Raw genomic sequence first — 67,122 nt, forward strand, 5'->3', positions numbered from 1 at the left:
ACAGAGGGTAGTGCGTATGGCCCAGGTACATCATTGGGGGCCAAAGCTTCCCTGCCATCCAGGACCTCTACCAGGCGGTGTCAGAGGAAGGCCCTAAAATTGTCAAAGACTCCAGCCACCCTAGCTCATAGACTGTTCTCTCTGCTAACGCATGGCAGCGGTACCGGAGCGCCAAGTCTAGGTCCAAAACGCTTCTTAACAGCTTCTACCCCCAAGCAATAAGACTCCTGAACAGCTAATCATGGCTACCCAGACTATGTGCACTGTCCCCCCACCCCACCCCACCCCACCCGACCCCCTCTTTTACGCTGCTGCTACTCTCTGTTTATTATCTATGCATAGTCACTTTAAACTCTACCCATATGTACATATTACCTCAATTATCTCGCTACACCTGTGCCCCTGCACATTGACTCTGTACCGGTACCCCCTGTATATGAGCCTGCCTGCATTTACTTTATTTTACTGCTGCTCTTTAATTATTTAATTTTTTTCTCATCCATTTTTTACTTAACACTTATTTTTTCTTAAAACGGCATTGTTGGTTATGGGCTTGTAAGTAAGCATTTCACTGTAAGGTCTCACCTATTGTATTCGGCGCATGTAGCAAATACAATTTGATTTGATTTGAACTGTGGAATATTGTGCCACGCATCTTCTTCCCTTGACGTTTCTATCTGTGACTGCTAGCTTGTACTTCAGTGTTACAGTCACCTCTGGGAGCTCAGCACCGAATATGGAGAGGACAGATACAGTGCAATTCGGAAATATTCAGACCCCTTGACTTTTTCCACATTTTGTTACGTTACAGCCTTATTCTAAAATTGATTTTTTTTTACAATCTCATCAATCTACATAACAATATCCCATAATACAGCAAAAACAGGTTTTTAGACATTTTAGCAAATGTATTAAAAATAAAAAACAGAAATACCTTATTTACATAAGTCTTCAGACCCTTTGCTATGAGACTCCGTAAATTGAGCTCAGGTGCATCCGGTTTCCATTGATCATCCTTGAGATGTTTCTACAACTTGATTGGAGTCCACCTGTGGTAAATTCAATTGATTGGACAGGATTTGGAAAGTCACGTGTCTATTTAAGGCGTCCCACAGTTGACAGTGCATGTCAGAGCAAAAAAACCAAGCCATGAGGTCGAGGAATTGTCCGTAGAGCTCTGAGACAGGACGTGCGTCGAGGCAAAGATCTGGGGAAGGGTACCAAAAATGTCTCTGCAGCATTGAAGGTCCCGAAGAACACAGTGGCCTCCATCATTCTTAAATGGAAGAAGTTTGGAACCACCAATACTCTTCCTAGAGCTGGCCGTCTGGCCAAACTGAGCAATCGGGGGAGAAGGGCCTTGGTCAGGGAGGTGAACAAGAACCCGATGGTCACTCTGACAGAGCTCCAGAGTTCCTCTGTGGAGATGGGAGAACCTTCCAGAAGGACAACCATCTCTGCAGCACTCCACCAATCAGGCCTTTATGGTAGAGTGGCCAGACAGAAGCCTCTCCTCAGTAAAAAGACCACGCTTGGAGTTTGCCAAAAGGCACATAAAGGACTCTCAGACCATGAGAAACAGATTCTCTGCTCTGATGAAAGTGCCATGTCTGAGGGGAAACCTGGCACCATCCTTATGGTGAAGCATGGTGGTAGCGCATCATGCTGTGGGGATAAGTCAGCGGCAGGGACTGGGAGACTAGTCAGGATCGAGGGAAAAGATTAACGGAGCAAAGTACAGAGCGATCCTTGATGAAAACCTGCTCCAGAGTGCTCAGGACCTCAGACTGGGCGAAGGTTCAGCTTCCAACAGGACAACGACCCTAAGCACACAGTCAAGACAATGCAGGATGGCTTTCGGACAAGTCCCTGAATGTCTCTTGAGTGGCCCAGCCAGAGCCTGGACTTGAACCTGATCGAACATCTCGAGAAACCTGAAAATAGCTGTGCAGCGTCGATCCTCTCAACAGAGCTTGAGAGGATCTGCAGAGAAGAATGGGAGAAACTCCCAAATACAGGTGTGCCAAGCTTTGTGAAGGCCATACCCAAAGAAGACTCCGAGGCTGTAATCAGCTTGCCAAAGGTGCTTCAACAAAGTCCTGAGTAAAAGGGTCTGAATAATTATGTAAAAAGCTGTTTTTGCTTGCCATTAGTGGTATTGTGTGTAGATTGATGAGGGGAAAAAACAATTTAATCCATTTTAGAATAAGGCTGTAACATAACAAAAATAGGAAAAAATCAAAAGGTCTGAATACTTTCCAAATGCACTGTAAACTTAATTGATTTTATGTAGATAATAGTGAATATCTATGGCATTTGTCAGTCTTAATTTGATTATTTTTTTCTCCATTGGACACACATACAGTTGAAGTCGAAAGTTTACATACACTTAGGTTGGAGTCATTAAAACTAGTTTTAAACACTCCACTAATTTCTTGTTAACAAACTATAGTTTTGGCATGTCGGTTAGGACATCTACTTGTTCCTGACACAAGTAATTTTTCCAAGAATTGTTTACGACAGATTATTTCACTTATAATTCACTGTATCACAATTCCACTGGGTCAGAAGTTTACATAGACTACGTTGACTGTGCCTTTAAACAGCTTGGAAGATTCCAGAAAATGATGTCATGCCTTTAGAAGCTTCTGATAGGCTAATTGACATCATTTGAGTCAATTGGAGGTATACCTGCCTACCTTCAAACTCAGTGCCTCTTTGCTTGACATCATGGGAAAATCAAAAGAAATCAGCCAAGACCCTCCGAAATAAATAAAATTGTAGACCTCCACAAGTCTGGTTCATCCTTGGGAGCAATTTCCAAACACCTGAAGGTGCACCATGTTCATCTGTACAAACAATAGTACTCAAGAATAAACACCATGGGACCACGCAGCCATCATACCCGCCTCAGGAAGGAGACGCCTTCTGTCTCCTAGAGATGAACGTGCATTTGTGCTTTTAAAAGTGCAAATCAATCCCAGAACAGCAGCAAAGGACCTTGTGAAGATGCTGGAGGAAAGAGCTACAAAAGTATCTATATCCACAGTTAAACCAGTCATACTCGACATACCCTGAAAGGCTGCTCAGCAAGGAAGAAGCCACTGCTCCAAAACCGCCATAAAAAAAAAGCCAGACTACGGGTTTGCAACTGCATATGGGGACAAAGATCGTACTTTTTGGAGAAATGTCCTCTGGTCTGATGAAACACAAATAGAACTGTTTGGCCATAATGACCATCGTTATGTTTGGAGGAAAAAAGGGGGTTGCTTGCAAGCCGAAGAACACCATCCCAACCTTGAAGCACGGGGGTGGCAGCATCATGCTGTGGGGGTGCTATGCTGCAGGAGGGACTGGTGCACTTCCAAAATAGATGGCATCATGAGGGAAGGAAAATTATGTGGATATATTGAAGCAACATCTCAAGACATCAGTCAGGAAGTTAAAGTTATCGCAAATGGGTCTTCCAAATGGACAATGACCCCAAGCATACTTCCCAAAGTTGTGGCAAAAATGGCTTGGACCACAACAAAGTCAAGTTATTGGAGTGGCCATCACAAAGCCCTGACCTCAATCCTATAAAACATTTGTGGGCAGAACTGAAAAAAGCGTTGGCCGAGCAAGGAGGCCTAGAAACCTGTCTCAGTTACACCAGCTCTGTCGGAGGGAATGGGCCAAAAATTCAGCCAACTTATTGTGGGAAGCTTGTGGAAGGCTACCCAAACGTTTGACCCAAGTTAAACAATTTAAAGGCAATGCTACCTATACTAATTGAGTGTATGTAAACTTCTGACCCACTTCGAATGTGATGAAATAAATAAAAGATGAAAGAAATAATTATCTCTACTATTATTCTGACATTTCACATTCTTAAAATAAAGTGGTGATCCTAACTGACCTAAGACAGGGAATTTTTACTAGGATTAAATGTCAGGAATTGTGAAAAACTGAGTTTAAATGTGTATGTAAACTTCTGACTTCAACTGTTATTAAAAGATGGTGGTATTTGATACAAGCTGGATTCTTAAATCTGTACTCCTATTAACATTGACAACAGTATGTGAGCTACCCATAATGTGCCACTTATATTTAATATCAAATTATTAGAAGTAGCTTAGTGGTTAGAGCGTTGTGCCAGTAACCGAAAGGTCGCTGGTCTAATCCCCAGTCGACTAGTTGAAAAATCTGTTGATGTGCCCTTCAGCAAGGCACTTAACCCTAAGCGTCCTGTAAGTCGCTCTGGATAAGAGCGTCTGCTAAAATGACTAAAATGTAAAATGTAAGAATTTAAGATGAAGTTAGAGTAATTCCCACCTGACACTGAATAAGGCTGAGTAGTTCCCTTGGGTGCATGGGATGGAGAGTTTGATAACATTCCTGCTAATGGTGACTTTGGCGTTCAGGGAACTCTCATGGTACATGTTGGTGTGCATCTCGATGCCAGCCACCACAAACTCAGAAATGTCGATACCCAGTTGTGTAATAAACTCTACACCAATAGATTGCATGAAAGACAACTGCTGCTACAGGTAAGAAAGGCATAATTCACAGGTAAAATTTCACCTAGGATCCTAAATAAATGAAAGAATTTGTCCAAATATGGTAGAAATCCACAAACATGTTCCATAAGGCCTATACATTAATTGAATAGGAAATAAAGAGCAGGCAGTTTACCATGACAGGGGAAAAGTTCAGACCTCCCTTAGCTCCAGGGGCAAAGACACCAGACAAGGGAGAATTTCAGGGGTAAACCAGACGCAGAGGGCAGGAAAAAGCTCTCATCCAGGAAGATATAGTGGGCATAAAGCTCATTGTTAGTGCTGGACATTAGAGACTGCATGGCCTGTGCAAAAATAAAGAAACAAAGGGACTTTGTGTGTGGGTCAGTTATACTGAAAATGTATAGAAATAATTGAAAACATGTTTAGCTTTTGTTTGTAATTGACTGTTTTGTTTAGTTATCTAGTTTCCACATACTGTATATTATTATATGCTTTCCCCCTCAGAATGACCTATTCAGTCAACAATGATTTACCTTAAGAGACATTATGTTGAAGAACACGTCAGAGTACATAGTAGGGGGGCCATGTGCTCCATCTCACTGGACTTGATGTATCCAACTTCATCTCCAAGAATCCTTAGGTAGGCCATGGCAGCGGAGTCTTGAGAGTGTAGTTCGCGACAAGCTTTTGGAAGTTCTGTCCAATGTCTCTTACAAGGTCCTGTGGGCCAGTAAGATATGGATTATTAAAAATGTATTTAAATACTTCAGCTCACACTGAAAAGCCAAACGAAAAGACTATTCCTTAAACATCAATATATCAAATTATACAGTTTTACCTGTATTTTCCTTCTCTCACTCCTCAAGGGAGCAATCCAGTTCTCCAGCACCTGTTGGACCGAGTCTGGCATCTTGAGACCAGCCCAGTACATGGCCTTGGAGACAGAGTCCGGGAAGAAACCTTGCTCTCCAAAAAGGGCCTCAAGGCTCGGTTCATATCCATTACCTTCAATACTGACCTTGAAAATGGAAGTGGAAAAAAGGGTGAGACAAGATATCAATGTAATCACACCAATATAGATGCAATATTATTTTAAATAATAAACATTTTAATTAAATGTTTCATTTATTAGATAAATACACGTTTCGAATGTCTTTTCAAATCTTACCTCTAACATATCACCGTTATACCCAAAGGCTTTGAGGGTGGTCTCCAGCAGGACTTCCTTTGGCAGGGATGGAGTGGAATCAAAGATCATGTTGCTCTTTATGGAGCCCATGGCAGTGTCCATTTTGTAGTTGCGGGACATTGTGGTGAAGGGGTTAACAGAGTGCTGATGGTCTTGCAATGCCTCCTCAATATACTTACTGTCTTATTCTTGAGGAAGAGAGAAAGAGAGCACTTTTCAGAACCCACAACTTGTTTGAGTTGCACAAGTGATAATGAAGAGGGAGTGACTGAACATATCATACAGAAAACAGTCACTTACTGTTGCATTTGGGATCATCAGAGTGGCGGATGTTGTCAGGGTGGCAGGCCGACAAAGCTCCTGACCTGTGGGTCCTGTCTCTCCTTCAGCGTGGTGATCACCTTGCTAAGCAGCACATCGTCAGGACTCTTCATAAGCATCAGATAAGCTGCCACACGTTTCTGGGACGGGGCTCTCAGCATCCTGGTACACCTCCAAGAGAGTTTTTCTGACCTGTCCTTCACAGCACAAACATTTCCACTTATTAATACAGATTGTTAATGATTAGATTATGAAAAGTGTGCTAATTAATAAAAGCATCTGCTATAATCTGAAGAGAACTCAAAATAAGAATGTTGAGAATTATTGAGCAGGTTTAGGTGATGGGTATGGTGGTGGGAATGGAATCACCTCCTGGTCGATGTCCATGAGTCTGAAGGCCTGAATTGCTGCCTTCTGGACAGATAGAGAAGCACCCTTCTGCACACAGTTGATGATAGATTCCTTCAAGCCCAGACCGACATCACCTGTAGATTTCATTGCTTTACCCATGCAACCTAGAAAATGAATGAGAAACAATCTGGTTATTCAAAACACTTTCCACTAAGTTGCAAGGTGCAATATTGACTAGCGTAACTGTATGTTAGGTATAAAACAACACAATACTTAAAACATTACTTGTAATATTGCTCATATCCACATCCCTGAGCAGTCTCCCAACATGGTATCCATGAACTCTTTCACCTATTTGACCTCAGGGGTGGGATGTCCTGCCTGAAACCTGCAGATGAGTGTTGGGAATATGTTACCCACTAGTTCTGAATTTTGTTGGGATGTATTGCCCTCTGGTGGTTAACTTCAACAAATAATTGAATCAAAAAATCTAAATGGTTAAAAAGCTGTTATGGTTGTTATGGTCAAATTAACATCAACCATGTTCCCAGATAAAAAATAAAAAAAATAAAGGCAATTGATGAGATATCTATGATTCCAGTTATTTTTAGATGAAAGACTGTAATTTCACTTACTTCCTGACTGTGTTTGCCAGAGCGTACATAATGGCTTTGCTCTGTTTGTATTAAGCCACAATGAGCATATCTCTGACCCAGTGGGGAGTCAGGGGCTGGACTGAGGCCCAGGGTATACACAAAGATGTCCCCCTCTACAGCTGTGGGTTCATCATCCTGATCCGTTTTAAGAAGGACTAGTAAGGCATATTCTATGTACAAATTATGAATACATGTTTTATCTTTATGGTAAATGTTTGCACTGACTTTTCCATTACAGCCTGGAAGGCCTCAGCTCCTGCAGCCTGGGGGTCGATGACCGACTCCTCACTGAGGGCACAGTCCGCCGTGTGAAGAACGAAGCTGCATTCTTGTGGGACTTCGGGTTCCACCTGAATGAGGAGGATGATAACAAGAGAGGAAGGGTCAGGCAAACAGAGTGAGGAAGGGTCAGAAAGATAACAGTTCCCCCAGTTACCAGCAGGAACAGGTATAAGTCGAGCCACAAAAACAAACAGACATAGGCCTACCTGACGTGACTTGGGGCCATTCCTGAGGTTGTGTAACGATCCCGGCAGTCTGAGTCGGGTCCTGTCTGGTGACTAGTTTTTCTGTTTGTGATCTCCAGTTTCCCGAGGGTTCGGGAACGCTCCGGGGAGCTCTCTTGATTTCCGCACCTGCATCCCATCAGCAATCTGCACACCTGGTCCTGATCATCACCCTTCTTAGGCTCTGGCCTAACATCCATTCCCTGCCGGATCGTTAGCCATGAACAGTAGGTTTACCAGAGTATCAGTCTTAGAGCCTAGCGTTAGTTTTGTTGTTTTGCACCTTGTTGGTTTGTTGCTTACTTACCCCGTTTTGTTCCATCTGCAGTCACCCGTCCGGAACCTTCATCCAACCTCTGCCTGGTGGTCGGGGCTGCCGACTCCAGGATGGATCAACTACTGCACCCCCAACAACTAATCAACGCCGCCCGCTCTGTTCCCTGGATTATTCAGCATCACTCTTGAATTTGTAATAAACACTCACCTTCGTTTCAACTTACCTTGTCCTGGTCTGCTTCTGGGTTCTGGCTTAGCAACTCGTGACAGAACGATCCGGCCAGTAATGAACCCAGCGGACCTGGACTCTGTTCGCCATGCCATTACCCAGCAGGAGAAGATGTTGGGCCATCATAGCACGGTACTACAGGAGATCGCGTTGTCAGTTCGGAACCTTTCTACCGGTCTGACGGAGGTCCAGAACCAACGCAAGTGTCCGGTGGAGGATCCACTCGGTTTCACCCATCTCGCCTGCCGCTTCTGAAGCTGTGTCCTTCCGTGAGCCCAAGGTTCCGGACGCCGGATAAATATGAGGGGGAGCTGGGAAGATGCCGTTCCTTCCTTATGCAGTGTGGATTAGTGTTCGATCTACAGCCCTACTCTTATGCCACAGACAAGGCTAGGATAGCCTTTGTGATTGAGTTGCTGCGTGGTCGAAGCGCTGGAGTGGGCTTCAGCCGTTTGAGAACGACAGGATCCCTCATGGCTTCATACCAGGGGTTCGCGGCCGAGATGAGGAAGCTCTTCGACCATTCCGTCCGAGGGGAGGGACCGCAGCTAGGCGCCTGTCGCTTCGCCAAGGAACTCGTAGCGTGGCCGACTTCGTGATCGAGTTCAAGACGTTGGCTGTGGAGAGTGGGTGGAATGAGGAGGCTCTGCAAGCGGCCTTTTACCAGGGTCTGTCGGAGCAGCTCAAGGATGAGTTGATCTCCTATCCGGAGCCTAGTGACCTGGACAGCTTGGTAGCCTTGTCTATTCGGGTGGATAATCGAGTCCGAGAGCGAAGGAGGGAGAAGCAATGGGTTCCGTCCAACCGATCAGCTTCTCAGGTTCCAGTCGGGTCGTCAAACTGCGCGGCTCGCTAAAGTTGGGAGGACTTTTAGCGAGCCAGTTTCGACTCTCTCAATACCTCTGTCAGACCCCGTTTCCCGGCTACCCTTATGAACAGGAATCAGAGCTTAGCGATTAACGCTTTTCTCGATTCAGGTGCCGGTGGAAGCTTTCTAGATGCGAGTTGGTGGAACAGCTGGGGCTTTCCAAGGAGCAATTGCCGGAAGCCATTGAAGCTACCACTCTGAACGGCAGTAGTCTGGCACGTATCACGATGAGGACTGAACCGGTTAAGATGCGGTTGTCAGAGAATCATTCTGAGATGATTTCATTCTTCATTCTGCCGTCTTCCCATGTTCCTCTGGTCCTTGGATACCCCTGGCTGAAGGAACACAATCCCACGTTCGATTGGGTGACGGGCAAGGTAACGAGTTGGAGCCTTGATTGTCATGCTAACTGTCTCAAGACTGCCTGCCCCCATTCGGTTCCCAGTCAGGTGATTGAGGCTAAACCCCCAGATTTGTCCCTGGTTCCCGAGACATATCACGATTTGGGGGAAGTGTTCAGTAAGCAGAAGGCTCTGTCACTCCCTCCCCACCGACCATGATTGTGCCATCAACCTGTTCCCTGGAGCTGTCTACCCCAAGGGAAGGTTATACAGTATCTCCCGACCTGAACGTGAGGCTTTGGAGACCTACATCAAGGAGTCCCTAGCTGCTGGTCTCGTTCGTCCTTCGTCATCACCCCTGGGGCAGGATTCTTCTTTGTGGGTAAGAAGGATGGCTCTCTTCGACTCGTGTATTGATTATCGGGGTTGAATGACATCACGGTCAAGAACAAGTATCCCCTGCCCTTGATGAGTTCTGCCTTCGACTCCTTACAGGGTGCTACGGTGTTCACCAAGCTAGACCTACGCAATGCGATCACATGGTCCCGGATCAAGAGAGGGGGACGAGTGGTTGACGGGTTTCAATACACCGATGGGTCACTTCAGTATCAGGTGATGCCGTTTGGACTGACCAATGCTCCAGCGGTATTCCAGAGTATGGTGAACGACGTCCTGAGAGATATGATCGGTCTCTTTGTGTTTGTTTACCTGGATGACATTCTGATCTTCTCGAAGGAACCTTCCGACCACGGGTCCAGCATGTCCGGCAGGTTCTGCAGCGATTGTTGGAGAATCGCCTGTTCGTGAAGGCCGAGAAGTGCGAGTTTCACGCCCACCACGACATCCTTTCTCGGGTACATCATCTCCAGGGGAGAGATTAGGATGGACCAGGAGAAGGTTAGAGCGGTTCTGGAATGGGCCCAGCCCTGCGAGATTGCAGCTCCAGAGATTTTTGGGGTTTGCAAATTTCTACCGCAGATTCATCCGGGATTACAGCCGTGTGGCCGCTCCGTTAACTGCCTTGACTTCCAGTATCAGGACCTTCAAGTGGAATCCGGAGGCGGATCGAGCGTTTCTGGATTTGAAGAGGCGATTCACCAACGCACCGATTCTCTCTCAACCGGACACGCCCGTCAGTTCGTCGTTGAAGTGGGCGCGTCTGATGTGGGAGTTGGCGCCATCCTGTCGCGAGCGATGCTCCACGGACAGTAAACTCCATCCCTGCGCCTACTACTCTCGTCGCCTTTCGCCTGCGGAGAGGAATTACGATGTGGGTAACCGGGAGCTTCTCGCGGTGAAACTTGCCTTGGAGGAGTGGCGCCACTGGTTGGAGGCGGAGCAACCGTTTATTGTCTGGACTGACCACAAGAATCTTGCTTACGTGCAATCGGCTAAACGTCTCAACTCCCGTCAGGCCAGGTGAGGGCGTTGTTTTCGGACGATTCAAGTTTTCCCTGACGTTCCGACCTGGATCTAAGAACGGCAAGGCGGACGCCTTGTCCCGGATGTTCTCCAAGACGGAGGAGAGTGGGTCCAAGACCGAGACAATTCTCCCCGGAACTGCGTCGTGGGAGCAGTTATGTGGAAGATTGAGGAGGAGGTGCTGGCGGCCCTTCGGACTCAGCCCGGTCCCGGTAACGGTCCACCCGGTCGGTTGTTTGTGCCTGAGTCGGTTCGTCCTGCTGTCCTCAAATGGTCCCACGCCAGCAAGATGGCTTGTCACCCTGGCGTGGCTCGGACAATGGCGTTTCTTCGCAGACGTTTTTGGTGGCCTGCCATGGCGAGGATACTCGGGGGTTTTGTTGCTGCCTGTCCAGTGTGTGCGCAGAATAAGAGTACCAATCGGCCCAGCTCTGGACTACTTCACCCCCCTTCCTATTCCCGGCGACCATGGTCGCATCTGGCCCTGGACTTTGTCACTGGGTTGCCCGCTTCTGAGGGGAACACGGTCGTTCTGACTATCGTGGACAGATTCAGCAAGTTCGCCCACTTTGTGCCAATTGCCAAGCTTCCTCTGCCTCGGAGACGTCCGAGATCCTGGTTAGGGGAGGTTTTCAGGGTCCACCGGGTTGCCCAGTGATATCGTTTCGACCGTGGCCCTCAGTTTACCTCTGCTGTCTGGAAGTCCTTCTGTTTGGCCATTGGAGCTACAGTCAGTCTCACATCTGGTTTTCACCCCCCAATCCAATGGTCAGGCGGAGAGAGCCAACCAGAAGATGGAAACACGCTACGCTGCCTGGTCTCTTCCAACCCCCACCTCCTGGGTCTCTCAGTTGCCTTGGTTGAGTATGCCCACAATACTCTCCCTACATCTGCCACTGGGATGTCTCCCTTCCAGTGCCTGTATGGCTACCAACCTCCCCTGTTCCCTTCTCAGGAGAAGGAGCTCTCAGTGCCTTCTGTTCAGGCCCATATTAGTCGTTGCCACCGGACCTGGCATCGGGCCAGAAAGACACTCCTTAGAGAATTCGGACCGGTATCAGCTCGGCGAATCGTCGCCGGATCCCGCTCCCACCTATTCCATCGGAGATAGGGGTCTGGTTGGCCACGGGATCTTCCGTTACGGACTGAGTCTAGGAAGTTGTTGCCAGTTCATTGGTCCGTTTGTGGTGGAGAAGGTGATCAATCCGGTGGCAGTTCGACTCAAACTCCCGAGGGAGCGCTCAGAGTCCATCCCACCTTTCATGTCTCCTGCCTCAAGCCTGTTTTCCTCAGTCCTCTGTTGCCTCCTCCGCCTCCTCCTCCTCCTCCTCGGATGATCGGAGGTGGTCCTGCCTACACGGTGCGTCGCATCATGGATTCCAGACGGCGGGGGCGGGGTTTCCAGTATCTCGTGGACTGGGAGGGGTATGGTCCTGAAGAGAGTTGGATTCCGCGGCTGACAGGTCCTAGATGCTGACCTCATCAGTGACTTCTACGCCTCCATCCTGGCGCTCGGGAGTCCGCCCGGTGGCGTTCGTCGGAGGGGGTACTGTAACGATCCCGGCAGTCTGAGTCGGGTCCTGTCTGGTGACTAGTTTTTCTGTTCGTGATCTCCAGTTTCCCGAGGTTCGGGAACGGCTCCGGAGCTCTCTTGATTTCCGCACCTGCATCCCATCAGCAATCTGCACACCTGGTCCTGATCATCACCCTTCTTAGGCTCTGGCCTAACATCCATTCCCTGCGGATCGTTAGCCATGAACAGTAGGTTTCCAGAGTGTCAGTCTTAGAGCCTAGCGTTAGTTTTGTTGTTTTTGCACCTTGTTGGTTTGTTGCTTACTTACCCCCGTTTTGTTCCATCTGCAGTCACCCGTCCGAACCTTCATCCAACCTCTGCCTGGTGGTCGCGGCTGCCGATTCAGGATGGGATCAACCACTGCACCCCCAACAACTAATCAACGCCGCCCGCTCTGTTCCCTGGATTATTCAGCATCACTCTTGAATTTGTAATAAACACTCACCTTCGTTTCAACTTACCTTGTCCTGGTCTGCTTCTGGGTTCTGGCTTAGCAACTCGTGACAGGTTGAATGTACCAGTCACATCATTTTTGCTCTCTGTCATGTATTGGTACACATACAGTATTTCTTAAAGGTCTTTAACCTTGCTGACACTGGAGATCACAAATAATGGGCAAATCAATTTGAATAATTTTACTGAATGTACAAGTATTATATGACTTCTATCAATATTTCTCATATACTACCTACTAGCCTCTGGCTAAGTTTTAGATGTACTTCTATATAGATGAGAAAACAACCCCAACAAAGCTTTCTCCAAATTGAGTCAATATTTCTTTAGACAACATCCTGGGTTCACAGTCGAAGTCCCACAACACCACTTGAACTCTGGACCCTTTACCCCCTTTCGTACTAAATGGCAATTCTCTTTAATGAATAACATCAATTGTAATGAATCATAAACATCATGGCACAAGTGTTCAGATCCAGCCAGGTCGAGCTCTGTTATCTCCAGTTCCACTAAAACTAAAAAACCAGGCCAGGGGCATCAATCCAAAAGCTGAGGTTATCGATTAAGGTCAGTGTACAGGAAACATACTTGTACCTTGTTTCGTAATGCCCCCTGCCTACATGCTGAGGATCCGCTCAGGGCCAAATCATCACTAAGGCTCAAACAATCAACATAACATTTCAACAATCAACACAACTTTTCACTGAAATCATTTATTAACTGAATGTAAGATTAACAGATCGAGTAAACCCTTAGAGACTTACATGCGGCATGTCGACGTCTGTTCATCAGCATTCTCATTGCCCTTCTCTAAAATGCAAATAAAAAAGTCCTCATGTTAGTGAACATTTTTACATTGGTGTTGCATTTATTCATTATTTAGTTACATTGAATCTGTGTAAATGTCAGATGCATGAGGATACATTTTTGACATCTTTTGGTCTTTTAGTAAGTTTAAAATTGTATTGAGACCACATTAGGTTGGACATTTACTCAAGGATACAGTGGGTCACAGTATAGGACACCAACTCAGAAACCTGCTTTATGCTAATGAGAGCTTGAGAGGGAACACCAACTTTTTACAGAGGATGAAGTTCAGAAAGGGACCTTGTCTATCTAAAATCATGTTTAATGTTATTAACTAAAGTATAGTGTAGAGTATAGAACATAATATATTTTTTTAACATATTACAAAAAACATTTATCTTCCTATACTGACTAATACAAGCAAATGAAGAATGGTCTTCACCATCTTGAAAATCCGAGAGCTACAAAATGAGACATTGGTGCTCAGAAGCAGTAATAGCCTGATCTTGGGGTCCCCCATGATGGGAAGCTATGTCCCTTACGTTTAGTTGAGTTCTCTCTCATCCATAACTGATTCACTAACCACAGGACTTAGATCTATTATAATGTCTCCCTAGTCCCTCCCAAAGACAGCCCAACTGAGAGCTATGGGAGATAAATCAGTTGCAAATGTGGTGGCCAATTCAAATGCCATGAACTTTGACTGGTTGGACAAAGGAGACTGTAGTCACTCACTATTCTAGATTAAGTGTATTGCAGATTTGTCCGTTTTGATTCTTCCATTTGGCATTGTCTAATGTTTTGTTTCTCAGGGATCTTGTCTACTGTCCTGTAGCAACTTACAACAACTACCTGTTGCACATTATGAAGGTCAGTATACTGTATGAGGAATTATAGCTATTCTTTGCCATAATGTTCCATTGACAGTTTTGGAAAAAGTTGTAAAGGTTTTTGTACATGAATTAAATTACACAAAAGTCTATTATAGTAATAATGCACGCTGAATAACAGTAGGATTTTGTATTATTTATTTTGTAAAGATTTTGGAACATGCAGAGATCTGATACAGGTACTGATAAACTTTCAGTTTAACCCTTCCCTTATATTCGAAAAGGCTATACAAGGATGATGTTCTGGGTCAATTTGACCTAGTACAGTAAGTAAATCAAAATAAATACATGATTTTAACCTCCCAAATGTATATCCAGTCCTCTTTCTTCTTTCTTTTGCTGAGTTGATAGACCCAATTTCAGCTACTATTCAGGATACATCACCATGAAGAGAATGGCATTCATATCCCATAAATTTGTATTTCTGTGTGGTACAGATCAGGGACCCATGATGTAATTCTGTTACTATAATTCTGTTACCAGGTGTAAATCCACTTTACTTACTGTAGTTAAATAACCAAGATGTCATATTTGAATCTTAATTCTGATCAGATATTTAAGAGAGTTTTTGGAAAATGTAGTGTCATAAAAAGCTGAGGAGATTTTACCATAATTCTGCTACCAAACTGCACAGTTCTTCCAGTAAATGTGTTTTTGTGAAATTTTCTGTGCAAATTGTTTAAAGTAATCCTAGTGCATGAAGCTGTATGGTTTGCTAAACTTTGTAATAAATTGATTTTGTTTGGCATACATTTAAAAATGAGAAATCTGAGTCTCAACATAATCCTGTTACCATGAAATTGCCCTTCAGTGTTGTAAAAACTCACTACTGGGTCAAATTGAACCGCAACATAAGGGAAGGGTTAATATCTGTTTAACATTCCAGAAACCCAATCAGTATGACGTAACGATCTGAACCTGTGCACCCCTACTGCACCCCCTATACCCCTACTACCAGGCGCTACAAAGGGTGGTGCGGATAGCCCAGTACATCTATACCAGGTGGTGTCCCCCTGTAGCTCAGTTGGTAGACGCATAGCGCTTGCAACGCCAGGGTTGTGGGTTCGTTTCCCACGGGGCCAGTATGAAATGTATGCGCTCACTAACTGTAAGTCACTCTGGATAAGAGCGTCTGCTAAATGACTAAAATGTAAATGTGTCAGAGAAGGCCGGAAAATTGTCAAAGACCCCAGCCACTCGGGCCTCTCGAGTGGTGCAGTGGTCTAAGGCACTGCAGCAGTGCTAACTGTGCCACTAGAGATCCTGGTTCGGTCAGGCTCTGCTCCCAGCCCGGCCTCGACCGGGAGACCCATGGGCGGTGCACTGGTCCAGGGTAGGGGAGGGTTTGGCCGGCAGGACGTTCTTGTCCCACCGCGCACTAGCGACTCCTGGGCGGGCGGTTGCAGTGCATGCTGACTTGGTACACCAGATGTACGGGTGTTTCCTCCGACAAATTGGTGCTTCGGTTAAGCGGGCACTGTGTCGAGAGCAGTGCGGCTCGGTTGGGTTGTGTTTCGGAGGACGTACGACTCTTGACCTTCGCCTCTCCCTGTCCGTGCGGGAGTTGCAGCGATGGGACAAGACTGTAACTACCAATTGGATACCACCAAAAAAGGGGTAATATACCAACAACAAAAAAAAGGACCCCAGCCCCATAGACTCTTCACTCTGCTACAGCACAGAAGCGGTACCGACGCAAGCAAGACAGAGTTCTTAACAGCTTTTACTACCCCCCCTACATGCAGGGGGTGAAAATAAGGCAGTACGGTCCTGTACAGCTTCCCGGCAAAATAATAGTGGGGTAAGTCATAATACAACAGAACCTTGCCTGCCGACCTGCTGATTGGACCGGTGTGAAGGTAATGGCGGATAAATGGAGCAGGGACATTCTGGAACAGGTACCGCTCTGGCACAAAGAAGCAGATTTTTCCGTTAAAAGTGCCATTGAGTGAAGTTCATTAGCAGAATGTAGAAAAGAAGTTACAGGGCTTTGAGACAACCAAGAAAGGCAAGGCAAGTAAATAGACTGGGAGGATTTCAGTAAGTGGAAAAGAGAAGCAGAGAAAAGGGCAGACAGGAAAGTTAAAGGAATAATGGTGAAAGAAAGTAAGAGGAAACAGATGAGGATGATAAGAAAAGAAGGAGAAACAGGGATGATGATAATGACTTTCCACCCCCTATTATACCCCCTGTACCCACTGCACCAGCACCAGCCCCTGGTTGTCCGACAGCAGTTCGCTCAGCCGTCTCCCCGCGCAGCTCTACCTGATACAATTGCGGGAACAGCAGACCCCTCGGAGGCGGCCCATGAGCAGTGGAAATCTGTTCCGTGCACCGCCCACATTGAGTCCCGTCTCTGGTGTTGATGGACTCTGAGACTTAGTCCACCATCGAGCGTCGACTCCTACCACGCAGCTAAGTCCCTCACCCCCAACGGTCACACGACCAGAACAGGTCCAAAAGGGGACCCAGACACAACCTTTATCCAGGCACCTTTGTAACGTTCCTAATCCACAACGCGACCTGTGGACGGTGAGGGAGGGCCATGGCGAATGGCACCTGCTGTCGACATCCAGAAGACTTGGAGACGGGACGAAATGAAGGACATTGCTAAAGAACTTCCAGATCCTACAAAGAATCCTGGTGATTTTGCCACACAGCTACTTAAGATGGCCCGGCTGTACAAGCCATCTGCATCTGAGATCGCGCACATTTGCCGTATAAAGATGGCGCTACGATAAGCGGACGTGGAGGGAGGCTTTGATGAAAACTACCTATGGGAAGAGGGTGGAGCCTATCAGACTCAACTGACTACACTGTGGGATCGCATAAAATAACATTACCCGCCCATGACCGACTGGGCAGCTATCCATAGTTACACGCGAAAGCAAGAGTCATTGAAGACTACAGACATAGGCTGGAGACCTCTGAAAGCATAAGCGGGCTCAAACCGATGACTGATGGCTGCCACAATGATGACTATGACAGCCTCTTGAAGGGCTTCCCCTTATGAATGGACTTTTGCCAGCCCTTGGTAAACAGGTTAAGACAACCTGCATTGGCTGGGAAACTACCAGTCTACAGGCAGTTATTGAACACTGTAAACACGCTGAGAGGCAGCAACTGTCTCAAGAAGACAAGACAAAACAGAGAATATAAAAGAAAGGAGTGAAGTTACAAGCTGAACAGCTGGCTTTTTATCAAGGACAGGGACAGCAATGGCAGGCTCAGGGAAGACCTCAAAATGAGTGGGCAGAGGGGAAGACAAAGGGGTAGAGGAAGGAGGGAGGGGAGCCAGTGCTGGCCGGTGGGCCAGGGCAACAGCAACAACAGGACAGGAACTTTGTTAAGAGGACATTTTGCTAGAAAGGTCCAAACCCAAGTGAGCAGGGAGCAGCAGGGGCAGTTGGAGACGGAACCTCCACCGAAAACAACCCTTTACAACCCACATATGGACTGCGTGAGGTAGAGACAGTTGACACCCTTGGACAGCATTTCAAGATTTTTCAAGCCCCGTGAGGAGCCGATGGTTTGTCTCTTCGTCAATGGTGAGTCAATCGAGTTTTCTAGTGAGTACTGAGTGCTGCAATGTCTGTCGTAAATTCTAAATCTATGTCCAAACCTCCCATTTCAAATGAATCAGTCGCACTCAGGAGACTCGGTAGGTACTATGAAATAGTTGCTCACGATGCCCCTACCTGTTAAACCTGCATAAAACATCCATTCATTTCTTCTGCATGTTTGTCCTATAAATTTGGCAGGAAGAGATCTTCTCTGTAAATTAGAAATTCATATTATTTGTAAAGGAAAAGGCCTCACTGTTGTACAGCCTCAGGAGTCTGTACAACAGTCTCATGATGCTGTCCGACACGGTCTCAACATGTGATTGGTACTATGCATGGGACGTACGGATATTGATGGTCAGATTATGACCCTATTGACAACATTTTTCTCAACTGCAGTTGTTGGAAACAGAAAGGCAAGTTTTATGTCAACCGACTGGCTTGCATTGCACTGCACATTTCTACCATTGACAAGAGATTTTCGTATGAACAAAACTGGCTGACAGGACCATACCCCAACAGAAGCTTATTGTGCAGTGACATGTATAGTGGGCCCCAATGTTAAATTGACTAAAGAACAGGCTTTGTTGTATTTATTTAGTGACAGGGTGCAACATGTTTGTTAGCTAAGACAGATGATGTTGCTGCAAGAGGATACTGGTATTTGGTTGAAGTCTGTCTTGCAGGTCACTGACTGGGAATTTAGAGCGGATGGGTCTAAATTCTCACCACGCTACATACTTTGTGTGTTCCATTTTTTTGTCTGTACATGTTCAATGAGTGTACATGGCCTTCATAGCACTAAACTCAACTAAACAGATGATTTCCGTGAGAAGGAGTCACCCTTGTTGGTTGGTCTCCGACTCTCTGTGGGCTAAAGATAAGTATGACATTGAGGTCGAATGAGGTAGTGTTGAACCGCTTACTGTCACACCTAAGGGCACACACAGACCAAGCAGAACTCAGTATCCCCTAAATCAGGAAGGTATGTGCAAAGGATTTCCCTGTTCATGCTTCATTGGTAGAAAGAGGAGCTATTGTGCCTTGTCCAGACTCTCCCTGTAATACCCCATTCTTCCTGTCCGAAAAGCCTCAGATGATTGACGTTTGTTCAAGATCTTAGGACCTGTTAAGATGATGCAGTTTGTGCAAGGGCTCCTGTTGTGCCAAACCCCATTACGATTATATCTGCTGTGCCGGCATCGCTAAAATGCTTTTTTTAGCATTCCCGTCACACCAGAATCACAGTTCTGTTCGTGTTTACGTTTTTAAACAAGCGTTGGACTTGGACTGTTTGCCCCCTAAGGCTATTCGGAATCTCCTGCTGTATTTTTGCTGCTTTGGGCACAATTTAGAGGGTTTCATACCCCTGCTGGGAAGTATGTTAATATAGTATGTCGACGACCTGTTACTGTGTTCTAAAACCCAACAAGCATGCAAAGTCGACACCAGAGCTCTGTTAGTGTTTCTTGCTGGAAATGGCCACGAAAAGTTTCTAAGAAAAAGTTACAACTTATCTCTCAAACAGGGACATGACATTACACCTAATGGTAGGAAATTGGGTTTGGAGCGTGTGGCTAATTCTATCGGTACGCAGCACAATTACAAAACAGCACATGATGACACTCACAGGAATGGCAGGCTATTGCAGAGCCTCGATACCTGATTATGCTGAGGTCACTCAGCCTTTCCCGATCTCATTCACGGCCACAAGATGGCGTGAATGATAAGATAAGTGGACACCTGAAGTCCTGCAAGCGCTTGACAAATTGGAACAATTGCTAACCTCCTCTCCTTGTTTAGGATTGCCAGATCACTCTAAACCATTTAATCTGTTTGTTTTGGAGAAAGATGGTTTCATGTCATCTGTCTCACTCAGGACCCATGGTGGAAGCAACGGCCTGTTGCTTACTATTCTAAAGACTTGACAGTGTGGTAAGAGGGTTGTATGTTGTCTCAGGGGCTGTAGCGGCTGCTAACAGAAGCAGTGTTAGCTTGTCCTGACATTATTGCAATGTGTCCATTAACCGTTCGAGTTCTCAAGCTGTTCATGCACTTATCTCACAGGCATGGACCGCCCATCTCACTCCAGCATGGCTCCTGTATTATCAGAATGTATTGTTGACAATGTCTCATGTGACTCTTAAACGCTGTACTGTTCTTAACCCCTGTTACTCTTTTTGCCAACTGGACAATGATGGGGAACCACCACGTTGTGTTGTCCTATTGGACCAGGTCTGTAAACCCTGCCCTGACCTCTCTGATGTGCAATTACTGAATGCTGACCTAGAGCTGGTTGTTGATGGCTCCAGCCCAAAAGTCAGCCCAGGGTGAACCATTGGTGGCCTACACAGTCACTACTGCTGTAGATACTCTAGAGAGTGCAGAAACTGCCATCACATCTGTCAGCTCAGGCTGCAGAATTGTTTGAACTGACTAGGTGTGCATTGTAGCTAAGATATCTGTTACCATTTATACTGATAGAGCAGAGACGCGTTCGGGGGTGGTGCCGCGATTTTGGAACATTGTGGCGCATCGTGGGTTCCCACTTCATCTGGTAAGACGATTTCACATTCTAAACTGATTGTGAACCTGTTGAAGCCATTCTCTTGCCTACATCCATTTTCTGTCTGCAAGTGTCAAGCTCACACTAACACATCTGACCTGTCTCTAAAGGAAATGCTATGGCTGATATGGCTGCAAAAGCAGCTGCAATGCGATTGTTTACCCCACTCTCAAATGGTTTCACTTTCTGTTTCTGCGGAATATGTTTTAATTACAGGATGTTTCTGATCTGCAATCAGGTGCAGGGCCTGGGGAGGTGAGACAGTGGAGGAAGAAATGTTCCTTTGACACACAGAGGAACCTCTTCTGGGGCCAAATGGCTTTCCCGTTTTACCCAGATCTTGCTTGCCCTATGGCTAAGTTGGCACATGGCCAAGACCAATGTGTCAATGGGGGAGTTGTAGAAATTATAAATCATTTTTGGTTTGCTCTTGGATTTTCTGTTTTTGCGGAGCAATTTTGTACTAAGTGTTTAATGTATATGACTAACAATGCAGGCAGAGGCATTCTAATGCCTATATCAGCCCAACCAAGGGCCTGAAGGACCTTTTGAGCACATAATGCTGGACTTCATTGAGTTTACTCCATGCCAGGGGTAAAAGTACTGCCTGGTTGTGATTGATGCCTTCTCCAAATGGGTAGAAGCATTTCCTTGTATGTGCCACAGCAATGGCTGTAGCAAAGAACCTACTAAGGGAAATCATCCTAGGTGGGGTCTGCCATCCAAATTAATGTCAGACAACGGCTCTCATTTTGTAAATAGTGTTATTCCGAACATCTCTGAGTGAGTTTGCAGATTGACCTGCAGAACACATTGTAAGTTATCATCCGGCCAGTGAGGTCCTCGTAGAGAGGGCCAATCAAACGAGAATGTCAAACACTCCGTTCCTACAGAACAGGTTGACATTGATGGGTTCCGAGACCAAATGTTACTGTGCTGCACTAACAATGTTCTGAAGTCTGTTATCCCCAGGGTAAGGCCAGCTTTACTGAATCAAAGGGAGGACCACTCCACAAACTTCAACCAGGCTGATTGGGTGGTCATCAGGACCTCCACAGAAAGACCTGGCAACAACAGCACTGGACTGGTCCATTACAGGTGCTCCTGACGACCCAGACAGCGGTAAATTGTTGCAGAAAAAGTCTACGTGATTTCATGCCAGCCACTGCGGGAATGGTGCCCCCAGAACAGACAACAACGATCAGCTGTTGAATCATTGTAGGCAACCCCAGTCATGGCGAACAGGACCGGACTCTACGCATCATGTTTGTTCCTTTCGTGGTCGTCTTCTCATTGAGCTGTTGTATGGGCCCTGGAGAGGAACAGCCCAGAGCGAGCAGTGGCCACAATGCAACTGAAGTATACAACATCAGTATAGTCACGCAGGACTTAAATAACAGCCGCTCCAGCTCAAGCCAATGGCAGGCTCAGGATGGGAGTCCAGCAAACAATAGCCGCCCAATACCAGAAGAAGCAGGAGGTTGTTGCATCCACTTGTCGAGCATCACAGCCGGAATCACGAGGAAACACTTGGTGGTCACTGCTTAATCATACAAAGGTAAAAACTGAACCAAATGGTGAAAAACACCTCCTGCTAGGTGTGTAGTCTTTTCCACACTCAGCGATCTCACCATTCCTACAGTATTCAGTAGAGGCCAGCATTAATGACACTCTATGTGCACTGGAAGTTCTCTTATCAAATGAAACTTCACAGGGTAAAACTTTGAGGACAAATGCATTAATGGTGATTTGTCATCAACAAAGAATATGAGAAGTGGATTTGATTGCGCTTAATAGTGCGCCTAAATTATTTAGAACCCAGACACTGTGTATCAGAACCTACTCCTAATCCAACCTCGGCGAACCCCCATTCCAAACCTGCCATTGTCACAACCCATGTAATATCTCCATACCACAATTCAATTAATCCTATTTGGGAATGTCAACATGTGTTAATTACAGTGTCTTCCCAATAGGATGTAGCTGGATAAATGGAACATAACATGCGCTTCTAGCATTCCCGTTAAACTGAATTAAACTGAATGTGGGGTACACCACTATTCAGACAGAAACAGACACTCTGTCACGGTTTACTAAGCCAGAACCCAGAAGCAGACCAGGACAAGGTAAGTGGTGTCAAAGGTGAGTGTTTATTTAACTGATCCACGGGTGATGTTGAATAATCCAGGGAACAGAGCGGGCGGCGTGGATGAGTTGCAGAGGGTGCAGTGGATTGGTCCAATGATGGCTCGCAGCCGCCAGACCATCAGGCTGAGGTTGGGTGAAGGTTCCCGGACGAGTGACTGTAGGAGAACAAAACGGGGTAAGCATACAACCAGGCAAACAAGGTGCAAAACAACAAAACTAATGCTCTAGCTCTAGGACTGATCCGCTGATAAACATACTGTTCATGGCTAACATCCGGCAGGGAATGGATGTCAGGTCAGAGCTTATGAAGGTGATGATCAGGGCCAGGTGTGCAGATTGCTGATGGAATGCAGGTGTGGAAATCAGGAGAGCTCCCGCCTAGCTTAACGTAGCCCGGCAACCAGGCAGGGAGCGTTCCAGAACCCCTCGGGAAACTGGAGATCCCGAGCAGAAAACTAATACACATACAGGAACCGACTCAGACTGCCGGAATCGTTACAGTACCCCCCCTCGAACGCCACCGGGCGGACTCCCGGACGCCAGGATGGAGGCGGTAGAAGTCACGAATGAGGTCAGCATCTAGGATCTGTCGCCGCGGAATCCAACTCCTCTCTTCAGGACCATACCCCTCCCAGTCCACGAGATACGGAAACCCCGGCCCGCCGTCTGGAATCCATGATCGTCGCACCGTGTAGGCAGGACCACCTCCGATCATCCGAGGAGGAGGAGGAGGAGGCGGAGGAGGCAACAGAGAGGACTGAGGAAAACAGGCGGGCAGGAGACATGAAAGGTGGGATGGACTCTGAGCAGTCCTCGGTAGTTTGAGTCGAACTGCCACCGGATTGATCACCTTCTCCACCACAAACGGACCAATGAACTTGGTAACAACTTCCTAGACTCAGTCCGGTAAGGGAAGATCCCGTGTGGCCAACCAGACCCTATCTCCGATGGTATAGGTGGGAAGCGGGGATCAGCGACGGTCGCCTGGAGCTGATACCGGTCCGAACTCTAAGGAGTGCCTTTCTGGCCCGATGCCAGGTCCGGTGGCAACGACGAACATGGGCCTGAACAGAGGGCACTGAGAGCTCCTTCTCCTGAGAAGGAACAAGGGAGGTTGGTAGCCATACAGGCACTGAAGGGGAGACATCCCAGTAGCAGATGTAGGGAGAGTATTGTGGGCATACTCAACCCAAGGCAACTGAGAGACCCAGGAGGTGGGGTTGGAAGAGACAAGGCAGCGTAGCGTGGATTCCATCTTCTGGTTGGCTCTCTCCGCCTGACCATTAGATTGGGGGTGAAAACCAGATGTGAGACTGACTGTAGCTCCAATGGCCAAACAGAAGGACTTCCAGACAGCAGAGGTAAACTGAGGGCCACGGTCGGAAAACGATATCACTGGGCAAACCGTGGACCCTGAAAACCTCCCTAACCAGGATCTCGGACGTCTCCGAGGCAGAGGGAAGCTTGGCAAGGCACAAAGTGGGCGACTTGCTGAATCTGTCCACGATAGTCAGAACGACCGTGTTCCCCTCAGAAGCGGGCAACCCAGTGACAAAGTCCAGGGCCAGATCACCATGGTCGCCGGGAATAGGAAGGGGGTGAAGTAGTCAGAGCTGGGGCGATTGGTACTCTTATTCTGCGCACACACTGGACAGGGCAGCAACAAAACCCCGAGTATCCTCGGCCTGGCGGCCACCAAAAAGCGTCTGCGAGAAACGCCATCGTCCGAGCCACGCCAGGGGACAAGCCATCTTGCTGGCGTGGGACCATTTGAGGACAGCAGGACGAACCGACTCAGGCACAAACAACGACCGGGTGGACCGTTACCGGGACCGGGCTCGTCGAAGGGCCGCATCACCTCCTCCTCAATCTTCCACATAACTGCTCCCACGACGCAGTTCCGGGGAGAATTGTCTCGGTCTTGGACCCACTCTCTTCCGTCTTGGAGAACATCCGGGACAAGGCGTCCGCCTTGCCGTTCTTAGATCCAGGTCGGAACGTCAGGGAAAAAATTACGAATCGTCCGAAAAACAACGCCACCTGGCCTGGCGGGGAGTTGAGACGTCTAGCCGATTGCACGTAAGCAGATTCTTGTGGTCAGTCCAGACAATAAACGGTTGCTCCGCCCCCTCCAACCAGTGGCGCCACTCCTCCAAGGCAAGTTTCACCGCGAGAAGCTCCCGGTTGCCCACATCGTAGTTCCTCTCCCGCGGCGAAGGCGACGAGTAGTAGGCGCAGGGATGAGTTTACTGTCCGTGGAGCATCGCTGCGACGGGATGGCGCCAACTCCCACATCAGACGCGTCCACTTCAACGACGAACTGCGGGGCGTGTCCGGTTGAGAGAGAATCGGTGCGTTGGTGAATCGTCTCTTCAAATCCAGAACGCTCGATCCGCCTCGGATTCCACTTGAAGGTCCTGATACTGGAAGTCAAGGCAGTTAACGGAGCGGCCACACGGCTGTAATCCCGGATGAATCTCGCGGTAGAAATTCGCAAACCCCAAAAATCTCTGGAGCGCAATCTCGTACCCGGGCTGGGCCCATTCCAGAACCGCTCTAACCTTCTCCTGGTCCATCCTAATCTCTCCCCTGGAGATGATGTACCCAGAAAGGATGTCGTGTGGGCGTGAAACTCGCACTTCTCGAGCCTTCACGAACAGCGATTCTCCAACAATCGCTGCAGAACCTGCCGGACATGCTGGAGCGTGGTGGAAGGTTCCGAGGAAGATCAGAATGTCATCCAGGTAAACAAACACAAAGAGGACCCGATCATATCTCTCAGGACGTCGTTCACCATACTCTGGAATACCGCTGGAGCATTGGTCGTCAAACGGCATCACCTGATACTCGGTGACCCATCGGTGTATTGAAACCCCGTCAACCACTCGTCCCCTCTCTGATCCGGACCATGTGATCGCATTGCGTAGGTCTAGTTTGGTGAACACCGTAGCACCCTGTAAGGAGTCGAAGGCAGAGCTCATCAGGGCAGGATACTTGTTCTTGACCGTGATGTCATTCAACCCCCGATAATCAATACACGGTCGAAGAGAGCCATCCTTCTTACCCACAAAGAAGAATCCTCCCCCAGGGGTGATGACGAGGGACGAATCGAGACCAGCAGCTAGGGGGACTCCTTGATGTAGGTCTCCAAAGCCTCACGTTCAGGTCGGGAGATACTGTATAACCTTCCCTTGGGGTAGACAGCTCCAGGGAACAGGTTGATGGCACAATCATATGGTCGGTGGGGGAGGGAGTGACAGAGCCTTCTGCTTACTGAACACTTCCCCCAAACGTGATATGTCTCGGGAATCAGGGACAAATCTGGGGGTTTAGCCTCAATCACCTGACTGGGAACCGAATGGGGACAGGCAGTCTTGAGACAGTTAGCATGACAATCAAGGATCCAACTCGATACCTTGCCCCGTCACCCAATCGAACGTGGGATTGTGTTCCTTCAGCCAGGGGTATCCAAGGACCAGAGGAACATGGGAAGACAGGCAGAATGAAGAATGAAATCATCTCAGAATGATTCCCCGACAACAGCATCTTAACCGGTTCAGTCCTCATCGTGATACGTGCCAGACTACTACCGTTCAGAGTGGTCGCTTCAATGGCTTCCGGCAATTGCTCCTTGGAAAGCCCCAGCTGTTCCACCAACTTCGGCATCAAGAAAGCTTCCTCCGGCACCTGAATCGATAAAGCGTTAATCGCTAAGCTCTGATTCCTGTTCATAAGGGTAGCGGGAACGGGGTCTGACAGAGGTATTGAGAGAGTCGAAACTGGCTCGCTAAAAGTCCTCCCAACTTTAGCAGCCGCGCAGTTTGACGACCGCCGGGAACAGGTGGCGAGGTAATGTCCCGAACCACCACAGTAGAGGCAACAGTTAGTCCTACGTCTGAGTTGGCGTTCTCCTTGGTTAACCCGTCGCCCTACTTGCATTGGTTCAGAATCGGAGACAGGACCTCTCCACTAATCCAGTGTGGTGGACGATGATCGACGTATTCTGGTCCAATCACCGACCCGACTGGAACCTGAGAAGCTGATCGATTGGAGCGGAACCCATTGCTTCTCCCTCCTTCGCTCTCCGGACTCGATTATCCACCGAATAGACAAGGCTACCAAGCTGTCCAGGTCACTAGGCTCGGATAGGAGATCAACTCATCCTTGAGCTGCTCCGACAGACCCTGGTAAAAGGCCGCTTGCAGAGACTCCTCATTCCACCCACTCTCACAGCCAACGTCTTGAACTCGATCACGAAGTCGGCCACGCTCGCGAGTTCCTTGGCGAGCGAAAACAGGCGCCTAGCTGCGTCCCTCCTCGGACGGAATGGTCGAAGAGCTTCCTCATCTCGGCCGTGAACCCCTGGTATGAAGCCATGCAGGGTCCTGTGGTTCCCAAACGGCTGAAGCCCACTCAGCGCTCGACCACGCAGCAACTCAATCACAAAGGCTATCCTAGCCTTGTCTGTGGATAAGAGTAGGGCTGTAGATCGAACACTAACCCACACTGCATAAGGAAAGAACGGCATCTTCCCAGCTCCCTCATATTTATCCGGCGCGGAACCTTGGGCTCACGAGAAGACACAGCTCCAGAAGCGGCAGGCGAGATGGGTGAAACCGGTAGTGGATCCTCCACCGGAAACTTGCGCTGGTTCTGGACCTCCGTCAGACCGGTAGAAAGGTTCGAACTGCAGCGATCTCCTGTAGCTCCGTGCTATGATGGCCCAACATCTTCTCCTGATGGGAAATGGCATGGCGAACAGAGTCCAGGTCCGCTGGGTTCATACTGGCCGGATCGTTCTGTCACGGTTTACTAAGCCAGAACCCAGAAGCAGACCAGGACAAGGTAAGTGGTGTCAAAGGTGAGTGTTTATTTAACTGATCCACGGGTGATGTTGAATAATCCAGGGAACAGAGCGGCGGCGTGGATGAGTTGTAGAGGGTGCAGTGGTTGGTCCAATGATGGCTCGGCAGCCGCCGACCATCAGGCAGAGGTTGGGTGAAGGTTCCGGACGAGTGACTGTAGGGAGAACAAAGCGGAGGTAAGCATACAACCAGCAAACAAGGTGCAAAACAACAAAACTAATGCTCTAAGCTCTAGGACTGATCCGCTGATAAACATACTGTTCATGGCTACGATCCGGCAGGGAATGGATGTCAGGTCAGAGCTTATGAAGGTGATGATCAGGGCCAGGTGTGCAGATTGCTGATGGAATGCAGGTGTGGAAATCAGGAGAGCTCCCGCCTAGCAACGTAGCCCGGCAACCAGGCAGGGAGCGTTCCAGAACCCTCGGGAAACTGGAGATCCCGAGCAGAAAAACTAATACACATACAGGAACCGACTCAGACTGCCGGAATCGTTACACACTCGCTCTCCACATCAATATGGCTCAGCCACGTTTACTGATCATTATTGGATCTGTGGTGATAAGGCATATCTTTTTTACCAACAAATGCTGCTGTGTTTTTGGTAAACTAATTATAATAAAAACCAACTCCTCCATTCCAAGCAGATTAAGACGGTTTAGAAGGACATTTCACAAATTGAATGACGTTCCAATTGAGTCACGACGATCTTCGGAACTTGAAAAAGTGTTGGTGCGGGTTAATTCCTTGGTATGGGGCAAATGCCCCATGATTTAGATCGATTAGGGCAGGGTTTTCAATTCCGGTCCTGGAGGGCCGAAACACCTCTGTTTTTCATCCTCTCCTTCTAATCAGGGCTAATTCAGACCTGGGACACCAGGTGAGTGCAATTAACTACCAGGTAGAATAAAAAACAGAAGTGTTTGGCCCTCCAGGACCGGAATTGAAGAACCCTGGATTAGGATGTCATTTAGAACATTTGGCTAAATGTAACCACTTGGATTCTCAATAATGAAACCGGAATTGCAAGCTGCTCGCCTCACGGCTATACAGAATAGGGTAGCACTTGACATGTTGCTAGCAGGGAGGGGGAGTGTGCCAAATGATAGGTGACCATTGCTGTACATTCATACCCCAGGGTGAGGTAACTTCACTATTGTAGTGGATCATCTGAAAGAGCATAGCAGTGATCTCTCAACCGAACACCCGACCAGACAAAGATTGAATCCGTTTGGATGAGTTCCAGTCATTATTTGGTGTTATGGAGCTGCGAATATTTCATTGGTTGATTTATGGCTTAGTTATATTTATTACAATAATGCTTATTATAACTTGTGTTAAGAAATTGTGCAGCAAAGCTGTTGAGACTATTCTTGCCATGCCATTACTGACCCTGAAAGAGAAGCTTCAGAACCCTATTTACTTTATTTATTTCCTATGCCTGATTACATGTCTGATGATCCATACCGCAAGAGGTAAAAACATTGAGTTAATGATGCAGCATGTCCATAGGCCATGCCTAACAACGCGGGTCATGTAAATGGTGCTCCCATGGCAATGTGGACAGTGTCAACGAAGCAATTGCCTTGTGTGTGGTGCTGAAGCATGCTGATGTTTAATTCATATGTTCCTTTCCCCCTTCTGAGAATGAATTGCACTACGAAGGTTTGAATCTCAATGACAACGAGGTAATTTACAATTGTAATGTACTAAGTGTAAGAAAGTATTTCCATTTTTCCTCTTTCCCCTCATGTTAATGCTTGTTTGATGAAAATGCTTGTAAGTAATTTTCTATTAGGTTGAGACTTGTCTTTGTGTGACTTAGTCATAAGACTGGGCGTATTGCTAAGATCCGTTTGGGATGCGACACTAGCATAGACAAACCAATCGCCTTTTATACTATACTCCGCCCCTTTTTCACACATCTACTTAACTGCCACAGAAGACAAAGAGGTTGTACTTTCTATAAAAAAGCAGAGAGCCAACTCTGTTCGTTGGGCTTTCAACTATGAACCATTTTGAGTGACTGTTGATTGCTCCATTTTTGCAAAGCTTATAATAAAGTTGTTGTTAGAAGAATCTACACTCTCTCTCTTCTTTAGAATTTCCATCACAGTGCCTTGCTCATGGACACGGCTGACAGGCAATGCCAGCTCACTTCCACCAGATTTTTCCTGTCGGACCAGGGATACGGACTAGCAACCCTCTGTTTAAGCCAACTACAGCCATCTAATATAAGACACAAGGGAAGCAGGCACCAAGTAGTTGTAGTAGGCCTATCACTATCAAGACTGATGGCAGGATTTAAGATAAGCATTTCCTAAGCAAAACTGTTGCCATAGTCATCCTTGTTCAGCCTATATTGAGGGGTGTAAATGATGAGTGAGACCTGGAAATCAGACAAAAAAATTGTTTTATGCAGAAACCAAACTTATAATGTATTCCTAATTATGTCAAAAGGACCAACAGCACGTACAACCGGTAAAGTAAACTCAAATATAATTTTATTCAATTTTTCTAGACTGTAAAGCAGGGTTCATGTTCCGGTCCTGAGGGGCGAAACACTTCTGTTTTTTATTTCTACCTGGTAGTTAATTGCACTCACCTGGTGTCCCAGGTCTGAATTAGCCCCCTGATTAGAAGGAGAGGATGAAAAACAGAGGTGTTTCGGCCCTCCAGGACCGGAATTGAAGAACCCTGCTGTAGAGACTATTACGTCTTTTTTACAGCAACTTCTTTCAAACAGATTATCCATGGAGTAACCATGGTAACAGTCTGACGTTTAGGCAAGCTACTTTGCTATTGAGTGGTGAGGAGGAGGAGCTCCACAGACCCTTCGTGTCTGGAAGTAATTTAGCCATTCATTGTAATCATTGCGATCTGTAAAGTTGCTATTTTCTCGAGTATTCGTGTTAATTAACTCGTGACATTCCTGGATTACTAATTATATTAATAAAGTCTGATTTAATAAACAAATACGATAGTCAGTTAAAAAAAGGTTAAGGGTACAAGACTGTGTACATAGCTGGCTGTGTTGGCAAATCACTACAATCCCATCAAGCCAAGCGAGGGAGAGGCTGCCCGTTGTCACAGTTCCAAGACCAATAAAAAGCATGAGCTGGCGCACACCCAGAGAAAATTGTTTAGTGTAGAGGTGCTGACTAACGGCGAATAAACTGTAAGCTATGAAAATAAAGAGAGTCGCACACTCATATATATATATATATATACACAGTGAGGGAAAAAAGTTTTTGATCCCCTGCTGATTTTGTACGTTTGCCCACTGACAAAGAAATGATCAGTCTATAGTTTTAATGGTAGGTTTATTTGAAAAGTGAGAGACAGAATAACAAAAAAAAATCCAGAAAAAAGGATGTCAAAATGTTATAAATTGATTCGCATTTTAATGAGGAAATAAGAATTTGACCGCTCTGCAAAACATGACTTAGTACTTGGTGGCAAAAACCCTTGTTGGCAATCACAGAGGTCAGATGTTTCTTGTAGTTGGCCACCAGGTTTGCACACATCTCAGGAGGGATTTTGTCCCACTCCTCTTTGCAGATCTTCTCCAAGTCATTAAGGTTTCGAGCCTGACGTTTTGGCAACTCGAACCTTCAGCTCCTCCACATATTTTCTATGGGATTAAGGTCTGGAGACTGGCTAGGCCACCCAGGACCTTAATATGCTTCTTGTTGAGCCACTCCTTTGTTGCCTTGGCCGTGTGGTTTGGGTCATTGTCATGCTGGAATACCCATCCACGACCCATTTTCAATGCACTGGCTGAGGGAAGGAGGTTCTCACCCAAGATTTGACGGTACATGGCGCCGTCCATCATCCCTTTGATGCGGTGAAGTTGTCCTGTCCCCTTAGCAGAAAACACCCCCAAAGCATAACGTTTCCCACCTCCATGTTTGACGGTGGGGATGGTGTTCTTGGGGTCATAGGCAGCATTCCTCCTCCTCCAAACACGGCGAGTTGAGTTGATACCAAAGAGCTCCATTTTGGTCTCATCTGACCACAACACTTTCACCCAGTTCTCCTCTGAATCATTCAGATGTTCATTGGCAAACTGCAGACGGGCCTGTATATGTGCTTTCTTGAGCAGGGGGACCTTGCGGGCGCTGCAGGATTTCAGTCCTTCACGGCGTAGTGTGTTACCAATTGTTTTCTAGGTTACTATGGTCCCAGCTGCCTTGAGATCATTGACAAGATCCTCCCGTGTAGGTTTTGGCTGATTCCTCACCGTTCTCATGATCATTGCAACTCCACGAGGTGAGATCTTGCATGGAGCCCCAGGCTGAGGGAGATTGACAGGTCTTTTGTGTTTCTTCCATTTGCGAATAATCGCACCAACTGTTGTCACCTTCTCACCAAGCTGCTTGGCGATGGTCTTGTAGCCCATTCCAGCCTTGTGTATGTCTACAATCTTGTCCCTGAGATCCTTGGAGAGCTCTTTGGTCTTGGCCATGCTGGAGAGTTTGGAATCTGATTGATTGATTGCTTCTGTGGACAGGTGTCTTTTATACAGGTAACAAGCTGAGATTAGGAGCACTCCTTTAAGAGTGTGCTCCTAATCTCAGCTCGTTACCTGTATAAAAGACACCTGGGAGCCAGAAATCTTTTTGATTGAGAGGGGGTCAAATACTTATTTCCCTCATGAAAATGCAAATCAATTTATAACATTTTTGACATGTGTTTTTCTGGATTTTGTTGTTGTTATTCTGTCTCTCACTGTTCAAATAAACCTACCATTAAAATTATGATTGATGACTGATAATTTCTTTGTCAGTGGGCAAACGTACAAAATCAGCAGGGGATCAAATACTTTTTTCCCTCACTGTATATATATAAACTCCCAGTAATTTATTGGGTAAAACACCAACGTTTCGGCATCACTGTTCCTTCTTCAGAATATATATAGATAAAATCAAATAATAAATCAAATCAAATATTATTTGTCACATGCGCCGAATACAAAAGGTGTATACCTTACCGTGAAATGCTTACTTACAAGCCCTTAACCAACAATGCAGTTCAATAAATAATTAATTATTTACTAAATAAACTAAAGTAAAAAATAAAATGTAACACAATAAAATTACATAACAATAACGAGGCTATATACAGTGGGTACCGGTACCGAGTCAATGTGCAGGGGTACAGGTTAGTCAAGGTAGTTTGTACATGTAGGTTGGGGTAAAGTGACGGTGCATAGATAATAAACAGCGAGTAGCAGCAGTGTAAAAACAAAGGGGGGGGGGTCAATGTAAATAGTCCGGGTGGCTGTTAAGGAGCCTTTTGGACCTATACTTGGCTCTCCGGTACCGCTTGCCGTGCAGTAGCAGAGAGAACAGTCTATGACTTGGGTGACTGGACTCTTTTACAATTTTTGGGGCCTTCCTCTGACACCGCCTAGTATATAGGTCCTGGATGGCAGGAAGCTTGGCCCCAGTGATGTATTGGGCAGTAAGCACTACCCTCTGTAGCGCCTTACAGTCGGATGCCGAGCAGTTGCCATACCAGGCGGTGATGCAACCGGTCAGGATGCTCTCGATGGTTCAGCTATATAACTTTTTGAGGATCTGGAGACCCATGCCTAATCTTTTCAGTCTCACATCGGTGATCAGGCCTACCACCGATGTGTTGTCTGCAAACTTAATGATGGTGTTGGAGTCGTGGCTTTGGCCCCGAGTCGTGGGTGAACAGGGAGTACAGGAGGGGACTAACACGCACCCGGAGGGCCCGGTGTGAGGATCAGCGCGGCAGATGTGTTGTTTCCTACCCTTACCACCTGGGAGGCCCGTCAGGAAGTTCAGGATCCAGTTGCAGAGGGAGGTGTTTAGTCTCAGGGTCCTTAGCTTAGTGATGAGCTTTGTGGGCACTATGGTGTTGAACGCTGAGCTGTAGTCAATTAACAGCATTCTAACATACATGTTCCTTTTGTCCAGGTGGGAAAGGGCAGTGTGGAGTGCGATTGAGATTGCGTCATCTGTGGATCTGTTGCGGCGGTATGCGAATTGGAGTGGGTCTAGGGTTTCCGGGATTATGGTGCTGATGTGAGCCATGACCAGCCTTTCAAAGCACTTTATGGCTATCGATGTGAGTGCTACGGGCGGTAGTTATTTAGGCAGGTTACCTTCGCATTCTTGTTCACAGGGACTATGGTGGTCTGCTTGAAACATGTGGGTATTATAGACTCGGTCAGGGAGAGGTTGAAAATGTCAGTGAAGACACTTGCCAGTTGGTCCGCACATGCTCTGAGTACACGCCCTGGTAATCCGTCTGGCCCCGCGGCCTTGTGAATGTTGACCTGTTTAAAGGTCTTGCTCACATCGGCTACGGAGAGCGTGATCACACAGTCGTCCCGGAACAGCTGGTGCTCTCATGCATGCTTCAGTGTTGCTTGCCTCGAAGCGAGCATAAAGGCATTTAGCTCATCTGGTAGGCTCGCGTCACTGGGCAGCTCGCAGCTGGGTTTCCCTTTGTAGTCTGTAATAGTTTGCAAGCCCTGCCACATCCGGCGAACATCAGAGCCGGTGTAGTAGGATTAAATCTTAGTCCTGTATTGACGCTTTGCCTGTTTGATGGTTTATCTGAGGGCATACGGGATTTCTTATAAGCGTCCGGGATTAGTGTCCCACTCCTTGAAAGCGGCAGCTCTAGCCTTTAGCTCAGTGCGGATGTTACCTGTAATCCATGGCTTCTGGTTGGGATATGTACGTATGGTCACTGTGGGGACGAAGTCGTCAATGCACTTATTGATGAAGCTGGTGACTGAGGTGATATACTCCTCAATGCCATTGGATGAATCACAGAACATATTCCAGTCTGTGCTAGCAAAACAGTCCTGTAGCGTAGTATCCGTGTCATCTGACCACTTCCGTATTGAGTGAGTCACTGGTACTTCCAGCTTTAGGTTTTGCTTGTAAGCAGGAATCAGTAGTATAGAATTATGGTCAGATTTGCCAAATGGAGGCGAGGGAGAGCTTTGTATGCGTCTCTGAGTGTGGAGTAAAAGTGGTCTAGAGTTTTTTTCCCTCTGGTTGCACATGTGACATGCTGGTAGAAATGAGGTAAAACGCATTTAAGTTTGCCTGCATTAAAGTCCCCTGTCACTAGGAGCGCCGCTTCTGGATGAGCATTTTCTTGTTTGCTTATGGCCTTATACAGCTCGTTGTGTGCAGTCTTAGTGCCAGCATCGGTTTGTGGTGGTAAATAGACGGCTACGAATAATATAGATGAGAACACTCTTTTTAGATAGTGTGATCTACATCTTACCATGAAGTACTCTACCTCAGGCGAGCAATACCTCAAGACTTCTTTAATATTAGACATCGCGCACCAGCTGTTGTTGACAAAGAGACACACATCCCCGCCTCTCGTCTTACCAGATATAGCTTCTCTGTCCTGCCGATGCACGGAAAACCCAGCCAGCTCTATATTATCTGTGTCGTCGTTCAGCCACGACTCGGTAAAACATAAGATATTACAGTTTTTAATGTCCCGTTGGTAGGATAGTCTCGACCATAGATCATCGAGTTTGTTTTCCAGTGATTGCATGTTGGCCAATAGAACCGATGGTAATGGCGATTTACTCACTAACAAGGCACCCCGACCTTCTCCCTCTGTGTCTTCGCCTTTTCTTCACTCAAATGAAGGCTCTGTTTGTAGGCGAGCAGACATCCGGGAGCATAGGGTGACCTTTGACGAACTAGTCAAGTTCATCTCCAAGAATTCCACACTTGCTACTTGCCCAGAGGTGTTGGAGTTCTTAGGTAAGGTACCACAATGCACTACAAGTCTTTTCCATACAGGTTTGAGAAATGTTGACTTTTCCATACAGTTTTGAGAAATGTTGATGTGTAATTAATAGCTCTTTACAACTAAATATGCCACCATGCACTGTTGGCCGGTAAATAACATGTTTGATTTGCTTGTATCTGACCAAAACTTGCACTTGCTAACTCATTCACCTACATTAATACCACCCCTGCCATCTCAAAACGTTCAACTTTGGGGATTACTACTATTACGACTGCACTGCACCAAACTACCAAAACACTTGCATTTGATTGAAATGATTCTTTGAACAATGAGGTTACTGTATACCAAGGTGCTCAGGGGTTCAAATTCAAGATGCATGTCAGTGCATCTGCCTTGCTAGTTATTATTGAAAGTTATGAATTATGAACCAACAGAAAAAATGTACAGTATTTCCCTTTAATGTAGAAGTTGCTTTATTTAATCAAGAATATAATATCATAAAGAATGTTTGGCTCACAGTTAATATTTTTACAGGAGCAAAGTCCACAGTAGCAGATTTGAAAACCAGGAAAGTTGCAGATTGGAAGGACCAGGATAAATAAGAAGGTTTTAATTTATTTGAAAGGGATGAGACCCCTGCTGCTGATGCCAGAGTAATTAAACATGTTCCACCAGTGAAGTCTAGTGAAGAAGAGGAAGAAGATGATGATGAGTACCTTGGACCTCTAGGCAATGTAAAGTAAGAGCCTTTTTGAGGTTGTGTTCATCTTAGATGTTTTTCTCAATGGGTTTGGCGTCTTCTCATATATCTATATTCTGGATCAACCGTATGAAGAGAAAAAGATCATTCCAGGCTGTAAGGCAACAAAATGTGAAAATTGAGATACTTTCTACGGGCACTGTTTGATATTTAATGCTATCGGTCACCCTTTCCCCCAGATGCACAGGGAGAAGAAAAAAACACCTCTACAGGCTAAAGTGGCTACCCAACCGAAGTTTTCTCTGTTTGATGAGGATATAGACGACTTGTTTCAACCTGCAGCTAAAGACAGTATAAATATTTAAATATAGATTGTGTGTTCCTTTTATTGCCTCCATAGGAACTGTCATAACAATGTCAGAAGATGTCTACAACCAGTCTCATTGGCAGAGATTCCAGACTGATATATATCAGATCTGGTCCCAAGCAAGCCTGCCTATTGTCCAACAGAAGTTCAACTTATATCTTCATATATCTTTATTGTGCTAACAGGCATGAACAGCTGTTTAAGGATCCAGACTTGGCAGGAAAAGTGAAGTTGGGGGACCCTTTACTACTTCCAACAGCATACAAGGATGTGGCATCTGCAGATTCAGGACTGGATGAGGATGCAGATGAACTTTTCAGGTATACAGTATTTTTTTTATATTTGCGAGACAAAGATAAGTGTTTATGACAACATTTTATTAGCCTTTGAACGTTGTCCTTGTTTCCCTTTTCAGAATAGAAGACAACTTTGACAAGCTCCTCCAGGTCAAGAAAAGTGTCAAGGCAAAGCCAGTTCCTGCCCCCAAACAGGCCTCGAAGCCAAAGCCAGCATTGCCTGTGAAGCCCTCCTCTCTAGCCTCAGGTGATGGGGGCTCGGTTGTAGATGAGGTGAAGTATCAAATGGACATCCTCAAGTATATCCAACAAAATTAGTCTACAACTAGTGATGATCTGGATCTGTTTTAATTGCCTACTAAATTATAATATATAACTGATTAGGACTCATGAAGCTGTTGTTAGCAGGCCACACAGCAGAACAATGTGATTATGACTATAATTATAGGTTGACATTCCCCAGGATTATTCCATCAAGGAGGCTTTTTGGAAGACTGAGTCAAACAAAAAAAGTCTACTGAACATGGGTAGTTACATTCAGTGGTGGAAATAGGCCACTGATCTAATACATTGTCACGATCGTCGTAATGAGTGGACCAAGGCGCAGCGTGAAATGCGTACATCTTTTAATGCGTACTTTGCACAATACAACAAAACGAAACGTGAAGTCCTCGGTCATAAACACAAACGTACACGGAACAAGATCCCACAAAAGACAAGTGCACAACAGGCTGCCTAAGTATGGTACCCAATCAGAGACAACGAGCCACAGCTGTCTCTAATTGGGAACCACCCCGGCCAACATAGAAACACATAAACTAGAACAAGAACAAGAACATAGAAAACGAAACATAGAACCTAACACCCAGAAACTAACACATAGAAACTAACACCCTGGCTCAACATATAAAAGTCCCCAGAGCCAGGGCGTGACATAGATTTTCTACCCATATTGCTTTCCTACTCTTTATACCGAGCATGCTTTATACACATTACCATGATTGAGTACAAGTGCTTCCAAATGCTATGTTTTACAAAAAAACTAAACAATAAACTCATTTTTGTAAAGCTTGCACAATTTTATTGGATCATATTCATGTAAAAAAAGAAAAGAAAAAGGAAACGTCATGTTTTTACCAAATAAGTCTACAATTTTACAAAATGACATGCTTACTGGCATTATTTATTTAGGGCATCATACACTGAACAAAAATATAAACGCAACAATTTCAAAGATTTTACTGAGTTACAGTTCATATAACGAAATCAGTCAATTTAAATAAATAAATTAGGACCTTATCTATGGATTTCACATGACTGAGAATACAGATATGCATCTGTTGGTCACAGACACCTTAAACTAAAAAGTAGGGCCGTGGATCAGAAAACCAGTCCGTATCTGGTGTGACCACCATTTGCCTCATGCAGCGCGACACTCTCCTTCGCATAGAGTTGATCAGGCTGTTGATTGTGGCCTGTGGAATGTTGTCCCACTCCTCTTCAATGGCTGTACTGGGTTGCTGGATATTGGCGGGAATTGGAACATGCTGTCGTACACGTTGATCCAGAGCATCCCAAACATGCTCAATGGGTGACATGTCTGGTGAGTATGCAGGCCATGGAAGAGCTGGGACATTTTCAGCTTCAAGGAATTTTGTACAGATCCTTGTGACATGGGGCCATGAATTATCATGCTGAAACATGAGGTGATAGCGGCGTGGATGAATGGTACGACAATGGGCCTCACAGTATCTCTGCATTCAAAATGCCATCGATAAAATGCAATTGTGTTTGTTGTCCGTAGCTTATGCCTGCCCATACCATAACCCCACGCTCCAATGGGGCACTCTGTTCACAACGTTGATATCAGCAAACCGGTCGCCCAGCACGACGCAATAGATGCTGTCTATCATCTGCCGGTACAGTTGAAACCGGGATTCATCTGTGAAGAGCACACTTCTCCAGCGTGCCAAGGTGGCCATCTAAGTTGAGCATTTGCCCAGTGAAGTCAGTTATGACGGCGAACTGCAGTCAATCAAGACCTGATGAGGGACGTCGAGCATACAGATTACCTTCCCTGAGACGGTTTCTGAGTTTGTGCAGAAATTCTTTGGTTGTGCAATCCCACAGTTTCTTCAGCTGTCCGGGTGGCTGGTCTCAGACGATCCTGCAGGTGAAGAAGCTGGATATGGAGGTCCTGGGCTGGTGTGGTTACACGTGGTCTGCAGTTGTGAGGCCGGTTAGACGTACTGCCAAATTCTCTAAAAATGACGTTGGAGGCGGTTTATGGTAGAGAAATGAACATTAAATTCTGTGGCAACAGCTCTGGTGGACATTCCTGCAGTCAGCATGCCAATTGCACACTCCCTCAAAACTTGAGACATCTGTGGCATTGTGTTGTGTGACAAACTGCACATTTTAGATTGGCCTTTTATTGTCCCCAGCACAAGGTACACCTGTGTAATGATCATGCTGTTTAACCAGCTACTTGATATACCACACCTGTCAGGTGGATGGATTATCTTGGCAAAGGACAAATGCTCACTAACAGGATGTCAACATATTTATGCACAGAATTAGAGATAAATAAGCGTGTGGACAATATCTGGGTGTGTGGACAATATCTGGGTTCTTTTATTTTGGCTCATGAAACATGGGACCAACACTTTACATGTTGCGTTTATACTGTATTTTTGTTCAGTGTATATTACAGTACAAGTCAGTACAAATTAAATATGATATTTACTGAATTTAAGAACAATTTATGTTATTTTTTATTTTTTGTTCAATAACATAAGTGCCTATAGAAAGTATTCACACCCCTTGACCTTTTCCACATTTTGTTGTGTTACAGCCTGAATTTAAAATGGATTAAATTCACATTTTGTGTCACTGGTCTACACACAATACCCCATAATGTCAAAGTGGAATGATGTTTTTGACCAATTCATTAAAATGTAAAAGCTGAAATGTCTTGAGTCAACCCCCTTTGTTATAGCAAGCCTAAATAAGTTAACATTTTACATTTTAGTCATTTAGCAGACGCTCTTATCCAGAGCGACTTACATTTAGTGAGTGCATACATTTTTCATACTTAAGGAGTACAAATTTGCTTAACAAGTCACATAAGTTGCATGGACTCACTCTGTGTGCAATAATAGTGTTTAACATGATTTTTGAATGACTACCTCAAGTCTGTACCCCACACATACAATTATCTGTAAGGTCCCTCAGTCGAGCATGGATCAACAACATTGTAGTGTAGTTACTCTGCAATACTAACCTAAATGACAGAGTGAAAATAAGGAAGCCTGTACAGAATAAAATATTCCAAAACATGCAACCTGTTTGCAATACGGCACTAAAAGTAAAACTGCAAAAAATGTGGCAAAGGAAATAACTTTATGTCCTGAATACAAAGCGTTATGTTTGGGGCAAATCCAACACAACATCTCTGAGTACCACTCTTCATATTTTCAAGCATGGTGGTGGCTGCATCATGTTATGTGTATGCTTGTCATCTGCAAGGGAGTTTTTAGGATAAAAGAAATGGAATAGAGCTAAACACAGGCAAAATCCTAAAGGAAAACCTGGTTTAGTCTGCTTTCCAACAGACACTGGGAGACAAATTCACCTTTCAGGAGGACAATAACCTAATACACAAGGCCAAATATACAGTGCATTCGGAAAGTATTCTGACCTCTTCACTTCTTCCACATTTTGTTACATTACAGCCTTATTCTAAAATGGATTAAATTATTTTTTTCCCTCATCAATCTACACACAATAACCCATAATGACAAAGCGAAAACAGGTTTTTGAAAGGTCCCACAGTTGACAGTGCATGTCAGAGCAAAAACAAGCCATGAGTTCAATGGAATTGTCCATAGAGCTCCGAGACAGAATTGTGGTGAGACACAGATCTGGTGAAGGGTACCAAAAATGTCTGCAGCATTGAAGGTCCCCAAGAACACAGTGGTCTCCATCATTCTTAAATGGAAGAAGTTTGGAACCACCAAGACTCTTCCTGGAGCTGGCCACCCGGCCAAACTGAGCAATCGGGGAGAAGGGCCTTGATCAGGGAGGTGAGGTGACCAAGAACCCGATGGTCACTCTGACAGAGCTCCAGAGTTCCTCTGTGGAGATGGGGAGAACCTTCCAGAAGGACAACCATCTCTGCAGCACTCCTCCAATCAGGTCTTTATGGTAGAGTGGCCAGATGGAAGCCACTCCTCAGTGAAAGGCACATGACAGCCCGCTTGGAGTTTGCCAAAAGGCACCTAAAGGACTCTCAGACCATGAGAAACAACATTCTCTGGTCTGATGAAACCAAGATTCAACTCTTTGGCCTGAATGCCAAGCGTCACGTCTGGAGGAAACCTGGCACCATCCCTACGGTGAAGCATGGTGGTGGCAGCATCACACTGTGGGGATTTCTTTCAGCGGCAGGGTCTGGGAGACTAGTCAGGATCGAGGGAAAGATGAACGAAGCAAAGTACAGAGAGATCCTTGATGAAAACCTGCTCCAGAGTGCTCAGGACCTCAGACTGGGGCGAAGGTTCAGCTTCCAACAGGACAATGACCCTAAGCACACAGTCAAGACAATGCAGGAGTGGCTTCGGGACAGGTCTCTGAATGTCCTTGAGTGGCCCAGCCAGAGCCTGGACTTGAACCCGATCGAACATCTCTGGAGAAACCTGAAAATAGCTGTGCAGCGACGCTCCCCATCCAACCTGACAGAGCTTGAGAGGATCTGCAGAGAAGAATGGGAGAAACTCCCCAATTACAGATGTGCCAAGCATCATACCCAAGAAGACTTGAGGCTGTGATCGCTGCCAAAGGTGTTTCAAAAAAGTACTGAGTAAAGGGTCTGAATACTTTTGTAAATGTGATATTTCCGTTTATTTTTATTTTTAATATATTTGCAAAAATATTTTAAAAACTGTTTTTATCTTCGTCATTATGGGATATTGTGTGTAGAATGATGAGGGAATAAAACAATTTAATTCATTTTATAATAAGGCTTTAACGTAACAAAATGTGGAAAAAGTGAAGGGGTCTGAATACTTTCCGAATGCACTGGAGTTGCTTACTAAGACGACATTGAATGTTCCTGAGGGGCCTATTTACAGTTTTGACTTAAATCGGCTTGAAGATCTATGGTAAGACTTGAAAATGGCTGTCTAGCAATGATCAACAACCGTCTTCACAGAGCTTGAAGAATTTTAAAAATAATAATGTGCAAATATTGTACAATCCAAGTGTGCAAAGCTCTTAGAGACTTACCCAGTAAGACTCACAGCTGTAATCATTGCCAAAAGGTATTCTAACATGTATTGACTCAGGGGGTGTGAATACTTATGTCAATTAGATATTTTGTATTTCATTTTCAATACATTTGTAAACATTTCTAAAACATGTTTTCACTTTGTCATTATGGGGTATTGTGTGTAGATGAGTGAGAAAAATATATATTTAATCCAAAATATATATTTAATCAATTTTGAGTTCAGGTTGTAACACAACAAAATGTAGAATAAGTCAAGGGTTATGAATACTTTCTGAAGGCACTGTACATACTATTTAAAAGTCATTCACAATTAGGTTATGGTGGTGCCAATCTGAGACAAACTTATTTTTTGTCCATTTTTACTCAGCAGATCTTATTGTCCTCAGACATACATTGTGTAGTTCTGGGCTGATTACTCACTGTTCTCATGATCATTACAACTCCACGAGGTGAGATCTTGCATGGAACCCCAGGCCGAGGGAGATTGACAGTTATTTTGTGTTTCTTCCATTTGCGAATAATCGCACCAACTGTTGTCACCTTCTCACCAAGCTGCTAGGCGATGGTCTTGTAGCCCATTCCAGCCTTGTGTAGGTCTACAATCTTGTCCCTGACATCCTTGGAGAGCTCTTTGGTCTTGGCCATGGTGTAGAGTTTGGAATCTGATTGATTGATTGCTTCTGTGACAGGTGTCTTTATACATTATATATATCTTTTATACAGGTAACAAGCTGAGATTAGGAGCACTCCCTTTATGAGTGTGCTCCTAATCTCAGCTCTTTACCTGTATAAAAGACACCTGGGAGCCAGAAATCTTTCTGATTGAGTGGGGGTCAAATACTTATTTCCCTCATTAAAATGCAAATCAATTTATAACATTTTTGACATGCGTTTTTCTGGATTTTTGTTGTTATTCTGTCTCTCACTGTTCAAATAAACCTACCATTAAAATTATAGACTGATCATTTCTTTGTCAGTGGGCAAACATACAAAATCAGCAGGGGATCAAATACTTTTTTCCCTCACTGTATAGTCTGTAAAATAAATCATAGATTCTTGTCTGCTGGGGCCACCTCTAGGAATAGTTGCAGGAACACAGTGACTTTATCCAACAGTCCAGGGCACAGTTTGAAGTGGATGAAGGGCACATAAACCAAAACACCACTAAAGATAAACAAGGTGACATAGAGGTACTCTATCGCGGGGTTGTCAATTATAGGTGCCAGCACAAGGAAAATTGCTGCGATGATGACCAAGATGGGGATTACAATGGGAACCTGGTTGCACAAACACAAGAGGTGTGGACAGCAGATGGGACCATTGGGGTAATGAAATTGTTATAAACCAGTGTCTTTTTCAAATGGACTCAGACCTTTATAAATAAAAGTAGAAATTACATATCTTATGAGACTCACCCTGTATGGCCTGGGAAGTTCAGGTTTCTTGATCTTGAGGTAGAGGAGCCCAGACAGAGTGATTGCATAGAAGAACCAGGCAGTGAAACTGGTAATATCAATGGAGATGTAAGCTAAATAAAGCAACAACAAAAAAGTAAATGTATTGAGCAATTTTAAAGTCATAGCATAAACTACCTGAAGAAGTTGACAATGCTCTGAAAGTCCCCAGGGATGAGAACCAGGAGTGAGATAGCCGTGGTGAAGATCAGGGCTGGAGAGGGGGTCAGTCGATTCACATGGGCCATGGCTAGAATATCAGGCTGGGGAAGGGAAAAAAACATGTTGACATAAGAACCTACACACATCAGATTATGCCAGAGTTTCTTTAAAAAAGGTTTTGTTAAAATTGCCTGTCTCTTGAATGTGTTTCTCACCATGTGTCCCTCTCTTGCAGCCACAAAGCACACCCGGCCACCACTAAAGAATGTTCCATTCAGGGAGCCAAAAGCAGACAAAGCGGCTGCGATAGACATCACCCATCCCCAGCTCCCGAGCACCTTATTCCTGTTAGACCGACAACAAGGTCATTTGTCAGCTCACCACAAATTTAAAGAAATGAGAGAGAGGTGTGTGGATGGAGTCAAACTCTCTCACCCCCAGGTGACAGCCACTGCACTCGACGACATCAGTTCTCTTGGCGTCATGGCAGCCAGGGTAGCTCACATTGACTAGTAGATACAGCATGGTTACCATGGGGATGGCAATCATAACTGCCCTGGGCAGATTTACCTGAGAGGGTGCAAGATGGAGAAAGATATGTTACAGTTGAAGTCGGAAGTTTACATACACCTTAGCCAAATATATTTAAACTCAGTTTTTCACAATTCCTGACATTTAATCCTAGTAAAAATTCCCAGTCTTAGGTCAGTTAGGATCACCACTTTATTTTAAAAATGTGAAATGTCAGAATAATAGTAGAGAGAATGATTTATTTCAACTTTTATTTATTTCATCACATTCCCAGTGGGTCAGAAGTTTACATACACTCAATTAGTATTTGGTAGCATTGCCTTTAAATTGTTTAACTTGGGTCAAACATTTTGGGTAGCCTTCCACAAGCTTCCCACAATAAGTTTGGTGAATTTTTTGCCCATTCCTCCTGACAGAGCTGGTGTAACTGAGTCAGATTTGTAGGCCTCCTTGCTTGCACACGCTTTTTCAGTTCTGCCCACACATTTTCTATAGGATTGTGGTCAGGGGGCTTTGTGATGGCCACTCCAATACCTTGACTTTGTTGTCCTTAAGCCATTTTGCCACAACTTTGGAAGTATGCTTGGGGTCATTGTCCATTTGGAAGACCCATTTGCGACCAAGCTTTAACTTCCTGACTTACGTCTTGAGATGTTGCTTCAATATATCCACATAATTTTTCCTTCCACATGATGCCATCTATTTTGTGAAAAGTGCACCAGTCCCTCCTGCAGATAAACACCCCACTGCATGATGCTGCCACCCCGTGCTTCACGGATGGGATGGTGTTCTTGGCTTGCAAGTCCCCCCTTTTTCCTCCAAACATAATGATGGTCATTATGGCCAAACAGTTGTATTTTTTGTTTAATCAGACCAGAGGACATTTCTCCAAAAAGTACGATCTTTGTCCCCATGTGCAGTTGCAAACCGTAGTCTGGCTTTTTTATGGCGGTTTTGTAGCAGTGGCTCCTTCCTTGCTGAGCGGCCTTTCAGGTTATGTCGATATAGGACTCGTTTTACTGTGGATATAGATACTTTTGTACCTGTTTCCTCCAGCATCTTCACAAGGTCCTTTGCTGTTGTTCTGGGATTGATTTGCACTTTTCACACCAAAGTTCGTTCATCTCTAGGAGACAGAACGCATCTCCTTCCTAAGCGGTATGACCCGGCTCGTGGTCCCACGGTGTTTATACTTGCATACTATTGTTTGTACAGATGAACGTGGTACCTTCAGGCATTTGGAAATTGCTCCCAAGGATGAACCAGACTTGTGGAGGTCTACAATTTCTTTTCTGAGGTCTTGGCTGATTTCTTTTGATTTTCCCATGATGTCAAGCAAAGAGGGCACTGAGTTTGAAGGTAGGCCTTGAAATACATCCACAGGTACACCTTCAATTGACTCAAATGATGTCAATTAGACTATCAGAAGCTTCTAAAGCCATAACATCATTTTCTGGAATTTTCCAAGCTGTTTAAAGGCACAGTCAACTTAGTGTATGTAAACTTCTGACCCACTGGAATTGTGATACAGTGAATTATAAGTGAAATAATCTGTCTGTAAACAATTGTTGGAAAAATTACTTGTGTAATGCACAAAGTAGATGTCCTAACCGACTGCCAAAACTATAGTTTGTTAACAAGACATTTGTGGAGTGGTTGAAAAACGAGTTTTAATGTCTCCAACCTAAGTGTATGTAAACTTCCGACTTCAACTGTAAGTCCTTAAGATCATGTAAAGAAATACATTACTTATTACTGTGCATTCTTACCTCAGGTCTTTTCAACTCTTCTGTCACATAGTTCAAGTTGTACCAGCCAGCATAGGACCAGAGGCCTTGGTAAAAAGCCATCCCTATGGAGCTCACACCCAAGTTCGTACCATCAAAAGCGTTTTTGTTGTACAGCAACATTACCCTGTGCAATTATCACTATCCCTCCAATTACTATAACCATCAGTGCAAATAGCTTAGCCACCAAGAAGACCACCTGAATTCTCATGGCTAAACGTACATTCAAGATGTTGGCCATGGCTACAACCATGACCGCTACAACAGCAGCACACTTCACTATTAGCTGAGGAGGAGAACAGTCTTGGTAGAAAGGTGCCACTGCATATTCTGCAAAACTGAGGGATATTGCTGCAATGCGCTTGGCTTCACCACTAGTAAGAAGGTGAAGGGGCCACAAAGAAGGCAGGAAACTGTCCGTAGATTCGAAGAATGTAGATAAAGTCCCCTCCTGATTCTTTAATAATGGTTCCTAGCTCAGCATATGAGAGTGCCCCCAGCATGGCTACAAGGCCAGACAGTGTCCAAATGACCAGGCTTGCCCCTGGACTTCAATGTAGGACAGCACAAACTGAGGGGACATGAATATACCAGATCCAATCATGGTTCCTGCTACCAATGACACAGCACTGACTAAACCCAACTCGCGCTTCAGTTGAAGTCCCTCTGTTTCTGTTTTTGTCATGGCCAGACCCCTATTTGATTCAAACAACAGGAGAAACTGTTGTCAACGATAGATCATCTCTTCTTTTAGGCAAGAACAATTATGACAAAGACCTGGCTAATCTTTGATGCTGGGTGCAAAGTCCTTAGTTAATATTAACTTCTCAGGTTGAATAAAGCATATTGTTGTGTCATCTTTGTTTATAGCTGTAAAGTGGTTCACATAAAGAATTTGTTAAAGATTGACTAGGAGAGTGAGAAAAGGGGTTGCTATGTCATCGTACAGTTAGATAATTCCTTTAAAAGTTTTTGGATGGTGTAGAAACTCCTTCTTTCCCTGAGGGTTGGAAAGATCAAGGCCAAGGTTGACCTCTCTCACCGTTGTTATATGTGTTGGTGATAAAGCCACCTGCAATTGCTGTCAGAAGCCATGTGAATATAGAAATTACAGCTGTGGTCTTTGAGTGTAGACTTGCCCCCTAGCTGATGAAGTTGGTCTGCAGACATACTGTATGTTACACTGTCTTTCCATCCTGATCAGTCTATCAAATCAAATTGTATTTGCCACATGCGCCGAATACAACAGGTGTAGACATTACAGTGAAATGCTTACTTAATCAACAATGCTGTTTTTTAAGAAGCAGTAAAATAAAATGCAATCTAGATAAGGGAACACAGTATTGCTGTCTGTGGGATTGACCAAAGATCAAAGCATTTTGTCAGGATGCGATAAAGTAGACTTTTTGTCAGGTATTGGTGCAGTTGATTTTTCCTGTATATTCTAAACTCTGTATTTTTGGTTTTGTTTCATGTGGCCTGTAACCTCAGTAGTACAAAAATGTAATGGTCTGTTTTTGCCCCTACTCCAGGCAAAACATACAATTGTAGCACTCTAGATAAATCCAGACAAAACAATATCAAACGGTTTAATTGTTCCCTTACCTCAGGGCGTTTTAGTTCTTCTGTGACATAATTCAATGTGTTCCAGCCATCATAGGACCACAGCCCCTGATAAAGAGAAATCCCAATGGAACTGATTTCCACATTGGTCCCTTTAAAGGAATCCTCAAAGTTTTCAGTGTTCCCCTTGAAAAGCAGCACCACACCTCCAATAATGATCACTGCCAAGGCCACCAGCTTGATCACCATGGAAAAATACCTGGATGAACATAGCCAGACGTACAATCATACTGTTCACAATGGCTAACATCACAATCCCTGCTGCAGCCACACACTTGACCACCAGCTCTGGAGGGTACAGTCATGGTAGAAAGGAGCCACTGCATATTCAGCAAAGCTCAGTGCTATCCCTGTTGCACTGGCAGGTCTCATCACAATGACGAAGCTGAAGACAAACATGAAGGCAACTACTTGGCCAAATATCCGCAGAATATATATGTACTCTCCCCAGATTCAGAAATGACAGTGCCCAGTTCAGCATAGCAGAGGGAACCCAACGTGGCCAGCAGGCCACAGGCTGCCCAGATCACCAGGCTGGCTCCTGGGCTTCCTATGTTGACCAACACAGACTGAGGGGACATAAAAATTCCAGATCCCATCATGGTCCCGGCAATGAATGAGATCGCACCAATAAGCCCCACTTCACGCTTCAAGCTGAGTTTCTGTGTTTCAGCTGCCATCCTGAGACGTGGTAGTAGATCTATTCTCAACAGATATTTTTTACCAACATCGAGGTCCAAACTGGGGAGAGGCATAAATGTTTTGTCTATATAGGACAAGGTCACACCTACAATTACATCAGTTAACTATTACTAGATTGGGGCTGAGTACTTGATCAGTGCTGTCAGCATTAATCTACTAAAGAAGGAAAGAAACGTACAGGGAATATGTATACCCATATTCCATAATTTCAACCATTCTGGAACAGTAGTAATACCTCAAATAGGTCAGAGGTAGGATGGTTCGCTAAAATGTATGATGTTTCACTTTGTTATCAATCGAGTTGGTCCTAAACTAAACCATCAATAGGAGCCAAGGAATACCGCTTTTTGTCTGTGTCAGTGACACAGTTAAAGTAGGGCATGTTATGCTTCCCTGTGCCTTGGAGTAAAGCATGCTGCATTATTGAAAATACAGTAGATACTGAAAAGATGCAGGCACAGCTGTATACCTAAACCACTTTTAGTGTTCCTTTGAAATTACCCTGTATGTGATATAATGAAAATATTATGTATTACAGTATTACGTTAAATCAGTACTAACATAACTTAAATGTGCAGTTTCTGTAGGCTTATGTAAGTGTGACAGCTCTAGCATGTGTGACATAATGTGTGACAGTTCTGTAATGTAAGTGAAAACATTTCTTTACCTCAGGACGTTTCAGCTCTTCTGTCACATAATTGAGAGTTGTTCCATCCATTGTAGGACCACAGACCCTTGTAAAGCAATACCCATTGATGCCCGGTCCCTTTAAAATAATCATCAAAGGTTTATATATATATATATATGCACGCTTTTCCGTTTTTGGTTTCACATTGCTTCTGGGAAAGAAGCCACAAGTTAATGACTGGTAAAACTGAAACTTTTTCAACATTCTGAGAACGGATGAGAACATTTTGCCTGTTCTGGGAAAGTATAATTTTAGGTTGCATGGAGGTTCTGAGAACGCTTTACTCTGGTTCCTTGAAAGTTTTCCTGGGAGGTTTGATTAACGCTCTGAGAATGGAAATCGTAGGTTGTCTGGTTGTTTTTTTGATAACATACTTTAAACTTTCAATAACACTGCTAGCTTATTTTTTGGTTAACTTGTTTGAACTTCAAGCACAGATAGGACAAATGGAAATTAATTTCCTTAGGCATTAATCATGCAAACAATTTATTTTATTTTATTGTGACACGGCATCAGTGAGATTTGAATCTATAATCGTCAGTTCTCTATCTATGGAATTAGTCCACTGCGCCACCAGGATGGAGTTAGTGTGCCATGTTTTTTTACGCATACAAAGCTGTTCATTTTAGTCTATTCAAACAGACCCCATTTCAAAGCAAAGAAGCACTCATTAACCTCAGGTGTGGCCAATTAGTGGGTGCGGCCAACACACCTAAACACACTTAACAAGGTAGAGGATAGAGACAGTTTTGTTGATGCTGAGAACGGAGTGTATATCTTTTTAAATAACATTCTTAGAACATTCTCTGAAAGTTACTAAAGTTTTCTTGTGGTTTTTCTGGAAAGTTTTCTAAACGTTCTAGGAATGATTTGAGAACATGACTTAAAATAAACTACTTTTTATTCTATTATTCTGACATTTCACATTCTTAAAATAAAGTGGTGATCCTAACTGACCTAAGACAGGGAATTCTTACTAGGATTAAATGTCAGGAATTGTGAAAAACTGAGTTTAAATGTATTTGGCTAAGGTGTATGTAAACTTCCGACTTCAACTGTAGCTAGCTCTATCCATGCTTTTCCTGAACATGTTTGTCTGATATTATACGTTAGCTAGCTAGTTGATGTTCTAGCTAGCTCACCCAAACAGGGTTTTCTCCTCTTCGCTGGTCTGCAGACTACATGATCATGATGTTGTGGCTGTACTGTAACATTTAACGGACACTAGAACAACAACAACAACTAGCTAGCTATATGAGAGAGACATTTTCAGGAAAAACAGCTTTATAGCAAGCCAATAAAATGAATATCATTGCATTGAGTATCTAGCTCGCTCATCTCATTTTCATAACATTTACATTTTAGTCATTTAGCAGACGCTCTTATCTAGAGCAATTTACAGGAGCAATTAGGGTTAAGTGCCTTGCTCAAGGGCACATCGACAGATTTTTCAACTAGTCGGCTCGGGGATTAGAACCAGCGACCTTTCGGTTACTGGCACAACGCTCTTAACCACTAAGCTACCTATCTTGCCTGGGTACTGCAGCAGCCAGATGAAGCAAATGCATCTAATCTTCCCCATCCCCTCGTGTCTTGATTCTACAGGGAGCCAGTGGTGATTTTAGCATGTAAATCTTGGTGGGGCAAACACCCCCCCAAAAATGTTGATGCATGCCAACAAAGCCCCTACACAACACAACACAACACTAAACAATACATTAATTGCACTATAACAGTGACAAACGGTGCCCACAAACTGTTAGGTTCTACATAAAGCTGTCCCAACAGCAGAGCTTTTTTCTCAGCACCATGGGTGAATCCTTACCACTGCTACACCTGGCTATCAGCGGAGCCTTGTATGGCAGCGAATGAGTTCATTCAGCCTCATTTACTGCCTTTTTAAAAAACATAGCTAATATGGCTGACTTGCTTTAAACAAATGTGGTTTCTACTGACAATTGAGATGTACAAAAATGGTATAAGGGGGACGACAATGTCACGCCCCTGGCTCTGGGGACTCTGTTATGTTGAGCCAGGGTGTGTAGAGTCTATGTTTGGTGTTTCTATGTTCAGGATCTAGTTCATTGTGTTTCTATGTTGGCCGGGGTGGTTCTCAATCAGAGGCAACGAGAATCAGCTGTTGCTTGTTGTCTCTGATTGAGAACCATACTTAGGCAGCCGTTTGGGCATTTGTGTTTGTGGGATCTTGTTCCGTGTTGGTTTGTGTATTTGACCGTGGACTTCACGTATCGTTTTGTTGTTTTTGTTCGTGTGGTGAATATAAATAAAGTATGTTCGCATTCCACGCTGCGCCTTGGTCCGCTCCTTTCAACGAACGTGACAGAAGATCCCACCACAACAGGACCAAGCAGCGTGTCCAGGAGCAGACAGCCTGGACTTGGGAGGGGAGATATTGGACGGGAAAGGGTCCTGGACTTGGGAGGAGATCCAGGCCGGTATGGGAAGAGACGGTGGAGGCGCGCCGTAGAGGGAGCAGCGGCGCCAACCGGGCCGACGTCGGACACGCAGAGGCAACCCCAAGAAATGTTTGGGGGGGCACACGGCATGGACGAGCGGGGCTGCTGGAGGCAGCTACAGGGCGAGTTTGGGGATTAGGAGATGAGGCCACCGGGTTTGGGGGGCCGGAAGGGAGGTTGGCGGAGCCTAGAGGTAGAGCAGAGCCAACTCCCCATACTCATGCTAGGCAGCGTGAGACTGGGCAGGTTCCGAGATATGCGGAGCTGCGTACTGTGCCGCGAAGTGGTCGGCGCACAGTCCGGTGCGTCTGTGCGAAGCACCACGCACGTGTCGTGCTAAGGTGGGCATGCAGCCAGGGCCGGAGTGTGCCGGCTCACTCGTGGCCTCCAGTACCCCTCCCTCGGTCCCGGATATCCTGCGCCAGTGTCACGTGCTGTAGTGCCAGTACGTGTACACAGCCCCTGTACGTCCTGTGCTGATGCCTCTCACAGAGTGTGTTAAGATAGGCATTCAGCCAGGACGGGTTGTGTCAGCTCTTCGCTCCAGACCTCCAGTCCGTCTCCACAGCCCGGTCCGGCCTGTTCCTGCCCCTCGCACCAAGCCAATGGTGCGCGTCGCCAACCCGGTCCGGCCTGTTCCTCCCTCGCACCAAGCCAATGGTGCGCGTGCAACCCGGCCCGGCCTGTTCCTGCTCCCGGACGCAAGCCAATGGTGCGTGACGACTGTTCCTGCCCTCGCCCCCAAGCCTGCGGTGGCGTCGCCAGCCCCCGGTCCGGCCTGTTCCTGCTCCCGCACCAAGCCTATGGTGCGCGCGTCGCCAGCCCGGCCCGTTCCTGCTCCCCCGCGCAAGTCGGTGGTGCGCGTCGTCAGCCCGGCCCGGCCCGTGCCTGCTCCCCGATCAAGCCAGTGGTGCGCTGGGCCCGGCCGTTCCTGCTCCCCGCACCAAGCCAGGGGGTGCGCGTCATCAGCCCCGGTCGGCCCGTTCCTGCTCCCGCACCAAGCCAGGGTGCGCGCGTCAGCCCGGGCCGGCCCATTCCTGTCCCCGCACCAAGCCTGTGGTGCGCGTCGCAACCGGTCGGCCCGTTCTGCTTCCCGCTTCAAGCCTGGGTGCGTGTTGTCGGTCGGCACAGCCCGTGCCCGGTTCACCGTGCCTGGTCACCCGGGCCTAATCCACTCCACCATGTCCAGTCCAGCTCCAGCAGCGGCCAGACCAGGGCACTACAGGGGTTATTAGAGGTGGTGGTACGCCCGGGCCGGATCCGCCTCCGAGGAGGAATGCCCACCCGGCCCTCCCTGTTCGGTTTATGTTTGGCGCGGTCGCAGTCCGCGCCTTGGGGGGAGTACTGTCACGCCCTGGCTCTGGGGACTCTGTCATGTTGAGCCAGGGTGTAGAGTCTATGTTTGTGTCTCTATGTTCAGGATCTAGTTCATTGTGTTTCTATGTTGGCGGGGTGGTTCTCAATCAGAGGCAACGAGAATCAGCTGTTGCTTGTTGTCTCTGATTGAGAACCATACTTAGGCAGCCGTTTGGGCATTTGTGTTTGTGGGATCTTGTTCCGTGTTGGTTTTGTGTATTTGACCGTGGACTTCACGTATGCGTTTTGTTGTTTTTGTTCGTGTGGTGAATATAAATAAAGTGTGTTCGCATTCCACGCTGCGCCTTGGTCGCTCCTTTCAACGATCGTGACAGACAAGCAGATAAGAGGCAATCCGTAATTTCGATTAAGACATTAATGACCAATCTAGTAGTCAATATAACTATTTGTTCAGCACTTTTGAAATATACAGCGACAGAATTCAGAATATGGGCCATTCTTACAGTATTCTCCCTGTACACCAAGTCAGAACCGTACGATAAATAGAGGGGGCATATAAGCAGACAATGAAAGCTCTTACAATATTCAATGATTACATTTCTCTAAAACAGGCTATAGGCTACATGTGCACCACCAAATAAGAACAGTAGGCTAAGTTACGAGGGGAAAGGGACCAAATTATTAGGGTGAGGCACATGGGCTACTAACAGCTTACTTCACAACATACACTTCGATTACTTTCTTAGCTACAGTATACATATCCCCCTTGGCATATTACATCATTTATGCAACAGCATACAATACATTTTTGGACTCACTTTGTTGTGCTCACTTGAACAGGAAGGTGGCGCGGTGGTCCTTCTTGTGGGCACATTTGTCATCAAAACTTTGTCATCAAAGTCTGGCATTATCTGGATTTATGGTGCTTTCAAGACAGCTGGGAACTCCTGAAAAAAAGCGGAGGTCGGAGGTCTAGAAAGAGGCCCGAGTTCCCGACTTGGAATGCAGAGTTGGAAGACCGTTCAAAACATATTTTCCCAGTCGGAGCTCGTTTTTTTCTGAGTTCCCAGTTGTCTTGAACTCACTGAAGTCTGAGATTTCCAGTTCTGAGTTTCCAGTTGTTTTGAACACGGCAGAAGTCATGCTGGATTGACAGCATGGCCAATCTATTCAACCTTTTCTGGCCCATGGCATGTGAATGTTTATCCCTTTAAGCTTGGAAAAGAGACCCTTAAACCCAGACTTGGACCACACACCCACTCCACTGAATAGCATGCTAGTGATTGCTTTGCAATGCTTGCAGTTAGCCATTGATTCCTTCCAAACCACTCATTGTTGAATTTGCGATTTCCAACTTTTGTGTAATGTTTATGTCCAATGGCTAATGAGCACCGATACATTTTATGTATAATTTATCTTCATGTGATAAGGATTGAAAAGGATTTGCCAGTAGATTGTCAACGTGATTCATGATGATGACTACTTGTCTAGCTTGCTAGCTAAGATTTTGAAAGTATGATGTTGACATGATCAGTCCAATCAAAGCTATGGCAGATATAACGTGATTTGACGTCCTTTTATCTGTGGCCAATGACCTTGAGTCTTCTTGGATGGGCACTTCAAATGTAACTCTATGGCAGCAACCAAGGGACTTGAATTGAAAGCTCTCCCCGTAGATTTTGCGGTGACGTAGTGTCCCCATGAGTAACAGAACACTGAGCCAATCACGGCGTAACTAGAGAACATTCCAATCCCTACGCTCCGTATTTTTCTGCTGGCTGCCCCACCACTACAGAAAGCACTGAGCTAGGCTGAAACACCTGCATTTTGGAGCTGCCTTACACAAGAAAGAAAAAAAGAGACCATGTTTGTATGTGGCTTTATTAACTCAATGATTTTATATTTTTTACATTGTTTGCAAACTGATATGTGACACGTATTAATGCCAAAATAACATCCAAAATAGGCACAAAAAAATTACTGACGGTCGCCACTGCAGGGAGCTAGCCTGTTCTCCTCAAAACATTATTAGCAAGCTAGCTAACGTTAGCTAACTTTAGGAAAGATCTCAGCTTGCTAACTAGCAAAGTCAACCAACTACACACCAAATATACACCGAGCAAACAATTATTTTCTAATGTTAGTCTCAACCAAATGACAAGTACATAGCTAGACCTATTGCCCTGCTACACAACGTAAGAACCACTAGATACAGGCTAGCCAGAAGGCTCTAATGTTAGCTAGATAACTGTGATGTACTATTCAGGTACCCGTAGCTGAACTGGAGTGATTTAATGTGTGACGTGTATTCAGACTGTACTTAAGTAAACTGGAGAGTCTAATAGGGTCCAGCTGCGATGGGCGTTTCGAAAGGAACCATATAAGGAGAAGTGGGTTTTTTTAAAGGAGTCTTTTAACGCTAGAAGCGCTGGATTCCATAACTACTAGAACCGCCATGACTTGATATTTCAATTGTTATTTGAAATATTCAATAATAAATAACACATTGTAAAATTTATGAATTATTTACAAGTTAAGGTAGCTAACGTTAGCTAGCATTTATATTTACGAAAAACTTAAAGTTACATACATGGCTATCGGTAGGTAACGTTCAAAGACACAGCTCACAGTGAGTGAATATACTTTAGTCTTTGCATAACTGAAATTTCTTCCTGTCATCTCTGCAGACCATGACTAACGTCCGATAACCCAAACAATGTCTTGAGTGGCACCTTTCGAAACCCCCACTTCTCCTTATATGGTTCCTTTCGAAACGTCCACTCCTTTCAAAACCCCCACTTTTCCTGAGAGATGCACTGCACTGAGAGATTACATATCAGTAGGTGGCAACATAGAGACCCTGAGTGATGACTTGTCTGAGATATGACATCACAGCTGGACCCCTCTCGAGTTCGAGACAGATATCCGTTGTCCGGCTCATTAATATTGTAACAATATAACATGGTGTCAGACTAAACCACAAAAAATAGAAGATGGGTCTGTTACAACTACCATTCAGCTTGTGTCTACAAGGAAACCTTGCCGAAAACTGGAAGATTTGGATACAAAAGTTTGAATTGTTTCTGACCGCGAGTGGCATTGCTGAAAAGGAGGAAAAAGTGCAATATGCTACGTTCTTACACATCCTGGGAGAGGAGGCAATCAAGGTATGCAACACGTTTGAATTAGCTGAAGGCGTGGAAGACAAGATTGCCGTAGTGAAACATAAATTCAAAGACTATTGTGAACCCAGGAGGAACCTATCTTACATTCGACACGTTTTCATGAGGGCTCAGGGGCTATCAGAAAGTATTGATGCTTACGTCACTGACTTGAAGAACAAAGCGAAAGACTGAGTTCGGTCAACTGCATGAGTAAGAGATAGAATCCGTTTGTGGCATAAAAGATGACCAAGTAAGAGGCAGGCTGTTGAGAGAGACGTATCTCACATTGGCTAAAGCTATTGATGTGTGTCCTGCCAGTGAAATCACGTCCAGTCAGGTAAAAAACGCTCAATGAGGAAGTTGAAGTACACAAGATAAAAAGTGTTAAAACTCGCAAGAGGTTCAGACAAGAACAGAGCAAAGGCAGCTCAAGAAGACCAAAAGAAGAGTCACTTTGCCAAGATGTGCAAGTCACAGAGCCAACCAAGGAAAATGCATGCAGTTGGTTGAGCAGAGTGGGGGACAATGACAGTATGTTCCTATACACAGGTGAATTTGAGATGACTGGACAATTAAAACACATTGAAGCTGTCACTGCAGATATGGACAATGATAAAGAGAAATGGACTGAGAAATTGAGAATAAACAACAAAGATGTGATATTCAAGCTTGACACCGGTGGTGAGTGCAACGTAATATCTTCAAAGATCTTCAATTCACATGGACTGAGAGAGAAATTGAAGAAAGCCACCTGCAAACTCCTTACCTATTCTGGTCACCAGATGTCACCATTGGGTCGAAATCATTAACCTGTGTGTACAAAGGACAGAGAGACAAGATTGAGTTCCAGATTATTGAAAGAGATTCTCCAGAAATTGTCGGGCGAGACACATGTCAAAAACTAGGCATGGTGAAGAGAATACATGATGTCACAGTCAAAGACAATGACATACTGAAAGACTTTGAGGATCTGTTTTCTGGTCTAGAGTGCATGCCAAGGACAACATCATATACAGTTAGACCCTACAATTGCACCAGTTGAGAAAGGTTCCAGTTGTTCTCAAAGACAAGATCGTTGAGGAACTAGACAGAATGGAACAAATGGAAGTGATCACTAAGCAGACAGAACCGACAGACTGGGTTAGTAGTATGGTCATTGTGCTCAAACTTAACAAGATCTGGAAATGTATGGATCCACAGGACTTGAACAAAGCGATCAAATGGGAGCACTACCCACTGCTCACTGTTGAGGAAGTTGTATCCAGCATGCCAAACGCTAATATATTCTCTGTACTGGACACGAGCCAAAGGTTTTGGCAGATAAAACTGGACAAACAAGAGTTCCAAGCTCTGTACACCCAAATCCATAGGAAGATATCGATTCCTGCGTTTACCCTTTGGTGTCTCATCTGTGTCTGAGGTGTTCCAGAGATCCATGGCACAGATGATTGAAGTCAACATCAATGATTTGTTGGTCTGGGGTGAAACTATGGAGGAACATGACCTTAGACTGGTCAAGCTGCTACAGAGAGAGTACAATCAAACTGAACTGGAAGAAATGCAAAATCAGAACGACAGAGATAAAGTACATTGGTCACATGTTAATGGCCAATGATCTGAAACCAGATGATGAGAAGGTGAGGACCGTGGTGCAGATGCCTCAACATGAAGACAAACAAGCACTGCAGAGATTCATGGGAATGCTACAGTATCTTTCCAAATTCATTCCCAACCTGTCTGAGGTTAGCACTCCACTCAGAAAGCTACTCGAGAGTGAAACTGAATGGCATTGAGAACAAAAACAGAAGAATAGTTTTGAGAAACTCAGACTGGCAATAAAACGCACCAACACTGAAGTTCTATGACATGAATAAACCCCTAATACTGTCAGTAGATGCCAGTTCATGAAGTATAGGAGCAGTCATACTCCAAGATGGTAGACCTGTTGCATATGGTTCTCAGTCCCTCACAGACTGTAAACGTAGATATGTACAGATCGAAAGGAACTACTTTCCATAGTCTGCGGATGTGAGAAGTTCCATCAGTACATTTATGGCAGAGAGGTACACGTTGTGAGTGATCACAAGCCCTCGAGAGCATATTCAAGAAGCTGCTGCATCAAGCTCCTTCAAGGCTGCAGAGGATGTTGCTCCGACTTCAAAGATAGTCTCATTGTAACCTACAAGCCAGGTAAAGAAATGCACATAGCAGACGTGTTGAGTAGAGCCTACCTCAATGAACAGAATGAAGACTCTGCTGGGAGAGGAGTTGGAGGTAAACTGGATAACACCTCAGCTGCCAATCTCAGAGGAGAGGCTACAAGTGTTCAGGAAAGCAACAGCAGAGGATCCCGAAATGTAACTGCTGAGAGAAACAACGATGGCGGATAACCCACTCTAAATTCCAAGCATCTGCCTCTAACGCTAGAAGCTCTTTGCCACATTCTCCTCACTGCTGAATCCCCCCCCTCCCCCTCCTCCCTCTCTGTGGATGACTTCGTCCAACCACTTTGAAAAGAAGGTTGACGACATCCGATCCTCGTTTGTTAAGTCTAATGACACTGCTGGTCCTGCTCACACTGCACTACCCTATGCTTTGACTTCTTTCTCCCCTCTCTCTCCAGATAAAATCTTGCGACTAGTGACTGCAGGCCGCCCAACAACCTGCCCGCTTGACCCCATCCCCTCCTCTCTTCTCCAGACCATCTCCGGTGACCTTCTCCCCTACCTCACCTCGCTGATCAACTCATCCTTGACCGCTGGCTATGTCCCTTCCGTCTTCAAGAGAGCGAGAGTTGCACCCCTTCTCAAAAAAACAACACTCGATCCCACTGATGTCAACAACTACAGACCAGTAACCCTTCTTTCTTTTCTTTCCAAAACTATTGAGCGTGCCGTCTTTAGCCAACTCTCTTGCTATCTCTCTCAGAATGACCTTCTTGATCCAAACCAGTCAGGTTTCAGGACTGGTCATTCAACTGAGACTGCTCTTCTCTGTGTCACGGAGGCTCTCCGCACTGCTAAAGCTAACTCTCTCTCCTCTGCTCTTGTCCTTCTAGACCTGTCTGCTGCCTTTGATACTGTGAACCATCAGATCCTCCTCTCCACCCTCTCCGAGCTGGGCATCTCCGGCGCGGCTCACTCCTGGATTAGCGTCCTACCTGACCGGTCGCTCCTACCAAGTGGCGTGGCGAGAAGCTGTCTCCGCACCACGTGCTCTCACCACTGGTGTCCCCAGGGCTCAGTTCTAGGCCCTCTCCTTTTCTCCCTATACACCAAGTCACTTGGCTCTGTCATATCCTCACATGGCCTCTCCTATCATTGCTACGCTGACGATACACAACTAATCTTCTCCTTTCCCCCTTCTGATAACCAGGTGGCGAATCGCATCTCTGCATGTCTGGCAGACATATCAGTATGGATGACGGATCACCACCTCAAGCTGAACCCTGGCAAGACGGAGCTGCTCTTCTTCCCGGGGAAGGACTGCCCGTTCCATGATCTCGCCATCACGGTTGACAACTCCGTTGTGTCCTCCTCCCAGAGTGCGAAGAGCCTTGGCGTGACCCTGGACAACACCCTGTCGTTCTCCGCTAACATCAAGGCGGTGACCCGATCCTGCAGGTTCATGCTCTACAACATTCGGAGAGTACAACCCTGCCTTACACAGGAAGCGGCACAGGTCCTAATCCAGGCACTTGTCATCTCCCGTCTGGATTACTGCAACTCGCTGTTGGCTGGGCTCCCTGCCTGTGCCATTAAACCCCTACAACTCATCCAGAATGCCGCAGCCCGTCTGGTGTTCAACCTTCCCAAGTTCTCTCACGTCACCCCCCTCCTCCGCACACTCCACTGGCTTCCAGTTGAAGCTCGCATCCGTTACAAGACCATGGTGCTTGCCTATGGAGCAGTGAGGGAACGGCACCTCCGTACCTTCAGGCTCTGATCAGTCCCTACACCCAAACGAGGGCATTGCGTTCATCCACCTCTGGCCTGCTGGCTCCTTCCTCTGCGGAAGCATAGTTCCCGCTCAGCCCAGTCAAAACTGTTCGCTGCTCTGGCACCCCCAATGGTGGAACAAGCTCCCTCACGACGCCAGGACAGCGGAGTCACTCACCACCTTCCGGAGACATTTGAAACCCCACCTCTTTAAGGAATACCTGGGATAGGATAAAGTAATCCTTCTACCCCCCAAAAAAATAATAATAATACAAAATTGTAAAGTGGTTATCCCACTGGATAAGAGCGTCTGCTAAATGACGTAAATGTAAATGTAAATGAAAAGAGTGCGGTTCCCAAATGAATCCATCCATAATGGACATTCAAGATGGAAATCAGCTACACATCAGGACTGATGTTCAAAGCCGCAAAGCTCATTGTACCAAATCAACTGAGACAAAAAGGCTGAACAGGAGTTCACGAATCACATCTGGGAATAGTCAAGTGCAAAGAAAGAGCAAGATACATTATATATTGGCCCAGTATGTCAACACAGATTGAGGACATTGTGTCTCAGTGCGCTGTCTGTAACGCCAACAACAACAGCAACCCGAGAGAGCTATTGCTTCCACACACTCTGCCAGAAAGACCATGGGCGAAGATCAGCACTGATCTGTTTCACTACAACGGCTCAGAGTATCTTCTCTGTGTCGACTATTACTCCAAATATCCAGAGATCACCAAACTGAGTGAAACTACGAGCAGAGGTGTCATCACAGCCATGAAGTCTACATTCACCAGGCATGGCATAGCAGATGTTGTTGTTTCCGACAATGGTCCACAATATGCAAGCGCCGAGTTCAGATGTTTTGTTGAAAGCTGGGAGTTCGAGCACATAAATTCCAGTCCAGGACACGCTCAGTCAAATGGACAATCGGAGAGGACTGTGCATACCGTCAAGAACCTGCTCAAGAAGGCACAAAGTAGCAAGACTGACCCCTACATAGCTCTACTGGAGTACCGCAACACACCACTAGAGGGCATAGGGTTATCACCAGCCCAACTATTAATGGAACGACAGCTGAAGTCCAAGTTGCCAACCTTTTACCACCCTACTGACTCCTGAAGGTAACGTTCAAATCAGACAGCTTAAACAGAAAAAGCTACTACGACAGACAAACGAGACAACTACCAGACATACACGCAGGAGAAAACGTGCATGTGTGGCAACCAGCTGTCGTGCTGAACAGACATGAGCAGCCAAGGTCATTGGTTGTTTGTACGCTGGATGGAAGAATCTACAGGAGAAACAGAAAGCATCTGCTGAAAAACAGGCAAACGACCATTTTCACAAACGGAGTCAGAGAGAGACATTAGTGCTGACTCTGGGATCACAGACACTCATTGTTACATTTACATCATTTAGCAGACGCTCTTATCCAGAGCGACTTACAAATTGGTGCATTCAACTTATGATAGCCACTTTTCTTTTTTTTCCTTTTTTTTTGTGGACAATGTGGATGATGATGATCAGTCAGCATCTAACATGATCACATACAGTGGGGAAAAAAAGTATTTAGTCAGCCACCAATTGTGCAAGTTCTCCCACTTAAAAAGATGAGAGAGGCCTGTAATTTTCATCATAGGTACACGTCAACTATGACAGACAAAATGAGAAAAGAAAATCCAGAAAATCACATTGTAGGATTTTTTATGAATTTATTTGCAAATTATGGTGGAAAATAAGTATTTGGTCAATAACAAAAGTTTCTCAATACTTTGTTATATACCCTTTGTTGGCAATGACACAGGTCAAACGTTTTCTGTAAGTCTTCACAAGGTTTTCACACACTGTTGCTGGTATTTTGGCCCATTCCTCCATGCATATCTCCTCTAGAGAAGTGATGTTTTGGGGCTGTCACTGGGCAACACGGACTTTCAACTCCCCTCCAAAGATTTTCTATGGGGTTGAGATCTGGAGACTGGCTAGGCCACTCCAGGACCTTGAAATGCTTCTTACGAAGCCACTCCTTCGTTGCCCGGGCGGTGTGTTTGGGATCATTGTCATGCTGAAAGACCCAGCCACGTTTCATCTTCAATGCCCTTGCTGATGGAAGGAGGTTTTCACTCAAAATCTCACGATACATGGCCCCATTCATTCTTTCCTTTACACGGATCAGTCGTCCTGGTCCCTTTGCAGAAAAACAGCCCCAAAGCATGATGTTTCCACCTCCATGCTTCACAGTAGGTATGGTGTTCTTTGGATGCAACTCAGCATTCTTTGTCCCCTCCAAACACGACGAGTTGAGTTTTTACCAAAAAAGTTCTATTTTGGTTTCATCTGACCATATGACATTCTCCCAATCCTCTTCTGGATCATCCAAATGCACTCTAGCAAACTTCAGACGGGCCTGGACATGTACTGGCTTAAGCAGGGGGACACATCTGGAACTGCAGGATTTGAGTCCCTGGCGGCGTAGTGTGTTACTGATGGTAGGCGTTGTTACTTTGGTCCCAGCTCTCTGCAGGTCATTCACTAGGTCCCCCCGTGTGGTTCTGGGATTTTTGCTCACCGTTTTTGTGATCATTTTGACCCCACGGGGTGAGATCTTGCGTGGAGCCCCAGATCGAGGGAGATTATCAGTGGTCTTGTATGTCTTCCATTTCCTAATAATTGCTCCCACAGTTGATTTCTTCAAACCAAGCTGCTTACCTATTGCAGATTCAGTCTTCCCAGCCTGGTGCAGGTCTACAATTTTGTTTCTGGTGTCCTTTTTCAGCTCTTTGGTATTGGCCATAGTGGAGTTTGGAGTGTGACTGTTTGAGGTTGTGGACAGGTGTCTTTTATACTGATAACAACTTCAAACAGGTGCCATTAATACAGGTAACGAGTGGAGGACAGAGGAGCCTCTTAAAGAAGAAGTTACAGGTCTGTGAGAGCCAGAAATCTTGCTTGTTTGTAGGTGACCAAATACTTATTTTCCACCATAATTTGCAAATAAATTCATAAGAAATCCTACAATGTGATTTTCTGGATTTTTTTTCCCTCAATTTGTCTGTCATAGTTGACATGTACCTATGATGAAAATTACAGGCCTCTCTCATCTTTTTAAGTGGGAGAACTTGCACAATTGGTGGCTGACTAAATACTTTTTTTTTCCCCACTGTATGATAAGTTGCGTCAATTCAAATCTGGTATTGGGACAAAAAGAGGTCAATACACGTCTTCTATAATAGACTAGTATTTTAATTAATGCAAAACACTTCAATGGTAAATATGATGTTCGTATATACGGGTCCACTGAAATACCACACAGGGCAGTCAGAGAACTTGTCCATTGTTATAAGTTCTTCTTTAAATACTCTGACAGAGATAGTTCCCGCTCCCTGCTGGCCTATCAGAGTAGAGACTGAGCGTGGTTTAGACTTACTCAGCCTAACGTTGGCGCACAGGCTGGTCCCAGTCCCTTGGCGCTTCACTGTTGCCAGGTGTTGGTTGTTTTGCAACTTGTCCAGAGAGTCAGCACTTTTGCAGTACACGTCCTTGAGCGGTCTAACAAAGAGGCAGTGTGTGTATGTGAGACACAAGTCTGTCTCGGCCTACCCCCTAATAGTTCCTCACATTAATCACAGCTTGTTATGTTAAACAGTCTATATCAGTACAGCACAAACCTATTATGTTTAATCATTAATGTATTCTTTCTAAGCTAACAGCACATCTAAAATATAAGATAATAATTTCCCAATCCCTCTTTTCACACCCACTGGGTGTGAACCCAAAATAAGAAAACCCAAAATAAGAAATTTCAGGGAAATTTAAGATTCCCCCTTTTGAACACACACTAGGGTGTCACTCATTAAAATACAATACAAACAAAAATAATCACACTTTTATTAATAGGCAATAATGATAATAAAAAATAAAAACCCTCAGTCCTTCCATCTACACCTAACTTGTACTAGGTTGGCTACCAGCCACCCAGGAACTTTAAACCTTCACATAAGGAAAGACAAACATTCACAATGGTTAACTTGATTAATAAAGCATAAAACACAGACAGGGAAGTACATTTTGGCCCCCTTTAGACACCCTCTAGGGTGTCACTCCACCACCTCACCATTAGCAAACCAAGGGTCATCCTTTGTCAACCCCATCTCAGTGTCTGCATCTCCTTCTTGAGCCCCTAGGAGGGGCATCATACCAGCCGTATGCACGACATCTGTAACAGACTTTCTCAGACAAGGAATTACACAGGCAGTACAGTACATTAATATTAGAAACACAACTACTAGGGTCAGAAATCCAGTAACCACCAATGATGCAAACTTACCAAACCACTCCCCCAACCAGGAGAACAGTCAGTTTCCCTCCATTCCAGCCATGCTCTTCATTTCAGCTGATAGTTTATCTAAACCAACTAGGGCTTTAGAGAGGGATAAACGTACAACAATGGCTTACCATTCTATAGACACCACCCCTTTCTGCCTGACTATGATGCAACTCAAGTTATCCATATTCCCAAAAACCGCCAACCCTCTCCTGTCCTCAGTCTTTCTGCTTGGTACTACCCCATACTCACACCTCTATAAACACCCCACAGTGATGAAAGGTCGGGGTAGGGTTTCTTCGTTAACAGAGTATACCCCCAAACCCTAATGGGTCAGTTCTTCTCTTTAACTCTGTGTGTGTTCAACGGTGTTGGTATGTGGGCCTACCTTTTTGCAGTGGGTAACGTTGACCCAAGTGGCTCTCTCAGCTATTCTAATGGCAAAGGCAGTGACCAATATAACCTGATAGGGCCCTTCCCAACAGGCCTGCTTCCAGTTTTTCTTCTTTAGGGACTGGATGCTCACCAGTCACCTGGTTAGATAGAGTGGGTCACCTTCTCCTTTAGTTCACCTGTGGGGCACAAAACCTCTGACATACGGGTGTGGTTAATAAACTATCTTCACACATGTTCAGCTCTCAATGTCTATTTCTGACTTTTTTAAAAGTATTTTGTCCTCTCCTTCGTATATATTTATTATTTAATCCTACCATCTCCTATAATCCTACCATCCCCCTTTTGACACATGTTTTGCTCATGTGTCAATATTACCACCTACCTAAACAATCACTTAGGTAATATTGGTAATTTATCATCCAATTGCCATCCCTTATTTTTTTATTTGTATTTTTTTAGACTGTCCCTTGCTTCTTTATTGCTCCTATCTTCCTGATCTCATTACTAAATAAATGATCTAGATAATAGCTGTTTCGCATTAGATAGTGCCTTCCTCTGATTACTGCAGCTCATTGCATTAATTTAGTTTCAAATACCAACTTGTTGTTTATTAAAGCATACTAAAAATGAAATTTAAATGACAACATTTGATAATACCTCAATTTACTTCTATCCCGTAAAAGTAATCCAAGATTAGTACAATTGACTAGCAACAGGTATCCCTCATTCAGGGAAAGCTCTCTCTCTCTTCTGTTATTTTATGGTTTAAATCATATATATTATTACCAAATTATAATCTTCTTCACACTTTTCACAGTATTATAAATTACCCTCAACTTAGTAAAATAAACTATCTTATCCTCCTCTCATGCCTTTAGAATTTACTAGTGTGGATGATTAATTAACACCAGAAAGTTAAAACAGAGTTCAGAGGCAATTGAAATTATTCAACGAACTGTTCCATCCCATAGTATACCAAACATTACCATTATTCTAAATATTTCATAAATGTTAGTTATCCCAAGTGTTCATTAAGTCCTCATGACATTCATTCTCATAAGAAATCATATATACCCCAAACTCAGCCAAAACCTAAAAAACTCCATAAAATTCACTGTGTGTGCTCCTCTAAGACCTATCACCCTTGACCTACTGAAAACCCCCCAACATTTGAAAAACCCAATTTGAAAAACAACAACCACAAATAGCCAGGCCTCACTTAATTTGGTAGCTCACTTTTACGACCTAAATACTGCCTAACTTCACTACTGCTCCCCTTGCCCTGGGCAACATTCCAATGAGATGAGCTAATCTCTTTCTCCTGGTTATAATCTAAAGATGGTAGTACACACAAAACATGATACAGATATCCCCAGTCTTAACCCATCAATAATTGTTTGTATCAATCTAATTCCTCATAACTAATCCATAAAACCACTCAAAATTCCTCGTGTATACAATGATTATTTAATTGATTACCCCAAATCTGCTACATGGGATCTCATCTCAAATGATCCATTATCAATTATTTGTTCAACTCCCTAAGAAACCTAACCCCTCCTCTATTGTTGTCGTAAATGTCAAACTTCACCTTTAGCCAATAAAATCACGGTTACATCAAAAGTAACACCACTGGGCGCTAACAACCCATCGAATAAAGTAATAACAATTAGAATGTATCAAAGCATCACTCTTCCAGTCAAGCATTCAGACTCCACTTGAAATCCACATCAACCCAACTCGCTTGACTGTCTCTATCTTATTATTTCAGTTCGCTATTCAATTTCTTTAACTGTTCTCTCTGATTAGGCCCTAATTAATAAAACAAATACTTGTTATCGTTGATAAGCATACATTTAATGATATTCCTAACATTTGAACTATCTTTCACCCCTCCCCTTGCTCCTTTCTATCCAACGGGGAAAGGGCGGGGACCTAGTAACATATTTTCATAGACCTTTCTAGAATACTTCTACTTAAGCTATCTAATTCAACCTTTCACATTTCCCAATCCACATAGTAATCTAGGTCTATAGCCCCAATGCGAAAGCTTTACCTACTGTCCCTACCTGTGTTCGAACCAGGGGCCCTCTACGTTCATCGCCAGTCCTCCACACATTCCGCGATGCTTTCAAAGCACGCCAAACAACAACTTCCATGTCGCACAACCAGCCACGGCATCACTCACCGTCTAGCCAGCCATCTCATCTCAAACACCCTAGTAGCAAAAATACAACACACTCTCTAACAGCGTTCTGCATTTACCTCTATCATCGGGTTTAAAACTAACGTAACAACATTAACCATCCTCTATTGCTGTAGTAACGTCTTGTTTGGTTCAGTTTATTTATTACGGAGTGTCCATAATACTATAATAATACATAATCGAATTCCCCTCATACATACAGATTTCACCTTATGCCATTGAAATGCCAAATAAACCATAATAGCTCAATGGAGCCCCCTATTGGCTCTCCTCTGTAGCTCAGCTGGTAGAGCATGGCGCTTGTAACGCCAAGGTAGTGGGTTCGATCCCGGGACCACCCATACACAAAAAAAAGTATGCACGCATGACTGTAAGTCGCTTTGGATAAAAGCATCTGCTAAATGGC

General features: G+C 45.1%; 1 pseudogene; it reads right to left on the bottom strand.

The window, feature by feature from the left end:
• Nucleotides 1–42,914: 42,914 nt before the first annotated feature.
• Nucleotides 42,915–46,752, bottom strand: LOC123480960 (annotated as a pseudogene).
• Nucleotides 46,753–67,122: the final 20,370 nt, after the last annotated feature.

Source organism: Coregonus clupeaformis, unplaced genomic scaffold, assembly GCF_020615455.1.
Source record: "Coregonus clupeaformis isolate EN_2021a unplaced genomic scaffold, ASM2061545v1 scaf2685, whole genome shotgun sequence".
NCBI classification, from domain to species: domain Eukaryota; kingdom Metazoa; phylum Chordata; class Actinopteri; order Salmoniformes; family Salmonidae; genus Coregonus; species Coregonus clupeaformis.